Raw genomic sequence first — 72089 nt, 5'->3', positions numbered from 1 at the left:
GGGTGAATCTCCACTCTCCATATGTTATAAGAAAGTTATAAGATTAGGCTTCCAAGTCACTCCACCCCAGTGCCAACAAGTGGCTTCATGAGAGTGTGACGCTTGTCACACTTTTCAAAAATTGCAAAAAGGTCTTTTTCCAAAATATCTTCCAAATAAAATTGCAAAATGGTCCCTAAGATGAAAATTAATTACTTTACATAGTTACACTAAAACCCCAAAAATAAAGAATGTTTCCAAGAAACTATGCATCCATGCCCTTTATGAAAAAAGTAAGCAACTAGCATGCTTTCCTATGAAAGTAAAAATACAGTTATCTTGGAAATCAATTATTATGGATGCATGCAAAGTTAGAATCAAATTCGAGCACCAAAAGTGAGGTTATGCAAAAGAAAACTATAAATAGGAAACAAGACGAAATATGAAAAAGACGAAAAAAAGAAATTACCGAAAAAAGAAAGGAAGAAAAATGACCAGGTCATTACAATATCAATATAAGATGTACAGGTCACGTTTGGGTAATTCAATACAAGATCATAAGGTACTAATATTAGTTCATGCAAATGAATAGATTTAATATTATATTCATATCAAAACAAATCAATTCATGGAAGCAGAAAATGATTTCTATCACATGGGTGTAGTATACAGATCACACAAATATAGACACTCATGTGATTGTAATCACCCACTCTCATGGGTATTGTCTATTGTGTCACCGGTGGTTATCTATGATATATATATATATATATATATATATTAATTCCCTTTTGATGTGCGAGCCCATCTTATGGGCGAGCACGAACTGATCACAAGTTGCCGCCAATGTGTGGTAGTGGCCCATACAAATATATATATATATATATATATTAATATATTAACTGTTACCCGATCATCATCTCATGGTTAGCAGATTAGACAAATAATAAATAAATAAATAAATAAAAACATATTCATGAAACATAGAAATACAATTCATGAATATAACATCGATAAATGCATAGATTATAATCAAGTTTTCAAATCATTACAATGGTTTGATAAAAAGCACGTGGGTTGCTCTGATACTAATTAAAGGCCCAACGGAAGCATTTAATAAATTTTCTGGATCAAATCCACGTGATTTTTCATCAAACCAAGAAATATTGTAAAGGGATCTCATACCTTTGGACGATTGAATAATCAAGAAATACAATAACACTATTATTTGGTTTTGAACTCAATTTCACCCTGATTTGAAGGGGAAGTGGACAGCAACGAAACGCTCTGGTATGTTCTAAGGATAATCGATAAAATGTCTGAATTATAAAAATCGTATTTGAGTTTCCCAATGGAAAGGTTTCTATTTCAACTCCATTTTTTTTTTTTGTTCAGTTTTAGAATTTTGATAAATTAATGAATTGACTTCATTTGCATTGAAATGTTCTCATTACTCTGTTAATTTCTCGGTACAGTTTTACCTTAATAATTTTTCAAATTATATGCATCAAATCTTATTGAAGCATTTATTAGATTTTTCCTATTGGGCTTTGCTCACTTCTAACATTTTTCAGGGGTTGTCAACCGAGATGGTGGACTCAAGGATGCTAGCTATGAACTTTGAATTTATTTAGTGCTGGATGTGTTTTGCATGAAGATGAGGTTGTTGTACTAAACTAAAGATGATAACATGCTCTATTCTATATGTTTTGCCTGGTTTTTGGGATTGTATATAAATGCCCTACTGTAAAGAAAAAAATTCATGCTAGGGTGTTAATGTACGTGCATAGTTTGTTTTGGTTTGAGAGTTGTACTCTCTATGCATAGATGGTTTTGCTCTTTTGTGTGAAATAAGTTGAATTACCTTACAAAGGACCTTAGTATGTAAATCTCAGCATGTTGTTACTTAGCATAGGGAGGTACTAACATGATTTTCCTTGATCTTACTTATTGTATAATCTTGTTTGGGATAGGAAGGGAAAGTGTTTTGTGTAAAATGGACTGAATAGATTATGTTTGTATTGTCTAGCTAGAAAAGAAAAAAAAAATAGTTTGCTGCTCATTACGGAATGAGTTTACGTACAGTGCCTGCTTCTAGCTTTGTTGAACGTGTTAGAATGAATTTTCAACTTTTGTTTATAGAATTTCCTCTAAATGATCCAAAACTTTTTCCATATACAGCCTTATTAGTCTAATTATTCTTCAAAAAATTTGAGGATCAATGGGCAGGTGATGATTTTTATAAAAATCCCATAGTGGCTGCTGTCCAACTCATTTCCACTGTATGTAAACCGGTTTTAAAAAATTTATTTGAGTCACCTTCTAACTTCAGATAATTATTAAAATTTCCAGGTCTATAGTCCTTTTGGTCTAGTTCCTAAAATCCAAGGCCTCTCAATCTTGTCAGCTCTGTAATTTTCCATCATGGTTAAAGTTTGTTACACTATTAGATTTTAGTTCAATCATTATGGCTGATCTTCAATCTGAAAACTGATTTCATTTGCGTAGTTTCATTTACGGGGATTGATTTGGTCACATTAACCTTTGAGTCTAGTCTCTAAAGAATTTTAGTTTGCCCTATTTCGATTAAAATTGAATTTTATACGAATTTTGAATAGGCAATGCGCAGAATTTTGTTCCAACAAGGATTATTGTCCCAATTTCTTTTTATATCTTAATTTATCGCACCTTATAAATTTGAGGCATGACAGTTTGGTGCCTTAAAAATTTGGGGCATGACAGTTTGGTATCAGAGCCTAGGCTATAGTTCCTGGGGAGAATTCGTATAATTTTTTATTGTTGATGTTATGAACAAGTTGCATTGTACCATGCTATGTGATAAATGATTGTAACTTGTTGATTATGTGTTTTAAGTGTTAAATGTGTGCCCTTTTAATTGCACATATTCCTATGCTATAAAGTTAGATGGTATGTGATGAGTGACTTTAAATTTATAACATTATGTCAAAAATTGTGCACATGTGCTTATGCTATAGATTTTGTATGCAATATGACTAACTTGATTTATAAAGTGTGCTTTCTAGCTCATGATGTCTAGAGAAGTTGCCAGTGCTTCAAATGAACTGCTTACAAATGATGAGAGGCTTGTAAGGGTGTTCCAAGCCTTAAAAGATCTCACTGCACTGGTGGGACGAGAAGTTCAAATGCATGATCCCAATCCAGTTAGGGAGTTGACAATAGCTGAAAAGAAGTAAAGTGTCTTGTGGAATTTCAGAGGCTCAAACCTCTAAATTTTAGAGGAAACAAGGGTTATGATGTATGCGAAGCTGAGAAATGGCTTATAGAAATCAAAAAGCTCTTTGATGAGGCCGATCACTGGTGGGACACCGTGAAGATTAGGCATGATTTTGAAAATATAAATTGGACAACCTTTAAAGAACTCTTTTATGGCCAATATTTTAGGGATGTGGTTCGTGAAGCTAATCTACAAGAATTTCTTCATCTCATTTAATGTAATATAATGGTTGCTGAATATGATGATAAGTTTATGGAATTGAGTCAGTTTGGGCAGTGCTTGATAGCTACAGAGGAGATGAAGGCCTCAAAGTTTGAGAGAGGGCTCCAACCCACCTTCCGAGAAAAATTAGTGACTCTAAGCATCTAGAAGTATTCTAACATGGTAGACAGTGGCATGAGTGTGGAACATGAAAAAGTGAATTTTTAGAAAATTCAAGAAAGGTCCCGAGGTTCACATAAAAATCAGCATCGTCATCCCTCCAACAACAAAACACAAAAGGGTGGACAAGATTTAAGTGGGGAAAGCTTTCAAGGGAACTTCAATAGAGCTCCTGATAAGTGTTTTTATTATGAAAAGAAGAGGCATTTCAAATGGAACTGCCCATCTCTACATTCAGCCCCAAGAAATGATCAAGCTCAGTCTCAAGTTCTTAGTCACTCTTGGTGTGTCGCTGCACCACAAGCTTAAAGAGTGTGCATTAAGGCGAGGGCCAAGTTTTACATTTATAGAAGCCACTACTACCTTTACTAAGAATATAGTTAGGGTGAGTAGGAATCATCCCAAGGGATTGGAGTCGTACTTGGTTGTGTAATTGCTATTAGGGTTAGTAGGTTGAGTGATCAAACAAATGGTTGGTTGGTTGATTAAACTAGAGAGCAAATTAAACTAAATAATTGAATGCAACAAAGAATAAGTAAGAGAGAGAGAATTCTTAGGGTTTAGAGGTCACCAACAAACAATGCTTTTCTACACCCTTAACAAGTGACTAATTGAGGGAAATGTATGTTGCAATATTGATGTGTGTGTGTGTTTGGTTGATTCAACTAGCAAGGGTGACCAATTAAGTATACATTGTCTAATCAACATGTGAAAAACACAATATATCTAACAATTAAGTATATATTGTCTAAATAGCACATGAAAAGCACAATATATCTAGCAAGTCATTAATCCTTTCATTAAGCTCATAAGCCAAACACACCACAAGGTTAAAGACATATGCTTCATGCATTCAAAAGTATGGAACATCAAACAACGAGCATGAATTGTCCTCCCATCTAACAACTATGCTACCCCTACACAACAAATAAGCTAAAGGCAAGAAATTAAACTAATTAAGCTAAGGGAGAGGCATAATCCATCAAGAAATGAGCATGAACCATCTAGAAAATCACAAGAGCATTCTTTTAAGCACAATGTTTTGACAATCTTTAGATCTATATCATCAATACACATAGACAAGCATCAATAACACAAGAAATTGGGACAAACGCATAAACATCTATTCTAGCATACATAAACATATGGATAGAATGAAATAAACAAGATCTATATATATAAAAGTGTCAAAACATGTATTACAACACTAATCCCTCAATAATACACAAAATCAAGATGTAGAAAGCATGCTTGGGGCTAACTCTAGCCTCAAGAGGATGTCTAGCCACTCATGGTAGTGGTCCTCTAACCTTCAAGGGCTAACTCCATGGTAGAGATTTGCTCCTTGGATGATGAGTCTCCAATGGTGTCTCTAGCCTCCTCCTCTTCTAAGCTTGCTCTCCAAGAGAAGATAAGATATGATATTAGGTCTCCTTTGTAAAAAGCAATCCTTATCCTTATATAGGTAGGTCAAATGGCACCCAAAATGAGCTGGGGTCGTGCACACAATATTCCCCAATGATTGGATAAAGGACAACTTTCAATGAGCTAGAAATTTAACTTTTTCGCACTGGAGGAAGTTCGATCGATTGAACCTTGGACTTGGATCGATCAAACTTGGCTAAGATTTATCTAACTTAGGCTGGATCGATCTTCAATGGTAGCGCTTTTTGGATAAAGACAAATCTGAGATATTTTGAAGATATTTTTGGGAAAAGGACAAAAATTGTTGGTAGGGTGATACAACTAGATAAGATCAATCATTTGGATAAAGACAAAGCAGTTCGATTGATCGAAGAATGGTGTTGGATCGATCGAACTTTTAAGATCTCTGAAAATGTCATCATGGCTCTGATCCATCTTGAAGTGCTGAGATCGATCATGTTAGATCAATCGAACTTTGATCTGAGATCGATCGAAGATGTTGATTTCCACCTTTTTCTTCCTTTTGCTTCTACTTGGCTCCTTTCTTTGATTCATCCCAGAATTGCTTCAATTAAGCTCTTATTTGGCTGAGTTAGCTTATTTTCGGGATAAGTGCCTGAAAATGGAAATAATACGAAATCAATATAAAACGGTAAAGTAAAATAGATAAAGGTACTAGAATGCCTGAGCTTAAGGGGTTTAAATACGCACTTTTCAGCGCTCATCACACACCCAAACTTAAATATTGTTAGTCCCTAGTAATGAACTATAAAGTAAAGGAATAAAATGAACAACTATATAAGTATGAATCTAGAAAACAATAAATGGATAACGCCATTTTCGTAGGGAACACGATTGCATTTAGCATATGCAACAAGCCTTTTAAACCCCTAGTGGATGAGTGAAGTCTCGTAAGGGTTTCCAGAAATGATACCCACAAACATTAAGCTCATTCTTTCAAAAGAGGTACCAATATTACAAACAAGCATTGGAAGAAAACTACCTCAAGTATGCAATTTTTCAACCATTTCTAAGCGATCTCCCAAAATTTCAACATCAAGCAAGCAAGTATGGTCCTCCACACATCAAGAAAATGATCATGCAAATCAAAACAACTCTAGAATCCTTTTTGAGTGGACCGGCATCAAATATGTTGCTATCTTAGCCAACTAAAGAATTAATCACATCATTACCCTCAAACTAGCACACAAATCTAGTACCGATCATCAACACAAAAAGTGGACCTTTTTTTAAAGCTTTATTCATCTAGGTGCGCTTATTCTTTTCACTCGACCTTTTTTTTTTTTTTGTTTTTTTTTTTTAAGGATCAAAGATGGAAGCATGGTGCAATGTGTTAATCTATTATGCTTTCTAGCAATTCATGAGGTCGAGCGTTAGGTAAATGACTCCCAAACCAGACAGTTTTAGGGCATTAGGTGTTCAAACACCCCTACGGACTTACAAGCTCAAATCAACTAGGCTACAAATCAAGACAACCTCCATCTAATCATTTCCCACAAGACAACCTCCATCTAATCATTTCCCACTTCTCACCATTTGGGAGAAGTCCTCACTTTTTTTTGCTTTTGCTTTTGCTCTTTTTTTATTTTATTTTATTTATTTATTATTTTTTTGTAAGCAAGTGTAATTATTAACCTAGAGTTTGGGCCCTCCACCTTTCGGCACGAGAAGTTCAATGCTTGATGAGGCTAGAATCTCAGTTACTTAGTGAAAAGGGGTTGTTATCCACCTTTATCAAGAATGAAAGCTTTCAATGCACTACTAGCCCAATTGGGATATAAGCAATTCAATAATCAACAAAGCATGTACCCCACAAATGAATGCTAATGTGTGCCTGTGCTAGTGTAGAATCCTAGAATGAATCTCAAAACAATCACAAAATCAGGATGATGTGGACCACAAATGCAAGCAAGATATCAATCTTTCGAAAAATTTACTAATAAATGGCATCCACAAGGCATACAAGGAGTATTAGACTGTCAAGTCAATCAATTTTTAAATTTTAAACAATATAGTCCTTAAAAGATCAAAATCATAGCTAGATATTGACCAATCATAGAAAATCTCTCAAATACAAAAGTCATGCTTAAAATTTTGAATTTAAAAGCAAACACTGTAATATGCACCATTAACCCCAAACTTAAACGGCACAATGTCCTCAATGTGCAAAGAGAACAAAGGAAAGAGTATACCGGTGCAATTAAGGCATAGAATGATCGGGACTGAAGTATCCAAATTGGGTGGCATGGCCCCCCCAAACTTGGGATGAACTGTGGTCCTGAAAATTAGCACTTGAATAAACTCATCAGATAACAAAATGGGATAATCAGTGCACAGTGGACATGCAAGTGTAAATGGGATAAATAGAAAAAGAGATAAGAGAGGCATAAGGGTGGTCCTGAAAATCGGGTAGCACTCTCTCACTGAAGTCACTGTAATGCACCTGATGAAGTTAAAAGGACAGATGTATCAATAAAAGCATACGACATCCATTATAGATAAAAACAACAATAAAGTGCAATACATCCAGTGTCAAAGCAGACAAACCCGGCTGCAAAAATAATAGTATCACAAGTGTAGCAGACACACAACATAGATAGAGAGTATAAAAAGATAAAGAGACTGGGAGTCTCAAGCAGAGGGGGCAAGATGAGTAGAGCGAACTCCGCGGATCTCCCTGGCTAAGTCATCAATGGTAGTCAAGATCTCCGTACGGAGGCGAGCAATGTCAGCTCTAATGGCAGCCAGCATATTCAGACGAAGGGTAACAATATCAGCTCTAAGGGCAACCAGTATATCCTCCAAACTCTGAAGTTACTCTTCTAAGCGATATATCTGATCATGAGCCTCAGGTGTGGCTGAAGTAGAAAAACTATCATTCTTAGTCATGGTCTGCAAAAAAGAAATCTTGCAATGGGAGTTAGCGCTAGAATAAATAATTGAAAGCACAATAGAAACATGTATGTCAAATAAGATAGACAAAACATATATGACATGAATCTATACAAGTGATAGGATGTGAAGCATGCTAAGCAATATAAGTATGAAATGCATCTAATGTGGAATATCATAGGCATTGGGCATAAATGAGATAGCATGAACATAAGGCATGATGAATGAAGTGTGTGTGTGTGATTTGTGAAGTGCGATCGATCATAAAAAGGTTTGAGATCGATCTCAAAACTTTGATCGATCTGAGATTGAAGTTCGATCGATCGAACTATGCGAAGGTGAAAACTCAAAGGTCACTGATCTGTGACTTTGGAAGCATGGGGGCCACACGAACAAGGTCGTGGGCCCATCAACACAACAATCCAATCAACTACCATCACCCAAACAAGGCCCATACTCCCAAAATCGAATCTAAATACACAAATATATACAAAGCATATACACATATATAAACTCAGTGTTTCGAAGCTCATCAATGGCAGATTTATCATGAAAATGGCATGGATTGAAAATGTAAAGCATCTGTGTATAAAATCTAAGCTTTAAAACCTAAATGAAGCTTCGGATCTTACCTCAACTGAAGAGAGAAGTGGAGATGAAGAGGGAGTGAGATCCGAGATGCGATGAAGAGAGAGAGAGAGATTCGGGGTGAGCTTGATGTCGCCGGAGGTGTCACCGGAGATGAGAAAGATGGAGAGTGCACAGTGGCGATGACAAAAGAGAGAAAGGGGTTAAAGTTTGAGAGAGTTGGATCGATCTTTGTAACTGATCTCACAACTCTTAGTTTCTATTTTAAAAACATCCCCGATAGAGTTCGATCGATCGAACCTCAACTGAGATCGATCAAACTTTGTCTTTTCTCTTCTTTTTTTTTGAACAATTGAATAAACAATAATAATTAAAAACTAAATAAACTAAAATAATTTTGTATTTTTGAAATTTTTTTGAAAAATAAAATAAAATGAAAATAAAATAAAATAAAATAAAAACGAAAATATTTTTGGATTTTTGAAATTTGAAAAGTCAAAATAAAGTCAAAATAATAAAATGAAGAACTGAGATAGATCAGAGCAAGGGTTCGATCGATTAGACAGAAAGTAAGAATATGCAGGTTTATGGCTCAAAAATTGGCTAAGTGTTGGAACTTGAGATCAATCGAACTTGAATATTCGATCGATCAAAGAACTTCAGATCGATCTTGAAATGTTTTTGATCGATGAGTCAGAGAGCTGAAATATGCAGGTTAATGCAGGCTCAAAATTTTCTAAGTATTGGAGCACGAGATCGATCAAACTTTGAAGTTGGATCGATCTAAGGTCTTCTGATTGATCTGAGAATTAGTTCGAACGATGGGACAGAGAGGTGATTTGGATGCAGGTGGATGCAGGTCAAAAATTTTCTAAGTGTTGGATGCAGGTGGAAGTTCGATCGATCGAACTCTCATTTGAGATTGATCGAACTTATGCAAACTGCTCAATCACAACATAAAAATTCATGCAATCCTAATCACAGTTCCTTACAACACATATGAACCAAAAACAAGTATCTAGACTTCGCAATAAATGAATTGAAAGATAGAAATAAGGGAGGAATAGGGTTTTGATACCCTACGAATGCTTTTGCTAGTCTTTAATGTCTCTAGTAAGACGTTGGGCTCTTTTAGCCAGGATCAAAGATCTTGTTATGCATCCCTTCCTTATTGGGGTGATGAATGCTTTGAACTTTTCCCAACAAATGGTTCTTTGAAGAACATGTTGGATTAAGCTCAAAAAGAGCTTCTGGTTCCTTATCAGTGCAATTTTCTATGTTTTCATACACCGGGTCAACTAGATGTGCATCTTCCAAATGTCTTTGAAAGACTTGACCCTCTATATAAGGTTTCAACCTTTGTCCATTAACTTTGAAAATGTTCCCCTTCTTCAAGTTTTTAATTTCAACCGCCCCATGAGGTGCAACAGAGATGATTTCATAAGGACCATCCCATTTGGTTCTCAATTTCCCAGGAAAGAGTTTTAGTTTAGAGTTGAAAAGCCAAGCTTTTTGACCGGGTTCCAAAGACCTTTTCACAATATGCTTATCATGAAAGGCCTTGGTTCGTTCTTTGTAGATTTTGGTATTATCATAAGCATTGTGTCTCAACTCTTCTAACTCACTTAATTGAAGTAGCCTATTCTCTTCGGCTTTATCAAGGTCAAAATTGAGCTTTTTAACCGCCCACAAGGCTTTATGTTCTAACTCAACCGGAAGATGGCAAGACTTTCCATATACAAGCCTATAAGGAGACATGCCAATGGGAGTCTTATATGCCGTCCGATAAGCGCACAAAACATCATTTAGCTTCCTTGACCAATCCTTCCGGGTGGTGTTAACCGTTTTCTCAAGAACTTAATTTCCCGGTTAGACACTTCAACTTGCCCACTTGTTTGAGGATGGTAGGGAGTGGCCACCTTATGAGTGACGGAGTATTTAAGAAATAAATGCCTTAGGAATTGATTGCAAAAATGTTTTCCTCCATCGCTTATTATAGCCCTTGGCATACCAAAATGAGCAAAGATATTAGATTTAATGAATTGAATGACCACGGAGTGGTCATTTGTTTTGGTAGCACATGCTTCCACCCACTTTGAAACATAATCAACAGCAAGAAGAATGTATTGAAAACCATAGGACATAGGAAATTGACCCATAAAATCAATGCCCCATATATCAAAGATCTCAACAACAAGTATATTAGTCAAGGGCATCATATCTCTTCTAGACATTGTCCCTATCTTTTGACATCTCTCACATGATTTGCAAAAATTATAGGCATCTCTATGAATAGTGGGCCAAAAGAGCCCATTTTGAAGAATCTTCAAAGCGGTCTTCTTTACACTAAAATGCCCAACACATGCAAGAGTGTGACAAAACACTAGAACACTTGGAATTTCACTTTCCGGAATGCATCTCCTTACAATTTGATTTGGACAATATCGGTATAAGACAGGGTCTTCCCAATAGTAATTCCAGATATTGGCAAAGAAATGATTCTTTTCGTTCTTTAACCAAGAAGTTGGTAGCTTGCCTACTGCCAAATAATTCACAATGTCAGCAAACCAAGGCATTTTTCCATTAGAAATTTGAAAGAGTTGTTCATCCAAAAAAGAGTCACAAATTGGTAGACTAGGGAAAGGCTCTATCGATATCCTAGAAAGATGATCGGCAACCACATTTTCGGTGCCTTTCTTGTCCTTGATTTCAAAATCAAATTCCTGAAGAAGCAAAATCCATCTAATTAACCTAGGTTTTGTTTCCGTTTTTGTCAATAGATGTCTCAAGGCAGCATGATCAGAATAAATAACAACCTTGGACCCTAAGAGATAGGAATGAAATTTATCAAGAGCATACACTATGGCAAGTAATTCTTTCTCGGTAGTGGAGTAATTCAATTGAGCTCCCGAGAAAGTTTTACTTGCATAGTAGATGGCATAAGGAAGCTTACCCACTCTTTGTCCTAAAACTGCTCCCATGGCATAATCAGAAGCATCACACATGATTTTAAATGGCAATGACCAGTTGGGAGGTTGCATGATAGGAGCAGATGATAATAATTCACACAATTTATGAAAAGCGTCTAGGCATGCTTGGTCAAAGACAAAAGGAGATTCCTTGGCAAGAAGATTGCACAAGGGTTGAACAATTTTGTTAAAGTTTTTGATAAAACGGCGGTAAAAGCCAGCATGGCCTAGAAAGGAGCAAACCTCTGTCATCGTTGAAGGTGGAGGCAATTCAGAAATAAGCTCAACCTTCGCTTTATCTACCTCTATTCCTCTCCTTAAGATAACATGACCCAAAACAATACCCTCTTGAACCATAAAATGGCTCTTTTCCCAGCTAAGTATAAGGTTGATTTCACGACATCTCTTAAGCACTAGATCTAAATTTTTAAGGCACACATTAAATGAGGACCCACAAACAGAAAAATCAACCATGAAAACCTCTAGATACTCTTCCACCATATCTGAGGAAATTAACATCATACATTTTTGGAATGTGGTGGGTGCATTGCACAAACCAAAAGGCATCCGTCTATAAGCAAATGTGCCGAATGGATATGTAAATGTGGTTTTCTCTTACTCTAGTGGGTCGAGGGCTACTTGATTGTACCCCGAATAGCCATCAAGGAAGCAATAATATTGTTGCTCGGCTAATCTCTCTAGAATTTGATCAATGAATGGCAAGGGGAAGTGATCCTTTCTAGTGGCGACATTCAATTTGCGGTAATCAATGCATACACGCCATGAATTGGTGATACACTTAGAGATTTCCTCACCCTTTGCATTTTCCACCACCGTAATCCCCAATTTTTTGGGAACAACTTGAGTTGGACTCACCCATTTGCTATCAGAGATTGGGTAAATGATTCCGGCATCTAGGAGTTTGACAACTTCCTTCTTAACTACCTCCTTCATGTTTGGATTAAGTCTCCTTTGGGCATCCCTAAAGGGTTTTGCATCATCTTTCATAAGTATGCGATGCATACAAATAGAAGGGTCAATTCCCTTAATATCTGCCACACTCCATCCTATGGCTTCCTTATTTTCTTTAAGCACACTTAAGAGAGCATCTTCTTGGTCTTTTTCAAGACTTGAAGAAATGATAACCGAAAGAGTCTCTTTTGGTCCTAAGAATGTATACTTGAGATTGGAAGGTAGAGTTTTAAGCTCAAGAATTGGTGGAGAGACTAAAGATGAGACCGGTGGAGTACTAGAGAGTAGAGGAAGATGTTCTATTGGAGTTTTCTAAGATGGAAAATCTAAGCTTGCAACAGATTCCATGAGATTGCTTACTTTATTCATTGATTTTTCATCATCAAATCCACAACTTCTATATATTTCAAGAAGACAAGAAGCGAGAGGATCATCAGATAAAAGAGATAAAAGACTATCCTCAATTGGTTGTTTCATTACCATCATTGGAATCGATTCCTCAACAATCTCATCTAACACATCTACAAGGCAACACTCATCTTCATCTATGGGATGTCGACTTGTATGGAAAACATTAAGTTTAATCATCATATTGCTAAAAGAGAGGTCCATAATCCCAGATCTACAATTAATTGTTGCATTTGCGGTGGCAAGGAATGGTCTTCCCAAGATGATTGGGATGTGGTTGGAGGGATTAGTAACCGGTTCGGTATCAAGAACTACAAAATCAATCGGAAAGTAGAATTTGTCCACCTTGACAAGAATGTCCTCAACCATGCCCCTAGGTGTTTTGACGAATCTATCGGCCATTTAAAGCACCACCGAGGTTGGATTCAATTCATTCAACCCTAATTGGACATATACGGAGTAAGGAATCAAATTGACACTTGCACCTAAGCTAAGAAGAGCTCTACGAATTTCATGAGCTCCAATTACACAAGAAATAGTTGGAGCACTGGGATCTTTAAACTTTAGCATAGTGTTTTATTGAAGAATGGAACTCACTTTCTCTGTGAGGAACACTATTTTAGGGCTTAGTCCTTTACTCTTCCTCTTTTCTGTGCAAAGATCTTTCAAGAATTTTACATAAGGCAAAATTTGCTTAATGGCATCCAAAAAAGGAAGATTGATGTTGACTTGCTTAAAAACTTCCATCATGTCATGTGCTTTCCCTTCTTGCCTCCCATAAGGCGAAGTTTCTTTTAAAGCATAAGGGAATGGAGCTTTTGGCTCACAAGACTTTATAATTTGAGAGGATGATTAAGAAGATTGAGAATTTTGGTTAGGAACATTTTCATTCAAAGGAGTAGGAGTGGAATTGGGAATTGGATGGGTGATAACTTTAGGTTGCACCGATTCACTATCTTCCCTTGGTAGTTCAACCCTATTGTCCCCTTGCTTACCACTTCTCAAGGTGGTGATGGCTTGTGCTTGAGCTTGGGAAGAACACCCCGATATAGGGTTTGCTTCCACACAAAATTGGGCTTTTGGATTCCTCTCGGGTTGACTAGGTAATTTCCCAATTTCTCTTTTATTCAAGGCATTAGTTATTGTCCAATTTAGGATTCAAGATTTGATATGGATTAAGAGTGGGAATGCAACAAGTTGGTATCCTTCTCTAAGCTACCCAAGGCCATCAAAACCTTCTCTTCAAATGTGGAATTACTAGAAAGTGCTTAAGGATAATGAAAGCCAACTTGGGAATTACACATTTGAGAAGGTGAGAGGTCATTCATCCTTTGATGATGGAAAGAAGAAGAGACGAACCCTTGAGAACCTCTATTTCTTTTATGAGGTGGAATGTATTTTCTTTGAAGATTTTTAGCTTGATAAGGGCTTTCATTCCATAATGGAACATATGCATTTGAATAAGGGTAAGCAAATGTAGCATTAACTTGTTCAAAGTGTTCATTAACAAGATGTCTATGGGGACAATTGAAAGTAGTATGCAAAACACTTGAGCATGTCATGCAAGGTTCACAAAGATGAGTTGTATGATGAAAATGAGATGAATTGATAGCCAGTTTTTGATTCAACAAGAATTGATCAAGTTTTTGAGAAAGAGTTTTAACCTCGGCTACAATTTCCCTTGAACTTTCAATTTGACACACTGTTACACTTTTCTCCTTTTTATTAAAACCACGATCAAGCCGAGAAGTGTAATATTTGTGCAAAGAATTTTCACTCATTTTTTCAAAAAAGTGCCAAATGTCATCTTCATGTTTTCCAAAATACGAACCTCCACACGAGGTATCAACTATGTCCTTTTGCATGTCGGATAGGCTTTCATAGAAGTATTGGATAACTTTCCATTTTGGAATGCCATAATGCGGACACTTTCTTAGCAAGTCATTCAATCTCACCCAGGCCTCATGTAACAACTCTCCTTCCCTTTGAGAAAATTCTCTAAATGAAGCACACATTATATTGGTCAAACTTAAGGGTTAAATTTTTTTAAAAAACTCATTTTGCATTTGTGCCCAAGATGCTATTGAATTTACTCCTAAAGTATTGAACCAATGCTTTGCTTTATTTTTAAGCATGAAAGGGAAGAGAAGTAATTTAAGAACTTCCTTCTGACATCCATGTACCTCACGGTGGAACATAGTTGAAGAAATTCATTAAGATGCCAATATGGTTCCTCTTCATCCAAGCCATAAAAGGGTCGACACATTTGAATGGTCTCGGGCTTGATTTCATATTGATTAGCCTCAAAATTAGGCAACACAATGCAAGTAGGTGCATGGTATGCATGAAGATTATAATGATCACGAAGGACCATTGGAAGAATTGGAGCTTGAACTCCGAGGCATCCATGTTGATTAAGAGGTAGGTTTTGCATGAAGCGTGGGCCTAAGTAGCCAAGATTACCGTCTATATTTTCTATGTGAATGCCTAGAATATATGATACGACAAGGTCTATTCCTGACTACAAGCGACAAACAAATCACAACAAAACAAGCAAGCACTCCTCCTTCGCAACAAATCAACAAACAACAAACTTCCTCCACATACAATGTTCCCACATTCCCATGCTCAAACAATATACAAGAAAAGTAAATTGCCTACATGCGGGCTCACGATTTATCTAAGAATTTAAAAATTAGCCTCTACGCGGGCCAACGATTTAACTAAGGGATTGAATAAAAAAAGCTCACAAAGGTCCTTTAGCACTTCAACTCCAAATTATAACTTAGCTTAGCAAATTTTTTCAAATTTTTAGCATTTTTCCTTTCTTGGTTAGCTCCTTTGCTTGCCTCCTAGCTCAATGCTCCTTATCAAAGATGAACAAACATAATAAGTAACAAAAAAGAAAAATAAAAACAAAGAAAAAAGACGATCAAAAGAGTACTAATTCCTAACTGATTCCACAAATACGCCTGATACCCGGCAATGGCGCCAAAAGCTATGGTGTGTCGCCGCGCCACAAGTTTAAAGAGTGTACATTAAGGCGAGGGCCAAGTTTTACATTTATAGAAGCCATTACTACCTTCACTAAGAATATAGTTAGGGTGAGTAGGGATCGTCCCAAAGGATTGGAGTCGTACTTGGTTGTGTAATCGCTATTAGGGTTAGTACGACGAGTGATCAAACAAATGGTTGGTTGGTTGATTAAACTAGAGAGCAAATTAAACTAAATAATTGAATGTAACAAAGAGTAAGTAAGAGAGAGAGAGTTCTTGGGGTTTAGAGGTCACCAACAAACAATGTTTTTCTACACCCTTAACAAGTGACTAATTGAGGGAAATGTATGTTGCAATATTGATGTGTGTGTGTGTTTGGTTGATTCAACTAGCTAGGGTGGCCAATTAAGCATACATTGTCTAATCAACATGTGAAAAGCACAAAATATCTAGCAATTAAGTATATATTGTGTAAATAGCACGTGAAAAGCACAATATATCTAGTAAGTCATTAATCCTTTTATTAAGCTCATAAGCCAAACACACCACAAGGTTAGAGACATATGCTTCTTGCATTCAAAAGTATGGAACATCAAACAAGAAGCATGAATTATCCTCCCATCTAACAACTATGCTACCCCTACACTACAAATAAGCTAAAGGCATGAAATTAAACTAATTAAGCTAAGGGAGAGGCACAATCCATCAAGAAATGAGCATGGACCATCTGGAAAATCACAAGAGCATTCTTTTAAGCATAATGTTTTAACAATCTCTAGATCTATAGCATTAATACACATAGACATGCATTAATAACACAAGAAATAGGGACAAACACTTGAACATCTATTCTAGCATACATAGACATATAGATAGAATGAAATAATCAATTGGAAGCATTAAACCACATAAATCATTGAATAAACAAGATATATATATATAAGTGTCAAAATATGTATTACAACACTAATCCTTCAATAATACACAAAATCATGATGTAGAAAGCATGCTTGGGGCTAACTCTAGCCCCAAGAGGATGTCTAGCCACTCATGGTAGTGCTCCTCCAACCTTCAAGGGCTAACTTTATGGTAGAGATTTGCTCCTTGGATGATGAAAAGTCGCCAATGGTGTCTCTAGCCTCCTCCTCTTCTAAGCTTGCTCTCCAAGAGAAGATATGATATGATATTAGGTTTCCTTTGTAAAATGCAGTCCTTATCCTTATATAGGTAGGTTAAATGGCACCCAAAATGAGCTGGGGTCGTGCACACAATATTCCCTAATGATTGGATAAAGGACAACTTTCAATAAGCTGGAAATTTAACTTTTTCGCACTGGAGGAAGTTCAATCGATCGAACATTGGACTTGGATCAATCGAACTTGGCTAAGATCTATCGAACTTAGGCTGGATCGATCTTCAATGGTAGCACTTTTTGGATAAAGACAAATCTGAGATATTTTGAAGATATTTTTGGGAAAAGGACAAAAGTGGTTGGTAAGGTGGTACAACTAGATAAGATCAATCATTTGGATAAGGACAAAGCAGTTCGATTGATCGAAGAATGGTGTTGGATCGATTGAACTTTTGAGATCTCTGAAAATGTCATCATGGCTCTGATCCATCTTGAAGTGCTGAGATCGATCATGTTGGATCGATTGAACTTTGATCTGAGATCAATCGAAGATGTTGGTTTCCACCTTTTTCTTCCTTTTGCTTCTACTTGGCTCCTTTATTTGATTCATCCCAGAATTGCTTCAATTAAGCTCTTATTTGGCTGAGTTAGCTTATTTTCGGGATAAGTGCCTGAAAATGGAAATAATACGAAATTAATCGAAAACGATAAAGTAAGATAGATAAAGGTACTAGAATGCCTGAGCTTAAGGGGTTTAAATACGCACCTGATCAACTCTAAAATATCTCAACAATCACAACCACGCTCGGGGTACTCTTATCCTCCACCGGCAGCTACCACAAATCAACCACAAAGCGAAAAATGCTAACCAAACTTCTAAGCCACAAGGTAGGGTATTTTGTATCATTCCAAATAAAGCCAAAGGACAAGCTAGTAATGCGGTCGCTGAAGGTAATGTTCTGATTTTCCACACCTGGGCTCGTATCTTGTTTGACACTGGTTCATCCCATTTCTTCATTTCTACATCTTTTGCATTATCTTTGGGGCTAGAGGTTGTTCCTTTAGATTTCCCACTTGAACTTGTTACTTCGGTAGGGGAACTTACCAAGAGCATTTTAGTTTGCAAGTCTTGTACTATTTATATTGTGGGTTGCTCTTTAGTTCTTGATTTGATCTTACTTGACATGACTGAGTTTGACGTCATACTCGGAATGGACTGGTTATCCTTTCACTGAGCCATGATAGATTGTTATTATAAAAAGGTGAACTTCTAAGAAGAAAATTGACGTACTTTATGTTTTCATGGAGACGTGCACATCCTTCCACCATTTTCTTCTTCCAAAATGTTTATACTAAAGGGAAGGAGCCGAAATTTCCATGGCCTTCTAGCTTCCATTTGTAGGAAGCTGATTTCTTTGGCACAATCTATTCCAACATTTGTGGTAATTGAAATTGAAGATCTTTTTCCATCCGAGTTGCCTGGATTGCCACCCAAGCGCGAAGTAGACTTCTCCATTGAGTTGTACCCTGGAACTGCTCCAATTTATGTTTTTTCTTATCGAATGGCACTAGTTGAGCTTCAAGAACTCAAGAAGCAAATATAAGAACTCCAAGAGAAAGAGTTTATCTAGTTTAGCCCTTCACCTGGGGTGCTACAGTTCTTTTTGCTAAAAAGCACGATGGTTCTTTACAGCTTTACATCGACTACCAAAAGCTCAACTGGGTAATAATAAAGAACAAATACCCGTTGCCACGAATAGATGGATTATTTGACTAACTTCAGGGCTCTAGTTTTTCTCAAAAATTGATCTATGATCTGGGTACCACCAGCTGCGAGTAAGAGAAGAAGACATACAAAAAACAGCACTCCAAACTCGATACGACCACTTTGAGTTCCTTGTCATGCCTTTTGGATTGACCAATGCCCCGGCAGCATTCATGGGTTTAATGAACTGTATCTTCCAATCATATTTAGATTGATTCGTCATTTTTTGTATAGATGACATATTGATCTATTCCAAAAATCAAGAAGAGCACGAAAAACATTTGAGAGTAGTCTTATAACTTCTTCGGGAAAATCAGTTGTATGCTAAGCGAGAAAAATGCGAATTCTAGATGACAAAAGTAGAATTTTTGGCTATGTAGTGTCCAAAAATGGCATCTCCATAGATCCATCCAAAGTTGAGGTTGTTTTAAGTTGGGAAATGCCAAAGAATGTTATAGAAATTCGAAGCTTCCTTGGACTAGTAGGGTACTACCGTTGTTTTGTAAAAAATTTCTCCTGAATTGCAATATCATTAACACAACTGACAAGAAAAGGGGTCAAGTATGAGTGGACTGAGAAATGTGAAACAACATTTCAAGAGTTGCAACGCAGGTTGACCACGGCACCCGTTCTCATCATCCCCAACGGTGAAGATAAGTATGTTGTCTACAGCGACACTTCCTCAATCGGCCTTGGGTGTGTTCTCATATAACAAGGCAGAGTTGTGGCTTATGGTTCACGCCAACTAAAGCCAAATGAACGATGCTATCTGACTCACGACTTAGAATTAGCTGCGGTTATTTTTGTATTCAAGTTGTGGCGATGCTATCTCTACGGCTCAAAATTTGAGGTGTATTCCGATCATAAAAGCTTAAAGTATTTGTTTACCCAAACAAAAATTGAACAACCGACAAAGAGGATGGCTGGAGTATCTTGAAGATTCTGACTTCACGCTTCATTACCATCTAGGAAAAGCCAATGTGGTTGCCGACGCTCTAAGCCGAAAACGCCAAGCTATAACATACAATTGTGTCATCCAAGCGTGGAGGACATGTAATATTTTAGAAGAATACAATCTACAATTAGGTGAAAGGAATGAAAAAGCTTATGCATTTGCTTTGGTAGCTCGACCCACACTTCTTCAACATGTCATTGAGGCACAACGACAAAACGGGGAGTCAGAGGCTATTCGAAAACAGATTTCCAATAATAATGACATGCTAGAATGGTCATTGTTCACAAACGGAGGCCTACATTTCAAGCAACGTCTCGTGATACCAGATGAGGCTAACATTAGAAAAAAAAAAAAAAAAAGTCCTAGATGAAGCCCATCACTTAAAATTCACAATTCACCCGGGAAGCACAAAAATGTATCGAGATTTACATTGACATTTTTGGTGGAAATGTATGAAGAACGATGTGGCGGATTATGCGGCCAAGTGCCTAACTTGTCAACAAATCAAAGTAGAACATCAACGACCTACAGGTCTACTTCAGCCTCTTTCCGTTGCCAAGTGGAAATGGGACTGTATCACCATGGATTTTGTGACCGGGTTGCCAAAGACTTGAGGTGGCTATGAATCTGTATGGGTCATTGTGGACAGGCTCACCAAATCAGCCCATTTAATTTTAGTTCATGCTACAGATTCATTTGAAGTTTTGAGTGAGCTTTACGTCCAAAAAATCGTGTGTCTCCCTGGCATTCCCTTGTCCATTGTATCTGACGATAATCCCCGCTTCACTCCCAAATTTTGGAAGGGATTACAGCATGCTATGGGCACAAAATTAGACCTTAGCACCGCATTTCATCCTCAAACCGATAGGCAATCAGAGAGAGTTATTCAAATCCTTGAGGATATGTTAAGGGCTTGTGCTTTGGACTTCAAGGGTAGCTGGAGTGAGCAGCACTAACCCTTAGTTGAATTCGCCTACAACAATAGCTACTAGTCGAATATCGCCATGGCTTCATACGAGGCTCTTTATAGTAGGCTTTGCCAATCTCTGCTATGTTGGGCTGAAAAGGAAGAAGTTATCCTTGTGGGACCAGAGTTAGTGTAGCAAACCACTAAAAAAATTAAAGTAATTCGGGAAAGGCTATATGCAGCCCAAAACCAGCAAAAGAGCTACGCCAATAAAAGGAGAAGGCCACTAGAATTCAAAGTTAGGGACTTTATTTTTCTAAAGGTCGCTCCACATAAAGGCATTTTCAAATTTGGAAAGAAAGGCAAACTCGCTCCAAGATTTATAGGACCACTCAAGATTGTTCAAAGGGAAGGAGAGCAAGTGTATCGATTGGCACTACCACCTAAGTTCCCTCACGTTCACGACGTGTTCCACGTGTCAATGCTTAGGAAGTATCATCCGGATCCCTCACACATTGTCAAGTGGCATGATTTACCTTTACAAGAAGACATTTCTTATCTTGAACAACCTGTTCAAGTATTAGATAAGAAAATAAAGGTTCTTCCTAACAAGTCTATTCCACTGGTCAAAATTTTGTGGCGATACCACGGTGTTGAAGAGGTGACATGGAGTTAGAGTCTGAGATGCATGATATATTTCCTTATCTTTTCCAATAATCAGCTTTGCATTCTAAATTTCAGGGACAAAATTTTTAAAAATGAGGGAGGATGTAACACCTTATAATTTAATTAGGTCCTTTAAGCTTAAATGGATTTAGTTACCTTTCTTTTAAATATATTTTATGTAGATATATTTATATGCTTTATGAGGATGTAACACCTTATAATTTAATTAGGTCCTTTAAGCTTAAATGGATTTAGTTACCTTTCTTTTAAATATATTTTATGTAGATATATTTATATGCTTTATGAGCTGCATTCTTTTGTTTATCCTACTAACTATTTATATATCATTATTATTATTATTTTTACTTACTTATGTGGTGCCACTTTTGCTATTAAGTATAAATATAGTGTCAACTTAAGGAACAAATAGGGGATTACCTAGTTAAGTTATGCATAATTGTCTCTATATATAATTGTGGGGCTCATATGTTATTCCTTCTAGTTGGTGAGATGTTGTTAATTATATAGAATAGTTTTAGTCTTAGTGGAACACAGGTGTCGACAAATAGTTTAGTGGAATGTAGGTGTCCACACCATTTGCATGCTTAGGACACCTATGTGTACCAGGTTGACACCAAAGCTTTAAAGCACCATTTATTTTTTATATTTCTCTGCTTACAGCAACTTTTAAAAAAAAAAAACAATTAGAAAGAGAGAATAGAGAATTAGAAAGAGAGGGTATTGGCCGGATCTAGAGAAAGAAAGATAGAAGGAGAAATAGAAGAAAAGAAGAAGATCAGGGAGGAAAATTGAATGAGGGGGCTGTAGGAACTCTTCATCACCACCTATTCTTCTTTTGCCATTGCTAGGGATTATTCTAATACTTGCTGCTTCGAGAGATTTTAATTAAATTTGTCTCTTTGTTAATTTTTCTTTCATACATTGAATGTTATTTTGAGCTAATGAATTTTTCCCTATTTTAGAATATATTTTATATCTTGTTGATGAGTGCTGAATATTGCATATTTGAGCCCCTAAATATATGTATGTTAAGACCTAAAGTGATACTTCTATCCATTGTTAGATTGATTTATGTTTATTGTGTGTTTATAGGTACTTTTCCAAAGAAACGGTTAAATCTGGCACTTTATGATGAAAAGACTGATATTGAAGCTTACAGAGTCGTTACCGGTCATTCAAAGCAAGCCAATAGCTTAAATGGTGAAGTTTGGACGAATTCAAGTGCCAAGGCTCGAGCCTTAGTTCTAAGGCTCGAGCTCTGTAAGAAAAGAAAAAAATCAACCAAGGCATTAAAGCTCGAGCTTTGACCTCCAGAGCTCGAGTCTTACCCAAGGGTGCTCGAGTCTTACCCAAGGGTGCTCGAGCCTTTGTCTAAAAGCTCGAGCCTGAGGCATCGAAATTTGAAAAGTTGATTTCAAAGAAAGCCAAGCTCCCAGAGCCTCGTGCCAGATCTCAAGGGATCGAGCACTATCACTCAAAGCTCGAGCCCTAAGCCAAAAGCTTGAGCTTTGAACCTCAAGCTCGAGCCATATGAACAAAGGATCAAGCAATGTTAAAAGGAAGAAATCCCAAAAATATTCTAAGTGTTGACGGAAAAGACGCTTCGAAAAATAGTTGAAGAAATTTGACTAATTATAAAAGTGAAGATCAAGCACTATCCTTTGAAGCTCGAGCCATAAATCAAGAAAGCTCGAGCTTTGCCTCAAATAGCTCGAGCTCTGCTTCTTAAGTTCGAGCTCCCCATGACAGAAGGGATTTATAAGTTACGGGAATTATCATTTTTAAAGTCTAATTTCATTCCAGATGGGCTAGAAGACCTAAAAACTCATCAGAACCTTAATTCTTCTATAAATGAAGGCACAGGGCCACAGAAGAATTGTCTTTTTTTCTATCGTATTGTTTAGAGTTTTGATATTGTGGTGGTAGCTTTTAGGGTTTCAATAACCTTAGAAGGTGAAGATCCTGAGAACAGAAGTGTCGTTAATGATAATGAAGATGACAACAACACAGATGATATTCTGCATCAGCTAATTTCTCTCTTAGGGCACTAATGTAACCCAATCTAAGTACTATGGTTTGATTGTTTCAACTTTGGGTATTTTTAATATATTATATTTTTTACTGCATGATTCTGAGCAATTGAGACAACTCAATTGGATTTTAATGTTTTAAATAATTTTTGAATAGTTATTACCTTATCTTAGATATAACTACTCTTAAACTATTCTCAACCCATTCTTATTGGATGGTATCTGGTGGAGCCCAGCCCGACATAAGAATGGAGATCATGCAATGTGGTCGTCGTTCACCACATAGCTTAGAGAAGTGCATTAAGGCGAGGGCCAAGTTTTACATTTATAATTGTCTCCACTACCTTTCACTAAAAATATAGTTAGGGCAAGTAGGGATCATCCCAAGGGATAGGTGGGCCATATTAGGTTGTGGAATCACAATTAAGGTTAGTAGGTCGAGTGATCAAAATAGTGGTTGGTTGGTTGAATTACACGAGATGCAAATTAAACTAAAGTAAACAATAATGTAATAAAGAGAATAAAAGAGAGAGAGAGATCTTGGGGTTTAGAGATCATCACTAAGCATACTTTTCTACATCCTTAATAAATGATTAATGAGGGGAAAAACATGTATTGCAACAAAGTGTGTGTGTATGGTTGTTTTAACAAGCATGGATGACAAATTAAGCATATATTGTCTAACCAACATGGTGGATAGCACAACATATCGAATTAAGCCATTAATCCTTTCTTTAAGCTCACAATCCAAACACCTCACAAGGTTAGAGACATATGCTACTTGCATTCAAAAGCATGGAACATCAAACAACAAGAATGGATTGTCCTCCTATTTAACAACTACAATACAACTAAGCTAATGACATGAAGTTAACTAATTAAACTAAGGGAGAGGCACACTCCATCAAGAAATGAGTATGAACCATCAAACAAAACACAAGAGCATTCCATTATGCACTATGTCTTGACAATCTCTAGATCTATAGCATTAATACACATGGACATGCATCAACAACACAAGAAATAGAGATAAACACATGAACATCTATTCTAGCATACATAGACATATGGATAGAATGAAATGATCAATTGGAAGCATTAAACCACATAAATCATTGAATAAACAAGATTTATATATATATAAGTGTCAAAACATGTATCACAATACAAATCCCCTCAAAACTACATAAATCAAGATGTAGAAAGCATGCTTAGGGCTAACTCTAGCCCTAAGAGGCTGTCTAGCCACTCATGGATGGTGTCCTCCAACCCTCAAGGGCTAACTCCATGGTAGAGATTGCTCATCTTCTTGGTTGATGGAAAAACTCCAAGCTTGTGTCTCTAGCCTCCTCATCTCCTTTCTTCCTTACTAAGATATGAAAATTATGCCTCTCAAGTATAAAGTCTCTAGTCTCCAAAAAATATCTGAAAAAGTGGCTCATATTCCTTATATAGGTAAGTCAAATATCACCCCAAATGAGCTGGGCTCATACACCAATATTCCCCCAATGATTGGATATGAGGCAACTTTTAATGAGATGGAATTTGGATTTTCTCGGGATTTGGGAAGTTCGATCGATCGAACTTGTGGTAAGATCAATCGAACATGGCTGAGATCTATCAAATTGAAGCTGTATCGATCCTCTATGGGGGCGCCTTTTTGGATAAAAACAAATCTAAGATATTTTTGGGAAATGGACAAAAGTGGTCTGTAGGGTGGTACAGCTGGATAAGATCTAGCATGTGGATAAGGACAAGAAAGTTTGATTGATCAGAGAATCAAATTGGATCGATCAAACTTTGAGATCATTGAATAGGGACAAACATGGCTCAGATCCATCTTGAAGTGCTGAGATTGATGAAAGTTGGATCGATCGAACTTTTCTTGAGATTGATCGAAGTTGCTGAAATTCCACCATTTGCTTCCTTTTGCTCTACTTTGCTCCTTTCTTTGATTTAACCTAGAATTTCTTCATTTCTATTCTTATTTGGCTAAGTTAACTTATTTTAGGGATAAGTACTTGAAAATGGAAATAACACAAAATCAATGTAAAGCCGGAAAATAAGATAGATAAAGGTTCTAGAATACCTAAGCTTAAGGGTTTAAATGCACACTTTTCAGCGCTTATCACACCCCCAAACTTAAATATTGCTTGTCCCTAGCAATGAACTAGAAAGTAAAGGAATGAAATGAATAACTATACAACTATGAACTAGAAAGCAATAAATGGATAACGCCTCTTTCGTAGGGAACACGATTGCATTTAGCATATGCAACAAGCCTTTTAAACCCCTAAGTTACCCCTAATGGACGAGTAAAGTCTCGTGAGGGTTTCCAGAAATGATACCCACAAACATTAAGCTCATTCTTTTAAAAGAGTGATAAACGCCGAATACTGTATATTCAAGCGCCCTAAATTACATTAACAAAGTCCATTAATTGATTATTTTATGTAGATTATCTCCATTTGCATGTTTTTGTATATTTTTAGGTTAAATTGCAAAAAGGAAGCAAAAATGATGCCTTGTGGAATTTTGAACAAAAAGGGCGCCAATTCTGAAATTCTGGCAGCAGTAGAACCTGACTTTTGTCGCCATTTTCGACCTAGTAAACTCAAGAACTGGACTTCCATCATAACATGAAAGATTTAGAGCTTTGAATCAACTTTCCAAATCTTCAAGAAGTTCATCATTCGGAGTTCGGAGCAGAGAGTTATGGTCTTCTTAACAAAGGTGCGCAGAACTGCCTGGCAGCACATGAAATCAAAACATACTTGAGAATTGGGTCTTCATCAAAACATGAAGTTTTTAAAGCTCTGAATCAGTTCTCCAAATCTTTAAACAGATCATCATTCAGAGTTCGGAGTACAAAGTTATAGTTATTCTTCCACAGTGGGTCAGAGATGGGCAAGAATTGCATGTTGCTCATTACACTAATTTAGAGTGCTCGAGACCACCCTTCAAGTGCTCGAAATTCTGGCAGATTGCACTCGAAAATGGCTCAATTTCAGCCACTTGCACATTGGTTTCCTCAATGCCATCTTCCTTCTTTATGAAGTGGTTGGAGGTGTTCCTTGGAGGAGAGAGAGCCTTGACTTGAGCTTGATAAGAGAGAGGGAGGACCACACAATTAAATAAAGCTTCATATTTTTACAAGATAGAGGAGAGAGAAGAGAGGAAAAAAAAAGGTGTGTTCTTGAAGAAAAGGAAGGAGCACGAAAATAGAGTCTTTCTTCAAGCTTCCTCCTTCCTCTAGTGCATCAATGGGTAACTAAACTCTATCTAAGGAGGTGATGAAGCCTCCCCTTGTTGTTCATGTTCTAGATTAGGTTTTATTTTGGGGATTTTAATGTATAGATTTTGGTCTTTTCATAGTTTAGAGCATATTACTTCTTGTAATGAACTCTATTATGTTTAAATGATTGATGTAAGTTATTTAGCTTGACTTGATGATTCTTACATTAATCTTATTGCTTGTATTCTTATGGTGACAATGGGGAGAAAACTATGAAATGTTTTCAAGACATGTTGATAGAAAAATGGATAGTCCATTGCTTAGGAACTTCCTTTGATGGGTTATGCTAGTTTCCTACTTCATGTGCTTTGTCATTTGCTTGAATGCTTGATGGTCTTTAGCTTAAGATAATATATTTGACTCTACATCCTAGTTTAGGTAGTTCAATGTGTTAGCTTTTGAAGGATCATTCTTGTGCCAATTTAATGGATCTCTTAACAAATATATGGTAACTAAGTGTTGTCATGTATTTCTTGACCATTGCATATATTGTCCATCCCCAATTTAGACTTAATCTGGCATGTACTTAGGGTGTAGTGTGAATTCATCTCCTTAGTCTTCTCTACCTAGATCTCTCTTTCTAAATTTCTTACAATTTTATTGTTAATGTATCTTTGAATTCCTAGTTTAGTGACAAACAAACAAACCCTTATTACTCCTTATCATTCTAAGAACAATTCTAGACATTTAGGTTGCCTTAGACTAGCGCAGTCCCAGTGGTTCGACTTACCCGACCAATAGCCCTATTTTATAATGATTCGTGCTATTGCGAAGGTTGATGTATGATTGACCAACCGATCAAAGAGACACCAATATTACAAACAAGCATTAGAAGAAAACTACCTCAAGTATGCAATTTTTCAAACATTTCCAAGCAATCTCCCAAAATTTCAACATCAAGCAAGCAAGTATGGTCCTCCACACATCAAGAAAATGATCATGCAAATCAAAACAACTTTAGAATTCTTTTTGAGTGTACCAGCATCAAATATGTTGCTATCTAAACCAACTACAGAAATGATCACATCCTTACCCTTAAACTAGCATACAAATCGAGTACCGATCATCAAAATAAAGAGTGGACCTTTTATTAAAGCTTTATTGTTTTAGGTGTGCTTATTCTTTTCACTCGATTATTATTATTATTATTATTATATATATATATATATATAGGATCAAAGATGGAAGCATAGTGCAATGTGCTGATCTATTAAGCTTTCTAGCGATCCATGAAGTCGAGCGTTAGGTCAATGACTCCCAAACCAAACGGCTTTAGGGCACTAGGTGTTTAAACACCCCTAAGGAGTTACAAGCTCAAATCAACTAGGCTACAAATTAAGACAACATCCATCTAATCATTTCCCACTTCTCACCTTTTTGGGAGAAGTCCTTACTTTTTTATTGCTTTTGCAACTTTTTTTTTTTTTTTTTTTTTTTTTTTTTTTGTATTCAATTATTAACCTAGAGTTTGGGCCCTCCACCTTTCGACGCAAGAAATTCAGTGCTTGATGAGGTTAGAATCTTGGTTACTTAGTGAAAAAAGGTTATTATCTACCTTTATCAAGAATGAAATCTTTCAATGCACTACTAGCCCAATTGGGATATAACCAATTCAATAATCAACAAAGCATGTATCCCATAAATGAATGCTAGTGTGCGCCTAGGCTAGTGTAGAATATTAGAGTGAATCTCAAAACAATCACAAAATCAGGATGATGTGGACCACAAGTGCAAGCATGATATCAATCTTTTGAAAAATTTACTCCTAAATGGCATCCACAAGGCATACAAGGAGTATTAGACTCTCAAGTCAAGCAATTTTTAAATTTTAAACAATATAGTCTTCAAAAGATCAAAACCTTAGCTAGTTATGGACGAATCATAGAAAATCCCCGAAATACACTAGTCATGCTAAAAATTTGAATTTAAAGCAAACAGTGCAAATCACACTATTACCCCCAAACTTAAATGGCACAATGTCCTCAATGTGCAAAGAGAACAAAAGGAAAGAGTATACCAGTGCAATTATAGCAATGATTAGCCGGAACAGAATTATCCAAAGTAGGTGGCATAGACCCCCCCCCCCCAAACTTGGGATTAATTGTAGTCTTGAAATTTTGGCACTTGGATAAAACTCATCAGATAACAAAAGGGATAATAACAGTGCACAATGGACATGCAAGTGTAAATGGGATAGCTACTGAAAATAAAGAGAGGTATAAGGGTGGTCCTGAAAATTTTAGGCAGTACCCTATCTCACTGATGTCACTGGGATACACCTGATGGAGTCAATCACAAACAGATATATCAATACAAGGTATGACATCCAACATATAACATATATACACAGAAATAACATACTTCATAGCATAGTATCAGGGCCAACAGACTGGACTCAAAAATAGAGTAACAGTAATAATGTATCACAGATAAATAAAATGACAGGAGTAAAGGGATAGAGAGATCAGGAAGAGGAGGTAGGACAGGCAGGTGATAAGCGCTGAAAAGTGCGTATTTAAACCTCTTAAGCTTAGGTATTCTAGTACCTTTATCTATCTTACTATACCATTTTAGATTAAATTCGTATTATTTCCATTTTCAGGCATTTATCCCAAAAATAAGCTAACTTAACCACATAAGAGCTTAATTGAAGCAATTCTGGGATGAATCAAAGAAAGGAGCCAAGTGGAAGCAAAAGGAAGAAAAATATGGAAATCAACATCTTCAATCAATCTCAGATCAAAGTTCGATCGATCCAACATGATCGATCTCAGCAATTCAAGATGGATCTGAGCCATGATGACATTTTCAGAGATCTCAAAAGTTCGATCGATCCAACATCATTCTTCGGTCGATCGAACTACATTGTCCTTATCCAAATGATTGATCTTATCTAGTTGTACCACCCTACCAACCACTTTTGTACTTTTCCCAAAAATATCTTCAAAATATCTCAGATTTGTTTTTATCCAAAAAGTGCCGCCATTGAGGATCGATCCAACTTCAGTTCGATAGATCTCAGCCATGTTCGATCGATCCAAGTCCAAGGTTTGATCGATTGAACTTCCTCCAGTGCGAAAAAGTTAAATCTCCAGCTCACAAAAAGTTGTCCTTTATCCAATCATTGGGGAATATTTTGTACACGACCCCAGCTCATTTTATATGTCATTTTGCCCTACCTATATAAAGATAAGGATTACTTTTTACACCAAGAACATATTATATCACATCATATCATCTCATACCTTGTAAGAACTCTTGGAGAGCAAGCTTAGAGGAGGAGAAGGCTAGAGACACCATTGGAGACTCTTCATCAACCAAGGAGCAAATCTCTACCATGGAATTAGCCTTTGAAGGTTGGAGAAGCACTACCATGAGTGGCTAGACATCCTCTTGGGACTAGAGTTAGCCCCAAACATGCTTTCTACATCTTAATTTTGTGTATTATTGAGGGAATAGTGTTGTAATACATGTTTTGGCACTTATATATATATATATAGATCTTGTTTATTCAATGATTTATGTGGTTTAATGCTTCCAATTGATCATTTCATTCTATCCATATGTCTATGTATGCTAGAATAGATGTTCATGTGTTTGTCTCTATTTTTTATATTATTGGTGCATGTCTATGTGTTTTAATGCCATAGATCTAGAGATTGTTAAAACATTGTGCTTAATGGAATGCTCTTGTAATTTTCTAGATGATTCATGCTCATTTCTTGATGGATTGTGCCTCTCCCTTAGCTTAATTAGTTTAATTTCATGTCATTAGCTTAATTGTAGTGTAGTAGTAGCATAGTTGTTAGATGGGAGGACAATCCATGCTTGTTGTTTGATGTTCCATATTTTTGAATGCAAGTAGCATATGTCTCTAACCTTGTGGTGTATTTAGCTTGTTAGCTTAATGAAAAGATTAATGACTTGCTAGATATATTGTGCTTTTTACATGCTATTTAGACAATATATACTAAATTGTTAGATATATTGTGCTTTTCACATGTTGATTAGACAATATATACTTAATTGGTCACCCTTACTAGTTAAATCAACCAAACACAGACACACATCAATATTACAACACACATTTCCCTCATTAGTCACTTGTTAAGGGTGTAGAAAAGTATTGCTTGGTGGTGACCTCTAAACCCCAAGAACTCTCTCTCTCTTACTTACTCTTTATTGCATTCAATTATTTAGTTTAATTTACTCTCTAGTTCAATCAACCAACCAACTATTTGTTTGATCACTCGACCTTCTAACCCTAATAGTGATTCCACAACCAAATTCGACTCTAATCCCTTGGGACGATCCCTACTCACCCTAATTATATTTTTAGTGAAGGTAGTAGTGGCTTCTATAAATGTAAAACTTGGCCCTCACTTTAATGCACACTCTTAAGCTTGTGGTGCGACCACACACCATAGTTTTTGGCACTGTTGCTGGGGATTAGGCAACGTCGTATTTATAGAATCAATTAGGAATTAGTACTATTTTAATCGTGTCTTTACTTTATTTTTATTTTTCTTTTGATTACTTATTGTGTTTGTTCATCTTTGACAAAGAGCATTGAGAGGCAAGCAAATGAGCCACCAAGCAAGGAGCTAAGCAAGCAAGGAAAAATGCTAAAAGTTAAAAAAAAAAATTGCTAAGCTAAGCTATAAATTTGGAGTTGAAGTGCTAAAAGACCTTTGTGAGCTTTTTCTTACTCAATCCCTTAGTTAAATCGTCGGCTCGCGTGGAGGCTTGTTGTTTTTAAGTTCTTAGATAAATCGTGAGCCCGCGTTGAGGCATTCTTAATTGTTCTTTGCATCATTGTTGTTAAAGCATAGGGGTATGGGTTAAGTGTTTGTGGAGGAAGTTTCATTGAATTGTTGTGAAGTTGAAGTGTTTGTTTATTCATTGTGTTTGTGTGTTTTTACATTGTGCATGCATGGTCATAGATCACTAAGACCAACTCTTGTCCCTCTTGATTTTCATCTTGAATCCGTAGTTAGAAATCCTAGGGGAAGAGGAAGTTCTAGTTCTACCTAATCCATTACATCAATGGAAGGCCATAATGAAGAGTATGTAGAGGACCTTGGTCATATAGACCAACAAGGTATCCTCAATCCAAATGTGCATCATGAGAACATGCAAGCACCATTAGACATGCCTAGGCCATTCATTCACCAACCACAACAACAATAAGGCCAAGTTCCATTTAGAATGCCAAGGCCAATGTATGCTCCACAACCTCCCATCATTCAAAGAAATCAAAATCAAGGTGGCCATGTTACACCTCAAATTGCTAATCCTCTACTTGTTTTAAGAGATCACTATGTGCCTAATGAATATAATGCACCCACATGCATTCAATTGCCACCATTTAAAGCACATCACTATGAAATTAAGCCACAAACCATTTAAATGCTTCCTAATTATTATGGACTTCCAAGTGAAGAACCTTACAAGCATTTGGATGAGTTTCTTGAAGTATGTTCCACTATAAAATATACGGACATGCCGGAAGAGGTCTTAAGACTCAAACTTTTCCTATTCACCTTAAAAGATAAGGCAAAGTATTGGTTTAAAAATTTTAGCCCTTTTTCAATCACTTCTTGTGTAGAAATGCAACAAGAGTTCTTGAAGAAGTACTATCCGGTTTCTAAGACCAATGCCATGAGAACCTCAATTAGAGAATTTTCACATGGGGATGGAGAAACGTTTTATAAGGCATAGGAATGCTTTAATGAATTGCTTAGGAAGTGTCCACATTATGACATGTCTAAATGGCAATTAGTTCAATATTTATTTGAGAGCTTATCGGACAATTACAAAGGCATGGTTGATGCTTCCATGGGTGGCTCATACATTGATAGGCATGAGGATGACGTGTGGCGTCTTTATAAGAGCATGAGTGAAAATTCTTTGCATAGAATATTATCATCCAAGAATGGTAGAAATTCACAAGGTAGGAAAAGTGTTGGCTTACATCAAGTCGACCATTTAAATGAAATAGCCACCAAAATGAAGTCTTTATCTCAAAGGTTTGATCAATTTTTTATTAACCAAAACTCGGCGAACCAAGTATCTTCCTTCCCTAACCATTCTCATCTTGCATCAAATGAAACATGTATGACTTGTTCTAGTGTTCTTCATTCTATTTCTCATTGTCCTCACGGACAAGTGCAAAATGAACCTAATGAATAAGTCAATGCAGCTTTAGTGAACTACGGGAACAATTCTTATGGTACTCATTATAATCCAAGTTGGAGAAATCATCCGAATTTCTCTTGGAAAAACCAAGGAGAGGGCTCAAACCCTTCTCAAGGCGGTTTTCAAAGGAAGTATATTCCACCTCTACTTCAAAACCAAGGATCCCAAGGTTATAGACCTTATCAATCACAAGGGAATCAATTTGCTAACTCTCATTTTCCCAACCAATCTTATTCCCAAGGAAATGCTAGAAGTCCCACCTTTGAAGAAAAAGTTTTGAATGCTTTAGGCACTCTTGAAGCAAATACACAATTGCTTCATTCCCATTCTCAATCCATTACAAAGCTAGAAACCCAAGTAGGGCAAATAGCAAGCACTCTTAATGCAAGAGAGAAGGGAAAGATGCCTATGAATGCCCCACCTAAGCAACAATGTGTTGTGGAAACCCATTCCTCATCGAAAGGCCACACCATTGAACATGTTAATGCAGTGACTACCTTGCGGAGTGGTAGGATTGTGGACAATTAAGTTGAAATGTCCAATGAAGAGAGTGAACCGATGCAACCTCAAGTTGTCACCCATCCCGTTTCACATCCCATTCCTCCTTCATTGCATATACATGATCTTATGAATGAGAAAGCTTCAAAATGTGATTTAAAAAATGATTTTGAAAATGATTTGAAGAAAGATTTGCCAAAAAAATGAATTTGAAAAGGTTTTGTTGAAAAATGATTTGAAACAAAGTGATTTGAAAAATTCTTGTGTTAAAGAGTTTTTGAAAGAAAATTTTGAAAAGAGTTTTGAACCAAAAGTCCCATTTCCAGATGCCTTAAAAGGATCCATTTCAAAAGACAAGCAAAAAGCAAAAACCAATGAAATCATGGAAATGTTTAGGCAAGTGAAAGTTAACCTTCCACTTTTGGATGCAATCAAGCAAATTCCGGCTTATGCCAAATTCTTGAAAGACTGGTGCACCCAAAAGCGGAAAAACAAAAACCAAGCACCAAGAAAAGTGGTTTTGACCGAGCAAGTAAGCTCAATTTTGTAACATAACACTTTACCAAAGTTTAAGGACCCCGGTTCACCTATTACTTCATGCATCATTGGTGATCATATCATTAATCGGTCCCTTCTTGACTTAAGAGCAAGTGTTAACCTTCTTCCATACTCGATTTATGTCAAATTGGGCCTAGGTGAATTGAAATCGACGTTGGTAGTTTTACAACTTGCCGACCGATTCATTAAGAAGCCTAGAGATATAATTGACGATGTATTGATTAAGATTGACAAGTTCTTCTTCCCCGTTGATTTCGTTGTCATTGACACGGAACTGGTCCCCAATCCTAAAAGCCAAATTCCTGTTATCCTTGGCCGTCCTTTCTTGGCAACCGCTAATGCTAACATCAACTGTAGGACGGGGATAATGAAGATCTCATTTGGCCACATAAAGGTGAAGTTGAATATCTTTAATCCCACACCCAATTCATTTGACAAATATGAAGGAGAGGTTAATATTGTAGATAAATGTCATGATCTTTAATGTCAAGGAAGTGAGCTTTTGTGTAAGACCAAAACTTCAAAAGGATCATCTTCAACCTTGCATTCTCAAAGTGTTGTTTCAAATTTTTGCTTTGAAAGGGCTTGGAAGCCCAAAGATTGTGATTGCATTGACAAGGGATCAAAAGTTTCTTTTGAGCTTAATCCAACAAGTTCTTCAAAGAACCATTTGTTGGGTGGAGTTCAAAGCATCTATCACCCCAACAAGGAGGGGATGCATTACAAGATCTTTAATTTGGGCCAAAAGAGCCCAATGTCTTGCTAGAGACGTTAAAGACTAGCACGACATTTCGTAGGGTGTCAAAACCCTATTCCTCCCTCATTTCTATCTTAAATTTCATTTCTTGCGAAGTCTAGATACTTGTTTTTGGTTCATATGCATTGCTAAGAACTGTGATTAGGATTGCATGAACTTTTATGTTGTGATTGAGCATTTTACATAAGTTCGATCGATCGAACTTCCACCTGCATCCAACACTTAGAAAAAATTTCGACCTGTATCCACCTGCATCCAAATCACCTCTCTGTCCCATCATTCGAACTTATTCTCAGATCGATCAGAAGACCTTAGATCGATCCAAACCGCAAGTTCGATCGATCTTAAGATCCAACACTTAGAAAAAATTTGAGCCTACATCAACCTGCATATTACAGCTCTCTGTCTCATCGATCGACAACATTTCAAGATCGATCTGAAGTTCTTAGATCGATCCAACTTCAAAGTTCGATTGATCTGCAAGTTCCAACACTAAACCAAATTTTTGAACCAAAAACCTACATATTTTTGCTCTCTGTCTGATCGATTGGACATTTTGTTCAGATCGATCTCAGTTCTTCAATTCTCTATTTTTACTTTTGTTTGACTTTCTTTGACTTTTTAATTTTCAAAAAAAAAAAAAAAATTCAAAAATTCCAAAAACACTTTGAAGAGAGACCATCAAAGTTCGATCGATCTGAAATCTCAATTCGATCGATCGAACTAATCGGGAAAAGTTTTTAAAAATAAACCTTGAAGGTCTCAAGATCGATTCATTAGATCAATCCAACCCTCCAAGCCCTCATCCCACATCCTTCATCGCCACTGCACTCACCCATCTTCATCATCTTCTCCGGCGAATCTCCGGCGAGATCCAAACTTTGATTCTCTCTCTCTCTCGTCTCGGATTCTCATCTCCATCTTCTTTTTATCTTCTCTCGCGACTTGAAGTAAGATCTGAGCCACATCTTGTCATTTCAAGATTCAATTTGTTCAATACATGTTGCCTACATGCTAGATCTAGGATGTATTGTTGATGATTTCCTCCATTGATGAAGCTTGAAGCATGTTATATATATGTCTATATATATGTATATATTTTGAGTTTTGATTCGATTTTTGGGAGTATGGGCCATGCTAAGTGAGTAGGATTGAGGAATTGTTGTGTTGATGGGCCCACGACACTGTTTGTGTGGCCCCCGTGCTTCCAAAGTCACAGATCTGTGACCTTTCAGTTTTCATCTTCGCACAGTTCGATCGATCGAACTTCTATCTCAGATCGATCTTGAGAGATCGATCGAACTCATCTTTTTCAATTTCTCAGATCAATCGAAGTTTTGAGATCGATCTCAAACCTTTTTATGATCGATCGAAATTCACAGATCTCATACACACACTTTATTCATCGTGTATTATTTTCATGTTATCTCATATATTCCCAATGCTTGTGACATTCCACATTAGATGCATTTCATACTTACATTGTTTACTATGCTTCATATCCTGTCACTTGAATAGATTCATGTCATCTGCATGTTTTGTCTATCTTATTTGACATGCATGTTTCTATTTTATGCTTTCAATTCTTTATTCTGACACTGACTCCCCTTGTAAGTTTTTAAATTATTTTTCAAGCCATGACTAAGTGCAAGACTGTTGCCAAGAGGCAACACGGGCCTCAAAGACATATCCAACCTAGGATAGAGGAGCCAGCAGAGCCCTCTCATGCACAAGAGGAGCCATTACAGCCTACTCCACCTCAGTCACCTGCTCATGAGGCTGAGGATGATCATATTCCATCCACTTCTGTGGCTCAGCCTGCGTTTACACCATCACCATCTCCATCACATGCTGGAGCTGAGCATTCACCATTACCATCTCCACCACACCAGCCAGCTCAGCCAACTCGAGAGCGTGATAGGCCCACGCCTAGATATGCGTATATGACAGTGGATCATGAGTCAACTTTCGACACAGATTTCTTCTCTAGATCGGTGCTGACCCGATCAGCTTATCATGCTATTATCCAGAGGGGCCTTGCAACTATTCTTGTCCCAGTTACTGAGCCAGTCTACCCACGGCTAGTACGGATGTTCTTCCAGAACCTTCGACCGTCCCCGTATACCACGGCAGAGCTGGTCACTACTATAGATGGCCGTTAGATTACTATTACTATGGACACGCTAGCCAGATCATGCCATTGTCCATACCAATGCCCTTCGGAGCTACATGAGCTATATCTGAGGCTATACAGGCCTTCTTATACCGACATGGCAGTTTTCTTAACAGGTCACCATGCCGTTGGCGAGACTTTCGCCACCCGCACTTTTCTTCCAGATGACCTATGGTTCTTTGATTCTGTTCTCTTTTGGAACATATTTGGCCGAGCACAAGATTCAACGACGAGGAGACTATCTGACAACCCTCTACGCATTTTATACAGGCCATTGGGTATCTATCCCCGTGCTTATCTGGAGCATGATGAGGAAGCTCTTCGACAATTATATCAGCAAGGAGAAGCCCGAAAGGGCTAAGTCTCTCCCTTTTGGCCACCTCATCACCCAGATACTGATTGATCAGCGCTATCCTTTCCATCCTCGGGAGCACCCTGAGACAGGTTCCTGTCACTTCTTGAAGAAGGACTGGGACAAGAGCTATAATACTATTATCACCAGACTACAGGACCACGCAGTAGTGGCTGTAGAGGAGCCCGAGGCTGAGGAGGTAGAGGCAGCAGCTGAGGCAGCAGCAGCTAACCCCGCTGCGGACGATGTACCAATAGGTCCAGCTGTCGAGCACATAAACATTGATTTAGAGCAATCTGCAGATGACACAGAGCAACACTCTCCAGTTGGGTCGCCAGTACACGAGGAGGAGCAAACTCAGGATCTTTCTTCTGATTCATCTGTACCTGAGGCTCCTAGTCAGACCCCCGACTTTGGAGAGCATCTTCAGGCTCTTGAGGATGCAGTGGTTACTATCAGAGCTGATGCTGCTGCCATTTGAGCCGATGCTGTAGACCACCGAGCTGATTTTGTAACATTCCTCACGGATGCCATGACTGCACTCCGAGACTTATCTAGGGATATCCGCGGAGCTCGCCCTGCCCGTCCTTCCTCGTCTACCTGAGATTTCCAGTTTCTTCTATCATTTTATACTACACCTCTATGCTCTATACTTCATTTTTGTCATGTATATTATTTGCAGCTGGATATGTCAGCTTTGCTCTTTTGATGTACTCTATACTTTATTTTCTTTATATACGTTTTTGATATGGATGTTATCTATTATATTCTTATCATTGTATGTTTGACTCCATCAGGTACATCACAGTGACTTCAGTGAGAGAGTGCTACCCGATTTTCAGGACCACCCTTATACCTCTCTTACTATTTTATTTCATTTACACTTGCATGTCCACTATGCACTAATTATCCCTTTTTGTTATCTGATAAATTTATCCGAGTGCCAAATTTCAAGACCACAGTTAATCCCAAGTTTGGGGGGGCTTTGCCACCCACTTTGGATACTTCAGTCCCAGCCATTCTTTGCCTTAATTGCACCGGTATACTATTTCCTTTGTTCTCTTTGCACATTGAGGACATTGTGCCGTTTAAGTTTGGGGGTAATGGTGTATGTTATAGTGTTTGCTTTTAAATTCAAAATTTTGAGCATGACTTGTGTATTCTCTATGATTGGTCCATATCTAGCTATGATTTTGATCTTTTGAGGACTATATTGTTTAAAATTTAAAAATTGCTTGACTTGAGAGTCTAATACTCTTTGTATGCCTTATGGATGCAATTTAAGAGTAAATTTTTCGAAAGATTGATATCTTGCTTGCACTTGTGGTCCACATCATCTTGATTTTGTGATTGTTTTGAGATTCACTCTAGGATTCTACACTAGCACCGGCGCACACTAGCATTCATTTGTGGGGTACATGCTTTGTTGATTATTGAATTGGTTATATCCCAATTGGACTAGTAGTGAATTAAAAGCTTTCATTCTTGATAAAGGTAGATAACAAACCCTTTTCACTAAGTAGCCAGGATTCAAGCAACATCAAGCATTGAACTTCTCGCGCCGAAAGGTGGAGGACCCAAACTTTAGGTTAATAATTGAACTTTATTAAAAAAAAAAAAAAAAAATAGAAAAAGTTGCAAAAGCAATAAAAAGTGAGGATTTCTCCCAAATGGTAAGAAGTGGGAAATGATTAAATGGAGGTTGTTTTGATTTGTAGCCTTGTTGATTTAAGCTTGTAAGTCCGTAGGGGTGTTTGAATGCCTAATGCCCTAAAGCTGTCTGGTTTGGGAGTCATTGACCTAACGCTCGACCTCATGAATCACTAGAAAGCTTAATAGATCAACACATTACACCATGCTTCCATCTTTGATCCTAAAAAAAAATTTAAAAAATAAATAAGCGCACCTAGAACAATAAAGCTTTAATAAAAGGTTCACTTTTTATCTTGATGATCGGTACTAGATTTGCATGCTAGTTTGAGGGTAAGGATGTGATCATTTCTTTAGTTGGCTAAAATAGCAACATATTTGATGCCGGTCCACTCAAAAAGGATTCTAGAGTTGTTTTGATTTTCATGATCATTTTCTTGATGTGTGGAGGATCATATTTGCTTGCTTAGTGTTGAAATTTTGGGAAATTGCTTAGAAATGTTTGAAAAATTGCATACTTGAAGTAGTTTTCTCCCAATGGTTGTTTGCAATATTGGTGCCTCTTTAGAAAGAATGAGCTTAATGTTTGTGGGTATCATTTCTGGAAACTCTCACGAGACTTCACTCGTCCACTAGGGGTAACCTAGGGGTTTAAAAGGCTTGTTGCATATGCTAAGTGCAATCGTGTTCCCTACGAAAGTGGCGTTATCCAATTATTTTTTTCCAGTTCATAGTTGTTTAGTTATTCATTTCATTTCTTTACTTTCTAGTTCATTGCTAGGGACTAACAATATTTAAGTTTGGGGGTGTGATGAGCGCTGAAAAGTGCGTATTTAAACCCCTTAAGCTTAGGCATTCTAGTACCTTTATCTATCTTACTTTACCGTTTTAGATTGATTTCGTATTATTTCCATTTTCAGGCACTTATCCCAAAAATAAGCTAACTCAGCCAAATAAGAGCTTAAATGAAGCAATTCTAGGATGAATCAAAGAAAGGAGCCAATTGGAAGCAAAAGGAAGAAAAAGGTGAAAATCAACATCTTCGATCGATCTCAAATCAAAATTAGATCTATCCAACATGATCGATCTCAGCACTTCAAGATGGATTAGAGCCATGATGACATTTTCAGAGATCTCAAAAATTTGATCGATCCAACATCATTCTTCGATCGATCGAACTACCTTGTCCTTATCCAAATGATTAATCTTATCTAGTTATACCACCCTACCAACCACTTTTGTCCTTTTCCTAAAAATATCTTCAAAATATCTCAGATTTGTTTTTATCCAAAAAGCGCTGCCATTGAGGATGGATCCAACTTTAGTTCGATAAATCTCAGCTACGTTTGATCGATACAAGTCCAAGGTTCGATCGATCGAACTTCCTCCAGTGCGAAAAAGTTAAATCTCCAGCTCACAAAAAGTTGTCCTTTATCCAATCATTGGGGAATATTTTGTGCACGACCCCAGCTCATTTTGTGTGTCATTTTGACCTACCTATATAAGGATAAGGATTACTTTTTACACTAAGAACATATCATATCACATCATACCATCTCATACTTTGTAAGAACTCTTGGAAAGCAAGCTTAGAGGAGGAGGAGCCTAGAGACACCATTAGAAACTCTTCATCAACCAAGGAGCAAATCTATACCATGGAATTAGCCCTTGAGGGTTGGAAAAGCACTACCATGAGTGGCTAGACATCCTCTTGGGGCTAGAGTTAGCCCCAAGCATGCTTTCTACATCTTGATTTTGTGTATTATTGAGGGAATAGTGTTGTAATACATGTGTTGGCACTTATATATATATATAGATCTTGTTTATTCAATGATTTATGTGGTTTAATGCATCCAATTGATCATTTCATTCTATCCATATGTCTATGTATGCTAGAATAGATGTTCTTGTGTTATTGGTACATGTCTATGTGTATTAATGCCATCGATCTAGAGATTGTCAAAACATTATGCTTAATGGAATGCTCTTGTAATTTTTTAGATGGTTCATGCTCATTTCTTGATGGATTGTGCCTCTCCCTTAGCTTAATTAGTTTAATTTCATGTCATTAGTTTAACGGTAGTGTATTGATAGCATAGTTGTTAGATGGGAGGACAATCCATGCTTGTTGTTTGATGTTCCATACTTTTGAATGCAAGTAGCATATGTCTCTAACCTTGTGGTATATTTGGCTTGTGAGCTTAATGAAAGGATTAATGACTTGTTAGATATATTGTGTTTTTCACATGCTATTTAGACAATATATACTTAATTGTTAGATATATTGTGCTTTTCATATGTTGATTAGACAATGTATACTTAATTCGTCACCCTTACTAGTTGAATCAACCAAACACACACACACATCAATATTGCAACACACATTTCCCTCATTAGTCATTTGTTATGGGTGTAGAAAAGTATTGCTTAGTGGTGACCTCTAAACCCTAAGAACTCTCTCTCTCTTACTTACTCTTTATTGCATTCAATTATTTAGTTTAATTTGCTCTCTAGTTTAATCAACCAACCAACTATTTGTTTGATCACTCGACCTACTAACCCTAATAGTGATTCTACAACCAAATTCGACTCCAATCCCTTGGGACGATCCCTACTCACCCTAACTATATTTTTAGTAAAGGTAGTAGTGGCTTCTATAAATGTAAAACTTGGCCCCCACCTTAATGCACACTCTTAAGCTTGTGGTGCAGTGACACACTAGTAGGGCGTGCTCTGCGGATATCTCGAGATAAGTCTCGCAACGCAGCCATGACATCGGTACGAAGAGATGTAATGTCAGCTCGGATGGAGACAACATCCTCTCAGATAGAGACCATGTCGGCGCGGATAAATATTACAGCATCCTCCAAAGCCTGGAGCCGCTCTCTAAAGCTCGGTGTTTGTGCTGGAGCCTCAGGTACCATTGGAGCGGGAGAATGATTATCCTGAGCCTGCTCCTCATCATAAATGGGCGACCCAACCGGAGAGTGATGCTCTTGGTCCTCTACGGGCTGCTCCAAATCAATATCCATGTGCATGGTAGGTGGATCGACTGGTATATCGTCCGTCGCCTACGTTGCTATTGCTGCTACTACCTGCTCTATCTCCTCTAACTCTAAATCCTCAACTGCCTCGGCAGCGTCATCTCGCAAACTCTTGATAAGAGCATTGTAGCTCTTATCCCAATCCTTCTTCTTGAATAAACAGGCCCCAGACTCAGTCTGCTCCCGTGGCTGGAAGGGATAGCGCTGGTCTCTCAGAATCTGTGTGATGAGATGGCCGAATGGGAGATACTTAGCCTTTTTAGGCTTAGCCTTGCTGATATGGTCAACATACAGCTTCGTCATGACGCTCTAGATGAGCGCAGGAATAGACAGCCAGTGCCCTATATAAAAGGCATATAGAGCTATAAGATAGTTGCCGCGCCTCTGTGTCATATAGCCGACCATGAAAATATTTCGGTATAACACCGAATCGAAAAACCACAGGTCGTCTAGCAGATAAGTCCGGGTGGCGAAGGTCTCGCCACCGGCATAGTGACCTGTGAGTAAAATGGCTATGTCTATATATGTGGGCCTCCATAGAGTAGGATAGGTATCCTAGAGATCGGGAAGGCAGACGTGTGGATAACGGTAGGATCTGGAAAGAGTGTCCACTGTGATAGTGAAAGGATGGCCGTCGATGGTAGTCCGTAGCTCCGCCAGGTTACTCGGGGCAGGTTGGAGGTTCTGGAAGAATATCCGGACCAACCTCGGGTACACTGGGTATGTGACAGGGGCTAGTATGGCTGAGATGCCCCTTCGGTCTATATCGTGATATGCTGCTCCAGTAAGAATAGACTGGGAAAAGTAGTCGATGTCAAAGACTGACTCGTACGCCACTCGAAGGCGTGAGTATCTATGTACTGGCCGGTCTAAGTGCTAGGCTGGCTGAGCTAGCGGTGGTGATGGAGATGGTATGTGCTCAGCCTCAACGTCAGCCTGTGAAGAAGATGCCTCGGCTAAAGACTGTAGTCGACTGTTAGCTGGAGACTGTGGTGGAATGGGCTCTGCTGGCTCCTCCTGAATGGGATCCTGGGTGTGAGATAGACCTGCCTCGTCGTCCAAACTCTGCCTGGCCCTGCGGTGATAGTGTCCGCGAGCTACAGTCTTGACCCTAGCCATGGCCTGCAAAATAAAAGGAAAACTTGCAAAATGGGAGTCAGTGCCAGTATAAAGAATTAAAGCACAATTTATAGAATCATGTATGTCAAATAGGATAGACAAAACAGATAAGGAACATGAATCTATGCAAGTGACAAGGAATAAGTGACATGATGTGAGACATGCTAAACAGTATAAGTATGGAATGCATCCAATGTGGAAAACACAGGCATTGGGCATGTATAAGATAGCATGAAACACAGAGATGGTGTGTGAAGTGTGTGAAACAAATTTGTGAAGTTCGATCGATCACAAAAATGTGAGATCGATGCAAGTTCAATTGATCAAGAATAAGTGAGATCGATCTGTTACTGATCGATTGAATAAAAAGTTCAATCGATCGATGTAATGACCCGGTCATTTTTCTTCCTTTTCTTTTTCTCAGATTTTAACGGATATTTTTTTTTTCCGTTGTCTTTTCCTTTTTGGGTTCAGTTTTTCATCACTTGATGTCATCTCGAGTGCTCTGGAATGATTTTCGAGACTCTTTTCCGTGAATTGACAACTTTCTTTAGGGATTGTGTCATTTCCATATTTTATTTTTCCGAACACTATTCACATTTTGTCTTTTTCTCGTTTATCCTTTTTCCTTGCACAACCTCACTTTTTGTGCTCGGATTTGATTCCGATTTTACATGCATTCATGATATTTGATTTCCATGATAGTGGTATTTTTACTTTTCTAGAAAAGTGTGATGACCCTGTGGGCGGGTGTGCCGTGGGCGGGTGCGAGAGACACTGTCAGGCTACCACACTGGCGAGCTACGGGTGCACAGTCCCACATCGCCTGGGTAGAGGAAAGGTGAAGTACTTATATGTAAGTGTGTCACCTCCAATTGGTATGAGGCCTTTTGGGGTGAAGCCCAAGAGCAAAAACCGTGCGGACTCAGGCCCAAAGCGGACAATATCATACCATGTGGTGGAGTGGGTCGTTACAAATGGTATCAGAGCCTGACCCAGCCGGAAGTGTGGCCAACGAGGACGTTGGGCCCCAAAGGGGGGGTGATTGTGATGACCCTGTGGGCGGGTGTGCCCAATTGGTATGAGGCCTTTTGGGGTGAAGCCCAAGAGCAAAACCGTGCGGGCTCAGGCCCAAAGCGGACAATATCATACCATGTGGTGGAGTGGGTCGTTACAAATGGTATCAGAGCCTGACCCAGCCGGAAGTGTGCCGACGAGGACGTCGGGCCTCCAAGGAGGGTGGATTGTGATGACCTTGTGGGCGGGTGTGCTGTGGGCGGGTGCAAGAGACACTGTCAGGCTACCACACTGGCAAGCTACGGGTGCCAAGTCCCACATCGCCTGGGTACAGGAAAGGTGAAGTGCTTCTATGTAAGTGCATCATCTCCAATTGGTATGAGGCCTTTTGGGGTGAAGCCCAAGAGCAAAACCGTGCGGGCTCAGGCCCAAAGCGGACAATATCATACCATGTGGTGGAGTGGGTCGTTACAAAACTAATAAATAAATATTACTTAACGATTCTCCAACAATTACAATTCGGAAATCCCATAACTCAAGGACCCCTTAAAACATTATCCAATAATCCAATACTATTTAAAAGTACACAGGATGAATAGACGAATGACAGTCTCCCAGCTGCGGATCCTCAACCTCGAGACTGGAACCTCTAATAACCTGAAAAATAAATCGTGGGTTAAACCCTACGAGCAAGTTCACTCTACCATGCCTCTGAAAACCAATAAGCAGATCATCTCTGATCAAAACCAAACCTAATAAAGTTTTAACTTTAATAAAGCACGATATACATGTCTATATATAATTATATATACTATACTAATCACATCCATTAATAGGTTTATTAAATTTCCATACCTATTAAATAATTATTAAAATAATATTCATACCTAGACCAATCTACCATTTCATTTTATAAAAACTCCTGTGACCTTAATCCCATCCTAGTCAGTTGTTTAATCATTTAAACAACAAATTATAATAAAAGAAATACTCTATTTAATGCCAACCCGATAATGATTTTAATTGTTTAAATCACATATCCAAAATCCAAGTTTTGACAAATCATCCACGTCTTCCCCAATATTATTTTATTAATGTAAAATAATACACTAACCAGTAAGTACTAAACTATTCTCATTTAAGAATATCTAACCCTAATCCAATCCATACATACAACAACCATAGATGATATTTTAATCATCTAACACATAACAACGTAATTATGCTTTGGCAAATCAACCATGCCATTGTAAATATTTTTATTTATATATTGGCAATTCAACCATGCCTCCATAAGTATATTTATTTATACATTGGCAATTCAACCATGCCTCCGTGTATGTATATTTATACATTGACAATTCAACCATGCCTCCACAGGTATATTTATTCATACATTTAATTAGCAATTCATCCATACTTTCCATATATGTATTCTATTCATACAAATATTTAGGTAAAATATTTAATCATTTGACAATTCATCCATGCCCACACTTTAACCATGAATTAACTTTAAAATTAACAATACGCTAAATCATACATAGCCATCACATGCATATTATACGCATATCATTAATTTAACAACCAGCCTATTAAGATATGCCAAATAAGAATGATAATATTAATCATCTTAAATGATTTATATATATATATACCTACACATATGTTATTTAATGTATATATGTGTTTAACACCTTCTTTAATAATCCTTGATTATTTAAAATCAATATACATACATACATACATATATATATATATATATATATTCATCCTTCCATACAACTCATAGACAAATTAAACTATATATACACATTTATATATAATTTTTCCATACAACTCATAGACAAATTAAACTATATATACACATATATAAATAATTTTATATATATATATATATATATATATATATATATATATATATATATATACACTTCCTTCCATAACAAATTATTAATTTATTATATTTACACAAATTAGTGCAACTAAATATGTCAGAAATAGTTTCCTTTAAATACTCCATATTGGTTTAAATAGTTTTCCGACACTTTCTCACTAAAACATAAATATCTCCTAGTAGGATGGGAATCTGATAATGAAATTGGTACCATTGGAAAGAAGACGAAAAATCCTTGAATTTGAGCTCAAGAATGACCCAATTTCGATTTAAAATGACTAAGTTATGACCGTTTTAATTTCTAGTGTCGAATTAGGCCAACATAGTTTCCCACGCACGCCCACGTGCTTACTATGCACTTGCACGCGCTGGATTCAAGCCTCCTTGTGTGCTGGTATTGGCTAAGCTCTTTCAGCTACCGTGAGCTCACCACACTGAAGCCATCACTTCCTTTATGCCGCATCCAATGGTCATAAATGAGTGCGCAAATGAACACGCTCACACTAGATTATTTTCTATTAACTATAATAGATCTAAGGTCCAGATCAGCGAGTGCACCATCTTCTCATGGTCTGCAATACACCAAATAATCCCATAGTTGACCAGACCACTTCTATGGTCCAGATACACTTGCGCACCAAACTTTTATGCGCCGCGATGCACCATATCAATTCACATAAGTTTAATTAATCAAATGGCCCTAATTGGCGTATACACCCTATTATCCTACACCGCGCTGCACTGGATCAATTCTTTATTGTGCCGCTCCACATGCGCCAGTTACCTAGTATATATATATATATAATTATTTTCCTAACAAATAATAGGAAAATAAATCCTAATAAATTCCTAAAAATATCAGAAAAATTTCAGAAAATTACAGAACAATTCTAGAAAATAAAGAAACCATAATTAACTCTCTTGGGTCACAAATCCACCTATAGATTGATTTTAAAATATACATAACACATATATATATATCAATTAAAATCCAATAATCTAAAAATCAAATATAATAGTTTATACTTTTTAATTATTCCGATCTAACCATAATTTTTAAACAAATAAATTTAATTAAAGCCTTGATACTCAAGGTGAAATCCTTATGAGTTCTAAGAGGAAAGTTAGAGAAAACTCGCCTGAAGGTTTCGAAACGAAACCGACGCTTTAACTTTAATTATCTCTTCCAATTCCGACGTCCTCCTTTTCAGATCCGACCTCTTCCTTGTCAGCCCTTCTTCTTCCTCTCTCTCTGTCTGTTTTATTTTTCTAACGTGTAAAACCTTTAACCCTAAAGCCTTATATGTATTTTTATACACCTTAAATTCCAAATCCTATTCCAACTAGTATTATGAATTAAAATAATAATCTTTAAATAATTTATATCTATAAACATATATATATATAAATATATATTCCTTCCATAATTAACTCATTAGTTAATTAAATCATATATACTTATAAATATCAATAAATATATATCTATATATATATCTTTCCATAACAATTATTAATTAATTATATTTATATATAATTATATATATATATATATATATATATATATATATATATATATATAATTGATACAAAAGTGATCATTTAAATAATTAAATAACCACGGACCTTCATTAATTAACCCAATAAGGTTTCATACAAGCCCAAGACCACATCTTTTGGTCCAACTTTCCTTAAGCCCAATCCAATTAATTTAAATAAATAAGATAATTAATTAAATACAGAAATTAAAATAACTAATTACATGAAGCACATAAACAAACAAGAATTTACAACTAAGTCATATAATACCAATAAAATCAACACACCAATAATTCAATCAATAATCAACCACACAAACAATCAATCATCATACATAATCACGAAATATAACTTAATTAAAATAAGATAATTAATCTAGCACTCAATAAAATAAAATAAATCATTGAAAAATAAAATAAAATAATTAATCCTAATTAATAAATCTTTTAAAATTATCGGGGTATTACATTCTTCCCCCCTAACAAACGGAATTCTGTCCTCGGAATTCACAAATCCATGAAATAAAAACTTTGATTATTTAATTTCAAATTTCATTATTCTTTTTATCCGTGTGGAAATTAACCCATCCACACATATTCATTATTAGCAGACACATCACGTAATTAGCTAATTCCATATTTATATAATTGATAAATATAAGTACACACTAGAGACTCTCACTGGACTAAAGCAGTTTCAACCGGATAGTGGGTATCTCATGTAAAACGCACACAAAGGTGGTTACGAGTCCTCCTTCTACCAGAGCCCACACATCCTTAAACCCAGCTACCCATCTCAATCGGCAATATACGCCTCCATCCTAACCACTGATCCTGAGACTCAAGCTTATATCATGGCCCATATATGTGTGTGTGTATGTATATATATATATATATATATATATATATATATATATATATATATATAATCCATTATATCCACATAAAAGTAAACTATCCAACCATATTATTTCAATGGCATACCATCCAACTATTCCGTTGACCTGACACGAATAAGTAGGACTTAACGCTATGGTTAATCCGTTCCCTTATAAATATATAGGTAGGACTTAACTTCTTTGGTTAATCCGTCCCTGAAATGCCACCGTCCCATACCGGTGTATTAAACCATACCATTCATAAATAAATAGGTAGGACTTAACTATTCCGTTAATCCGTCCCTAAAATACCTCCATATTATTTTATTGGTGCATAAATCCATAAAACCCATACTTCAAAATTAGGGGAAGACTCAACGATTTACCAATACCTTCTAAATCGATGTCTTACCATTTTCCTAATAATACTCAATGATTTACCAGTAGGACACACTAACGGACCGAATATAGAATACAATGAATCCTAAACTTAAGCTCTAAGTAAAAGAGTACACAACGCGGAAGTCACACAACGAAAGACACCCTAGGGACACTTGAACCTGGAGTGCTCTGATACCAACTGTGATACCCCTAATTTTGGAACACGGATTGATCAAGTCCGCGCACAAAATCAAGGGATATCAAAACAATTTAAGTATTTAACAAGCATAGAATACAAAGATGAATAATAAAGAATAAATAAACCGCTGAAGAAAACTAATAAATTTAATTAAAGCCTTGATACTCAAGGTGAAATCCTTATGAGTTCTAAGAGGAAAGTTAGAGAAAACTCGCCTGAAGGTTTCGAAACGAAACCGACGCTTTAACTTTAATTATCTCTTCCAATTCCGACGTCCTCCTTTTCAGATCCGACCTCCTCCTTGTCAGCCCTTCTTCTTCCTCTCTCTCTGTCTGTTTTATTTTTCTAACGTGTAAAACCTTTAACCCTAAAGCCTTATATGTATTTTTATACACCTTAAATTCCAAATCCTATTCCAACTAGTATTATGAATTAAAATAATAATCTTTAAATAATTTATATCTATAAACATATATATATAAAAATATATATTCCTTCCATAATTAACTCATTAGTTAATTAAATCATATATACTTATAAATATCAATAAATATATATCTATATATATATCTTTCCATAACAATTATTAATTAATTATATTTATATATAATTATATATATATATATATATATATATATATATATATAATTGATACAAAAGTGATCATTTAAATAATTAAATAACCACGGACCTTCATTAATTAACCCAATAAGGTTTCATACAAGCCCAAGACCACATCTTTTGGTCCAACTTTCCTTAAGCCCAATCCAATTAATTTAAATAAATAAGATAATTAATTAAATACAGAAATTAAAATAACTAATTACATGAAGCACATAAACAAACAAGAATTTACAACTAAGTCATATAATACCAATAAAATCAACACACCAATAATTCAATCAATAATCAACCACACAAACAATCAATCATCATACATAATCACGAAATATAACTTAATTAAAATAAGATAATTAATCTAGCACTCAATAAAATAAAATAAATCATTGAAAAATAAAATAAAATAATTAATCCTAATTAATAAATCTTTTAAAATTATCGGGGTATTACAAAAAGCATGTTGATTGCTTACTTCTTTCATAAAGGGGCATTAATGCATACTTTAGTGTAATTATTCTTAACTTGTGAGGTTTTAGTGTAATTAAATAAAGTAATTATTTTTCATCTTGGGGACCATTTTGTAATTAAATTTGGAAGATATTTTCAAAAAAGACCTTTTTAAAATTTTTAAAAAGTGTGACAAGTGTCACACTCTCATTGGTCCACTTGTTGACATTTGTGTGGAAACACTTTAATGCATTGGATGATGACATTTGGAGGGTGAGGATTCACCCACTTGTTGGTTTAGGATTGGTGCACTTGTTGGCTTGGATGGTTGACAAGTGTAGGTGTGGGATTAAGCCTAGGAAGGAGCCATGGATTGGTGACAAGTGTAGGTTCACAATTTAGTCTTGCAAATATCTTTGGGCTACTTTGGGATTATGGTTTTAAAGGAAGGTTTTTGTGTAATTGACCATAGATGTGTGTGTTGACCATGGTGTAAGAGCATATAGTGAGTGGAGGATTTCTATTTCCTCCACTCACACTTAACCACATTATTCCATTCTCTTCCTTACAAGAAAACCCTAGCCTCCATGGATAGAGCTTGAAGCCTTAGGCATTGACCTTGATCTTTGAGACCCTTCCACTTACTTTAGACCATAAAGCTTGGAATACTTTTTATTCCCCTCATCCTCCTCTTCAAAACCCTTGAAGGATCTAACCTAACTCCTAGTTTTGCTTTGGTATCTAGAGAGTCAATTCTCCAGTGAGGTATTGATCTATTATTTTGAAGTATTTTTATGTCATTATTGAGTGTTTTACATGCATGGAAGAGAAGGACTTATATTTTGCCCTTAAACTGTTTTAACTTGAAATTAATCTTATCAAATTAAATATATAATATGAAAATATATTCAATTAGCTTTCATTTAGTTTTGGTTTCATGTAATTTGGATTTAAAATGAATTAGTTATGAATTTTTAAAGTTGCAAGCTAGTTGCTGGAAATTTGAAGCTTTTCCTTTTCGGTCTGGAAATGAATTTTTATGTGGAGCTATGGTGCTTCAATTGCCTTGAAATTTTTAATGAAACTTCCCCCATAGGTTTTACACTACTCAAAATTTTTTCACGATTTTAGAGCATTTATAAATTTTTTTAAAAATATGAAACTATCTGCTGTCCATGTTTTTATTGCAGGTAGAAAACATATTTTTAGATGATTTATTTCACTAACCTTTTGACATTGGATCATGGCTTAAATTTTTAGTTTTACACTCTCATATGTTTAGTTCCAAAATAAATTAGGTTTGCCCAATTTGGATGTCAAATAAATTTTTCATGAATTTTTAAAGTTGGAAGCTACAGGCTGAAAATGTGTTTTCTGGGCAGAATTTGTTTCAAAGTTGTGGGTCAAAAATGTTTCAATTGGGAAAATATTTTGTTAAACTAAATTGATATTATCAAATTATAGTGTTTAAGCTTTCATTGGGCTTTGGATTCATTCAATTTGGGTTAGAATTGAATTTTTTATGAATTTTATAAGTTAAAGGTAGCAAGCTGAAAAATCTGTTTTGCGGACTGAAAATTTGGGGCGATTTCATTTCAGTGGTAATTGGGATTTTCATTCCAATTGAGGTAGGGAATGTTTTAGGATTATTTGTGTGTTGTATTGTGTGTTTGCCATGATTATACAACATATATGTAAGCCTTGTATCAAATCTAGAAAGTTAGTAATTTTTATTTCTTTGTGTAAGATTTAAAATTTATGATGATGTATAACTTTGATTTGAATTGTAACATGCTAGGAAATTATGCTTAGATATGTTGGTTAACATATATTAAATTTGGATCATTTGATTAAGAATTACAACTTTTATTTAATATTTATCTTTAGTGAAAGTTTAATTCACATGAATCAAGTTGTATGTGATATTTAAATCGGCCTTGGCATGTTCTCTAACATAGATTAAATTGAGGGCATTTGAAATTGTTTAAAAATTTAGAGGAAATTAATTAATTAGCTTGATTAATTTTGTTTTAAGTGTTTTAATCACTTAACTTGTCATTTGATGTTATATATATGATGACCATGACATGTCTTTCAATATATATTAAATTGAGATTATTTGGATTAACTTGGAATTTAGAGAATTTAACTATTTATGTTTAATTAAATTCTACTTTATTACTCCATGGATTTAATTGCATTTTGGAAGTTATTTCTATATTTAAATCATGGATTTGGATTTGATGTATGTTCACTTGACTACTTTTGAGCATTGGATAACATAGTTGTTACTTTTATATTTATGAGAATATGTTTTTCCTTATTGAATATATTGTTGCTATGTATAAGGAATTGCACACTTTGTATTTGACATCTTACATGCCATAGTAGTTGTAAATTTTGAGCATGTATTGTATAAGTTTCCAAAATTTGGATTGTGCTTGGTAAATAGTTGATATCTTGTATATACATGTTGATATATATACGTTATTGCACAATTTGTTGATTTTGGAAACTTGGGGATGTCGTTGTTTGGGTACGGCTAGGACTTTGTTCTAGTACGAGGGATTGTCCCTCTATATAGTCTAATGCGCACATAGGGAGGTTACCCATGGCTAGTAACCCTAAAGTAACTATGTTGTCGGTCTGATCTGGCGTGACGTCCGAGTATCCACTTTGTTTGATTTCGTATTTCATTTCAAGTTGATAACTAAATGATATCGTAACTTGTTGTTCCTTATTTGATTTCCTATTTTGAGCTTAAGATGTAGCTTTGTGCAAGCATGCTTCATGCGTTGTATCAGAAGTTCCATTGTTGGTTAAATTGTATCGATATCATAATTTGTGTTTTGATATTCAAATGTAGTTTAGGAATGACCTTATAGATTCATTTTAAACATAGACGTTTGGTGGCATGACCCACACTTGTTGTTTTCGTATTTTGGATTTCAAGTTGAAGACTTTGAGAATCTATATCTTGTTGCCTTATATAACATGTTTCCATGTTGTTTGAATTGCATGAACAGTGTGATTATGATAGAAATGGTCTAGGTAGCTTAGGATGCTCCCTAGTCTCATCTTGACATAGACGTTAGGTAGCATGAGCCCCTTTAACATGTTTCAGCATAAGGTGATAAAATTGTAAAATGCTAGGTCTATGCATGCTCATCTCCTACGAGTAGCTTTATGTTACTCACCCCAACGATACTGGGGCATATTTCAAGTACAGGATTCAGGATTTGAAGATTCCATTGCTCCTTGGATGGCTTACAGTTTCTAAGTTTCTATTTTATGCAAGTGTTAGCATAAGATGCCTATTTGTAGCCCTATTTGTTTAAACTTGTATTCGTTGATTCGTATATGTAAAGTGTACGTAAGTGCACTCTTTTCAATGTATTTAACATGTATGAGATAAGGCCGGAGGCCAATGACATGTATCTCATTTTCTATACACTTTTGTTTTCAAAGTTTATTATGAAAATATTGGAAAATGTTAAGTCATTACTTCATAACTTTTGCATCAGGTGTTGGAATTTCATATCTTTTCTGCCCGGACTCAAAATCAAACGATTCTTGAGTCTAATTTTGTTCATTTTTCGTTGTCCTTCCAATGGCGTGCACGGTGGCATCCTTTTCAATAAGAAATGGCCATTTTGCCCTTAGTTCATCTCTTTTCGGGTTAGGCATTCTTGCTTCATTTGCTTGGCTCATTTGAGTTCCGTGGCTTCATGAAGAGTCATTTTGGGGCCTTAGGGATGACGTACATCTCTTGAGGTCATTTAGCTTCTTTCGCTTCCGCATTTCGGGTCCGTTATCGGGTCAACTTCCGATTTATCACTTACGCACCGGGTTGAGAAATCCGGGTCATTACCATCGAACTGTGAAGTGAAACTCGAAAAGTCACAGATCTATGACGTGGTCGGCACGGGGCCTTCACGAACATGGTCGTGGGCCTATCTACATAACAAACATCAATCCTAGTCACTGGATTAGACCCATAACTCTGAAAATCAAATAAAATCCAAAATCTATACAAAACATATATACATATATATACACATATATACACAGAGCTCAAAGCTTCATCAATGGAGATATTCATCATCATAACAACTTAGATCTAACATTTAAAACATATATGCATCAAATCGAAGCTTGAAATCACAAAAGTAGGATTCAGATCTCACCGGAATCAAGAGAGAAGTGGAGATGCGAAGGGGGTGAGATGCGAATGAGATCTAGAATGGAAGAGAGGATGAACCTCTGGGATGGTCGCCGGAGTCTCATCGGAGATAGAGAAGAGTTGGGATGCAATAGCGAAGGGTGAAACGAGGCTTTGAGATCAATTCTTGAATCGATTTACAAACCCTTGACTTCTATTTTTAAAAACTTCCCCGAACCAGTTCGATCGATCGAACTGAGACTTCAGATCGATCGAACTGTAATGATCTCTCCTCTGAATTTTTTTTTTTTTTTAATTTTTTAAATTAAGAATTTAAAACAAAGTCAAAATTGAAAATCAAATAACAAAGATCGATTTCTCCAAGATCGATCTCAGAATATTTTCGATCGATCGAGAATGCAAAGATTTGAAGAAATATTCGATCAATGAGATAGAGAGGCTTTTGGATGCAGGTTCAAAATTTTTCTATGTGTTGGAATTGCAGATCGATCCAAGATAAAGTTGGATCGATCGAAGAACTAAATATTGATCTAGGAATAAGTTCGAACGATGGGACAGAGAGCTGAAATATGCAAGTTTTGTTCGAACGATTGGATAGAGAGTGATTTGGATGCAAGTTTGATGCAGGTGGGAAGTTCGATCGATCGAACTCATTTTGAGATAGATCGAACTTATGCAAAATGCTCAATTTCAACATAAAAGTGCATGCAATCCTAATCACAATTCCTAGCAATGCATATGAACCCAAAGCCAATATCTAGACTTTGCAAGAAATGAATTTAAAGATAGAAATGAGGGAGGAATAGGGTTTTGACACCCTACGAAATGTCTTGCTGGTCTTTAACGTCTCTAGCAAGACGTTGGTCTCTTTTAGCTTGGATTAAACATCTTATAGTGCATCCCCTCCTTGAAGGGGTGATAAGTGTTTTGAACTCCACCCAACAAATGGTTCTTTAAGGAACTTGTTGGATTAAGCTCAAAAGACGTTTTCAATCCTTGGTCAAAACAATCTTTGGGCTTCCGTGCCCTTTCAAAAAAAGATTTTGAAACAACTTTCTTTAGTTTTAAGGTTGAAGATGGACTTTTTGGAATTTTGGTTTCAAGCAAAGACTCTATTCCTTCACATTCATGGTTATGACATTTTTCCACAACATTAACTTCTTCATGCTTGTCAAATGAATTGGGGGTCGGATTGAAGATATTCAACTTCACCTTCATGTGGCCAAATGAGATCTTCATTATCTCCATCCTACAATTAATGTTGGCATTCGCGGTTGCCAAGAAAGGACGGCCAAGGATAACGAGAATTTGGCTCTTAGGATTTAGAACTGGTTTCGTGTCAATGACAACGAAATTAATGGGAAAGAAGAATTTATCAATCTTAATTAATACATCATCAATGATACCCCTCGGCATTTTGATGGATCGGTTAACAAGCTGCAAAACCACCGACGTCGGTTTCAAGTCTCCTAAGCCTAATTTGATATATATTGAGTATGGAAGAAGGTTAACACTTGCTCCTAGGTCAAGAGGAGCTCGATTAATGATATAATCTCCAATGATGCATGAAGTGGTAGGTGAACCAGGGTCCTTAAATTTTGGAAAAGTGTTATGCTACAAAATTGAGCTTACTTGCTGGGTTAAGACCACTTTCCTAGGTGCTTGGCTTTTGTTCTTCCTCTTTTGGGTGCATAAGTCTTTTAGGAACTTGGAATAAGCCAGAATTTTCTTGATTGCATCCAAAAGTGGAAGATAAACTTTCACTTGCCTAAACGCATCTATAATTTCATTTGCTTTGGCCTTTTGCTTGTCATTTGAAATGCATCCGGGAATGGAGCTCTTGGCTCAAAAACCTTTCAGATTTTTTCTTTGAAGTCTCTTCAACACAAGAAGTTTTGAAATCATATTGCAAATCTTTCTTTTTAAAATCACTTTTCAAGATATTCTCATTTGAAAAATCATGCATATGAAATGAAGGAGGAATAGGATAAGAAACGGGACGGGTGTCAACTTGTGGTTGCACCGGTTCACTCTCTTCATTGGACATACCCACTTGGTTGTCCATAATCTTCCCACTTCTTAAGGTAGTCACCGCATTGGCATGCTCTATTGTGTGACAATTCAATGAGGAATAAATCTCCACAACACACTGTTGCTTTTGTGGGGCATTCAAAGGCATTTTCCCTTTCTCTCTAGCATTCAAAGTACTAGCTATTTGCCCTACTTGTGTTTCTAGCTTAGCAATGGATTGAGAATGAGAATTAAGCAATTGAGTGTTAGCCTCTAGAGTGTCTAGAGCGATCAAAACTTTCTCTTCAAAAGCCGGACTCCTAGAATTTCCTTGAGAATATGACGGTTGATTAGGAAAATGAGAATTAAAGAATTGGTTTCCTTGTGATAGGAACCTTGGCTTTGCATTGGAGGTGGAATATATTTCCCTTGGAAACCACCTTGGGGAGGGTATGAGCCTTCCCCTTGGTTTTTTCAAGAGAAATTCGGGTGACTCCTCCAACTAGGATTATAATGATTGCCATAAGGATTGTTCCCTTGATTAACAAAAGTTACATTAACTTGTTCATGATGCTCACTTTGCACATGTCCATGGGGACAATTGGAAGTAGAATGTAAAACACTTGAACAAGTCATACATGTCTCATTAGATGCATGATGAGAATGGTTAGAGAAGGAAGATACTTGATTCGCCGAGTTTTAGTTGATCAAGAATTGATCAAACCTTTGAGATAAGGATTTCATCTCGGCGGCTATTTCATTGGAATGGTCGACTTGATGTAAGCCAACACTTTTCCTTCCACTTAAATTCCTACCATTCTTAGAAGATAAAGTTTGATGCAAAGAATTTTCACTCACGCTTTCATAAAGATGCCACACGTCATCCTCATGCCTATCAATGTAAGAGCCACCCATGGAAGCATCAACCATGCCCTTGTAATTGTCCGATAAGCTCTCAAAGAAATATTGAACTAATTGCCATTTGGGCATGTCATGATGTGGGCACTTCCTAAGAAATTGATTAAAGCGTTCCCATGCCTCATGGAACGTTTCCCCATCCCCGTGTGAAAACTCTCGAATTGAGGTTCTCATGGCATTGGTCTTAGAAACCAGGTAGTACTTCTTCAAGAACTCTTGTTGCATTTCTGCCCAAGAAGTTATTGAAAAAGGCTTAAGATTGTTAAACCAATTTTTTGCCTTGTCTTTAAGGGTGAATGGAAAAATTTTAAGCCTTAAGACCTCTTCCGGCATGTCCGTGTATCTTACGGTGGAACATACTTCAAGAAACTCATCCAAATGCTTGTAAGGTTCTTCACTTGGAAGTCCATGATAGTTAGGAAGCATTTGAATGGTTTATGGCTTGATTTCATAGTGGTGTGCTCTAAATGGTGGCAATTGAATGCATGTGGGTGCATTGTATTCATTAGGCACATAGTGTTCTCTTAAAGCAAGGGGAGGATTAACAATTAGAGGTGCAACATGGGCACCTTGATTGCCTTAAATGATGGGAGGTGGTAGAGCATAGATTGGCCTTGGCATTCCCAATGGGACTTGGCCTTGTTGTTATGGTGGATAAACGAATGGCCTCGGCATGCCTAATGGTACTTGCATGTTATCATGATGCACATTGGGATGGATGATACCTTGTTGGTCTATATGACCAAGGTCGTCCACATGGTCCTCATTATGTCTTACCATTGATGAAATGGATTGACTAGAACTTCCTCTTCCCCTAGGGTTTTGAACAACGGATTCAAGATGAAAATTTAGAGGGACAAGAGTGGGTCATAATGATCTACGACCATGCATGCACAATGCAACACAACAAGCAATAATGACAAACACTTCACAACAATTCAATCAACAAACTTCCTCCACATACAATATTCCCATACTCCCATGCTATCAACAATATGCAAGAAAACTAAATTGCCTCCATGTGGGCTACGATTTATCTAAGAATTGAAATACAAGCCTCCATGCGGGCCGACGATTTAACTAGAGATTGAGTAAGAAAAAGCTCAGAAAGGTCCTTTAGTACTTCAACTCCAAAAAATTTTAGATTTTAGCTTAGCAATTTTTTTTTATGATTTTAGCCTTTTTCCTTGCTTGCTTAGCTCCTTTGCTTGGAATACTCCTTTGCTCACCTTCTTAGCTCAATGCTCCTAGTCAAACAAGAACAAACATAATAAGTAACAAAAATTGAGATGAAAATAAAGTAAAGACATGATCAAAGGAGTACTAATTCCTAATTGATTCCACAAATATGACAATGCCTTCAATTAATCCCTGGAAACGGCGCCAAAAACTATGGTCGTCGTTCACCACATAGCTTAGAGAAGTGCATTAAGGTGAGGGCCAAGTTTTACATTTATAATTGCCTCCACTACCTTTCACTAAAAATATAGTTAGGGCAAGTAGGGATCGTCCCAAGGGATTGGTTGGTCGTATTAGGTTGTGGAATCACAATTAGGGTTAGTAGGTCGAGTGATCAAAATAGTGGTTGGTTAGTTGAATTACACTAGATGCAAATTAAATTAAAGTAAACAATAATGCAATAAAGAGAATAAAAGAGAGAGAAAGATCTTGGGGTTTAGAGATCACCTTTAAGCGTACTTTTCCACATCCTTAATAAATGATTAATGAGGGGAAAAACATGTATTGCAACATAGTGTGTGTGTGTGTGGTTGTTTCAACAAGCATGGATGACAAATTAAGCATATATTGTCTAAGCAACATGGTGGATAGCACAACATATCAAATTAAGCCATTAATCCTTTCTTTAAGTTCACAATCCAAACACCTCACAAGGTTAAAGACATATGCTACTTGCATTTAAAAGCATGGAACATCAAACAACAAGAATGGATTGTCTTCCCATTTAACAACTACACTACAACTACATTACAACTAAGCTAATGACATAAAATTAACTAATTAAACTAAGGGAGAGGCACACTCTATCATGAAATGAGTATGAACCATTAAATAAAATACAAGAGCATTCCATTAAGCACTATGTCTTAACAATCTTTAGATCCATAGCATTAATACACATAGACATGCATGAACAACACAAGAAATAGAGACAAACACATGAACATCTATTCTAGCATACATAGACATATGGATAGAATAAAATAATCAATTAGAAACATTAAACCACATAAATCATTGAATAAATAAGATCTATATATATAAAAGTGTCAAAACATGTATCATAATACAAATCCCCTGAAAAATACATAAATCAAGATGTAGAAAGCATGCTTAGGGCTAACTCTAGCCCCAAGAGGATGTCTAGCCACTCATGAATGGTGTCCTCCAACCCTCAAGGGCTAACTCAATGGTAGAGATTGCTCCTCTTCTTGGTTGATGGAAGAACTCCAAGCTTGTGTCTCTAGCCTCCTCTTCTCCTTTCTTCCTTACTAAGATATGAAAATTGTGCCTCTCAAGTATAAAGTCTCTAGTCTCCAAAAAAATATCTCAAAAAGTGGCTCATATTCCTTATATAGGTAGGTCAAATATCACCCCAAATGAGCTGGGCTCGTACGCCAATATTCCTCCAATGATTGGATATGAGACAACTTTTAATGAGCTGGAATTTAGATTTTCTTGGGATTTAGGAGGTTCGATCGATCGAACTTGTGGTGAGATCGATCGAACATGGCTTAGATCTATCGAATTGAAGCTGGATCGATCCTCTATGGTGGTGCCTTTTTGGATAAAAACAAATCTGAGATATTTTGAAGATATTATTGGGAAAAAGACAAAAATGATTGGTAGGGTGGTACAGCTGGATAAGATCTAGCATGTGGATAAGGACAAGAAAGATCGATCGATCAGAGAATCAAGTTGGATCGATCGAACTTTGAGATCTTGAGAATGGCCTGGCCAACCATTTCTCTCGATTTAGTCCCTCTTTAGCACGATGTCGGGTCAAAGGTCAATGATTGTTTCGACTTGTTAGTGACAGTGAGAGCACCGTTTTATGCGTTGTGTTAATGTGTCAGTGTGGATTTGGATGATTTATCTCGAGTGACGAGGTGTGTTAGGAAGGATCAAGTGTCCGATAAAGGGGTTGTGGTGCAACCATTGACTATTAAAGGTCATGTTTAAAGGATTTATGGCCTGGATACAAGATAATACGTTTTATTGATTTGGTGACTCATGATTATATAATTGTTGGGAGATTCGTCGTTTAGTCATCTGAAGGTTGTTAAGTGTAATGATTGCTGAATGGTGTAGTTGGTAGTCGCTTGTACCGATATGTGATGGTGTAGTTAAGTATTGGATAGTGAGTGTTTGGTCTAACAAGGATGTGTAGGATAGAGTTGAATTTGATTGTGAGATGAACGAGATTTTTTGTCTAAATTTTAGTGTGTCCATTGAAGGATGAATTGGGTTTGGATGTTGTCATGTGTGGTGATATGATGACTGTTCTTTTTCGGGCTTGGGAGCCTTTCGTGGCAGTGTAGAGTGGATTGATGTCCGTATTGAGTCAAGTATAGCGTAGAGCGTACCAGTTGGTTTTGCGTTGCGATGTTTTGAGTGATGGGTACCTTCATAGGGTGGTGAGCATTGGGTTATTATGGCAGTGGTTTCTAGTTGCCTGGTGACGTCTGGTGTCAAAGGCAATATTATTGGTGGGTTCATGGTCTTGTAGTTTTGTGGAGTATCTCTCGAGAAAGTGTGTACTGTGGGCCTCCTTCTTTAAGAAGGGTAGATTTCAAGGACGAAATCTTTTAAGGAGGGTAGATTGTTATGTTTCCGATTTTTATCATTTTTCATTTTTTGGAATTTTCTGTTTTTGCAAGGGCATTTTCGTCTTTTCTTTGTCGGACACCGTGGGTGTGCCGGGTATGCCTGAGAGTTGGTTGGGGCATTTCATTGAGTTCAGGACTTTTTGAAATTCAATAGTTGCCATTTCGGCATTTTTTCGTTTTCCGGACCGAAAAGTCCCGGGTGGGACCCGCTACCTGAATTGTTTTGTGCGGAGATTTTATTTCGGGTCCATTGCATTATATGGATTATTATTTTGTACATATTTGCATGGTTATATGTTGGTTTTTGTGGTGGTAAAATAATTAGTGAATATATATAAATGACATCATGGAAGATTTTTTTTTTACTTGTGGGGCCCACTGGTATGTTCATTATAATGGCCGACTTCAATTCACTCCCTCTCTCTCATGCCATTCTGCTTCTTCTTTTCTTGTCTTTTCTTTTCTTTTTCTTTTCTTTTCTTTTCTTTTCTTTTTTTTTTTTTTTTTTTTTCCAAGCTTGATCTACACAATTCTACTTGGATTTTGGCTTTGACATTAAAAGCAAAGTCAATGAGTGCGTCGATGCCTACGTTTTGATCAGAGCAAAGTTCATTTTTGGCCAACCTAAGGATTTCAAAAAAAAAAAAAAAAAAAAAATTTGGGCATAAATTGGGGGTTTTCTTTCAATTGAGGTAGGGGTTCTTAATCCACGAAATTTCTTATTCCTTTGTGAATTTCCTTTGTTAATTGTTGCCTAGTATGCCTAAATTGTGTTAACATTTTTTTTAGTGATCAAATTATTATATATGAAATATATGATTAAGTGTATTTGTTGATTTATATGAAAAACATGCTCAAGTGAAGATATTCCATGTTTACCATGTTTAACTTGTTAGGATTTGTAATGTGGAAGTATGTTGGTTATTATTAGAAATTTTTCTTCAATGCTTGTTACATGGTAAATATTGATTTGTATGGTGTGTGACTTCTCATTCATGTATTGTTGAAAAGCATGGAACATACATGCATTTCATTGGGCATGGAATGGAAAAGAAACGTTTTGAAATGGAAAAAAAAAACGTTTTGAAATGGGGAAAGAATTGTTTTGAAATGAAAAAAAAAGGTTTTTGGGGAAAAGTTTTGATGAAAGGTTTGCGAAAACTCGGTCGCCTAGGAGTTGCCTATGGGTTTGGTGTTAATGTGACCTAGAGGGAAATATGGAGACTGCCCTAGCGTGATTGAGTTAACTGGGCCCCAAATGACGCCTTGGAGTTGCCTTGTGGTCAGGAACAGTTAGTCAATCCTTCTCTCATGCCGCCATGGAGTTGCCATGGAACGGGTTGCATTAACGGTTTGAAAATGATGACGGAAAAAGTTTTGGAAATGGGGAGCGACATTACGTTCCATAGCATGACATGGTTCGTTTATGACTTGGATTATTGTTATTGATATTGTGATTATATTTTTCCCGAAAATAGCATGATCCCGGTTCTTTTTCCTATTCCTTGTGTGGATTCACGGAGTCACAAAAGGTATGTCTTAGGCACCACCTACTGAGCAATTTGCTCACCCCTTATATTTAAAGGACACGAAAGGGAAGTGGCGGACGACGCTCCTCCACAGGGTTTGATGGGTTAGTAGATCGTTTTGATATACTTTATAACTATGATCTCATTTTATTATTTATTTATTATTATTATTTATAAATCCTGGGATGATACGTATATTATGTATTGACATAAGAAAGGACGATAGTATCCTTAGTTGACCTCGGGTTCGGGTAAGAACCCGGTTAGCGATTTGGACCCTCGGATCCGGGTCGTTACAGCACCATTGGCATTTGTCTGCTTACATCTTGAACCAAAGTCTCGGCCGACAATGCTACGAGTTTATCAAGAGTTTATTGCTAGCAGGTAGGTACTCACTAGCTAAACCTCTACAGAAAATCTCAGTGTTATAGCTAATTAATCAAAATACATATTTGATCAATTAATCTAGTGAGCTTTGTATTAGTGAGTACAAAATACAGAATGATAGGGTTAATTTCTTGCTGGCTGGATTTTCACTAGTGATTTGACTTTATGCATTTGTATTACAGTGTCTAATAAATCAAGATGTTCATCTGCTCAATTGTTCCATTAATTTGGTCAGTGTTAATAAAAAGTATAAAATGATATGTTTTATTAGTCGTAAATGGATGATAATTTAAATTTGAGGAGACCAGTATCTCCCAAGGAGTGAAGACATACTGTTTTTATAAAACTTCGATGGCTTGTCAGAGATTTGCATTGGGTCCAGAAGTAATGGTAGTATTTACAGAGTAGGGTAGCTTAGAGGCTTTGTAAAAAAGACTTTTCTGACGTTTTTTTTTTTTTTTTTTGGTTAAGAAAGACTTTTCTGACGTTGGTTATGGGGCGTTGAAGGATTGAGAGATTGTGACATATTTACAAGGAAAATACTTTTCTGACGTTGCTTATGGGTCCAAGGACTGAGAGGTTGTGGCATTTTTCCAAGGAAAAGTCTTCCCTTCTCAGATACGTTAATGCATCAATGAGCTTGACTCGACCAAAACACCCGGTCTACTATGCCGTGGAGAAAACTTTATCAATCAGTTTAAATACTCAATTTAATTATATTTTTAGTTTTAGTTTTGAATGAGATTATTGAATTTATTTTTTAAATATCCTTTCGAGTTTTGAAAAAAATTCAAACTTTATTTAGATGCCCAAAGTTAGAAATTCTGATGGATAATAATACTGCAAGATAATGCTGATTTCGATATCTTGTTAAAAATGTCGCACCCACTCATAAAATTTTTGACGGCCCATAAAATTTAGACCTCAAATTATATTGAACTCAAAAAATTTTGTGAGTGGGTGCGGCATTTTTAACAAGATAAAAAATAACAATAATAAAAAATTAAAACCTGAAGTTGGGGCAATCGTGGATTTTTTTTTTTTTGTAATTTTAGGAATAATTTTAAAATTTTATAGGTATATAATTCAAATATATATATATATAAACCAATACACAATGATAAAACCCAACATAATAAATACATTCTCACTTAATGTGTTCATGTTAATTGAACATTACATCGAGGAGGAGTTATGTCCTCAATGCCTGCATATAAAAATGTTCTACCTGGGGAAAAAATATATTTCTAAGAAAAATGGGAAAAAGGAAAAACGTACGCCATTGTCTATTGATGTGACAAGCTGCAAGTAAAACATTTAATTATGTGATAAAATGGTAAAAGAAGTATATTTTGGTAGAAAATAGCACACAGTAGATAGTGTACAGAGTGAGAATTAGACATACGTACATATGGAGTAACCTCGTTAAAAAGAATAATAAAGACTGACTTCTTCTGTTACTCAAAAGCTTGACCACCTTTGAATGGATAACTTACATTACCCATGAAGTTCAGCGATTAGTTTGATAGTCTCTGGCTTGACTCCCTTTGCCCCTGTACGTCTGGACCTACCCTATTGTAATATATATTCTACATACACCAACCAAATGCATCCATTCATTTGATCCCCATATATTGTGCAAATAAACATGGCGTCCTTCAAATATTACGCAGTCGTACTAGTATGGATAGCAGCTAATATTATCTTGTTGGCAAAATCATCTATTATGTCGAAAGAGGAGGCAGAGGCTCTTCTCCGCACTGGTTGGTGGGGGAACACTATTCCAGTTGACAACTCCACAAGTCACTGTAAGTGGGAAGGAATAGCTTGCAATAAGCTTGGAAATGTCATTGGGATAGACCTTTCAATGAAATGTCGATCATTGAATGAGTTATTTTACTCCGACTTAGGGGGAGAGCTGGAGAAATTGAACATGTCTTCCTTTCCAAACTTGGCAAGTCTCAATCTCAGCTATTGTGGGCTCAATGGAAGCATCCCGTATGAAATCGGAAGGTTGTCGAAACTCAATTATCTTCAACTTTTTGGCAATTCTCTTACAGGTACGCTGCCTCTTTCTATGGCTAATCTTGCCCAACTACTCGAGCTTGACATCTCTTACAATAGTATCAGTGGCTCTATCCCCTCAGAAATTGGAAGGTTGTCGAAACTCAATTACCTTAGCCTGTCTGGGAATCAACTTACAGGTATGCTGCCTCTTTCTATGGCTAATCTTACCCAACTACTCCAGCTTGGCATTTCTTACAATAGTATCAGTGGCTCTATCCCGTATGAAATCAGAAGGTTGTCGAAACTCAATTATCTTCAACTTTCTTACAATTCTCTTACGGGTATGCTGCCTCTTTCTATGGCTAATCTCACCCAACTACTCGAGCTTGACATTTCTGAAAATAATATCAGCGGCTCTATCCCCTCAGAAATTGGAAGGTTGTCGAAACTCAATTACCTTCGCCTGTCTGGGAATCAACTTACAGGTATGCTGCCTCTTTCTATGGCTAATCTCACCCAACTAATCGAGCTTGACATTTCTATCAATAATCTTAGGGGCAACATCCCCCCAGAAATGGGGAATCTTGTAAATTTGGAATATTTTTCCCTTGGTTCAAATCTATTGAATGGTTCCATCCCCCGAGAAATTGGGAGGTTGTCAATGCTCTATTACCTGGACATTTCTATCAATCTTATCAGCGCCTCCATCCCTCCGGAAATAAGGAATCTTCGAAGTCTGAATTACTTGTGCCTTAGTAATAACAATCTCAGTGGTCCAATTTTTTCATATGTTGCTAATCTCACCAATCTACAACATCTATTGCTCAATTCAAATCATTTTTATGGTTCTATCGCCCCCAGCATTGGTAATTTGACGAATCTGGTTGAGCTTAACCTTACTGGTAACAACTTCACCGGGGGTATCCCTTCATCTCTTGGTCTTTTAGCCAACTTGACTCATCTTGACTTGTCTGCAAATCGATTTGTTGGTCGGATACCAACAGAGATATGGAACTTGAATGGTCTAACTGTTTTGGATCTGTCCTGCAACAAGATATACGGTACCATACCTCCTGGGCTTGGCCAGTTATCCACACTTTATTTCCTTGATATATCCTCAAACCAACTTGTAGGTCAGTTACCAAGTGAAGTTGGAAACCTCTCCATCCTTCATTATCTAGACCTTTCCCAAAATCTGTTAAATGGAACCATACCAAAAGAACTCGAGAATTGTACACGCTTAGGGCACTTGGGAATGAGTGATAATTTCTTGAGCGGAAACATTCCGGTAGGGTTTAGTCGTCATCTTTTTTTTCTGTTCTATCTGAACCTCGGTCACAACTTCATCAGTGGAACGATATCTATTCGACCACAAGGTTTTGTGCAGTTAAATTACTTGAATCTCTCTCACAATAATTTCACTGGCACTATTCCCCGTTCATTTAGCTCTGCTGATTTGGGGACAACCATTGACTTGTCATACAATGCTTTGGAGGGAGAAATCCCACAAGGTCTTCAATTTAGAAACAACCTATTGCAGGAATTAAGGGGAAATAAAGGTTTATGTGGTCAAGTCAGTGGTTTCCCTCCTTGTACATATTCTTCCACCACAATTGGCTCAACCAAGAGAAAGAGAAACAGGGTTGTGCCACCCTTGGTCTTCATTTTGCTTGTCATCATCATTTCCCTTGCCTTCTTAATCCTTGGAGCTATTTTCTTCTTCCGTAATAAGGTTAGAAAAGATACTCAATCTGAAGAAAGGGCAATAAAGGACAGAAATCTGTTTTCTGTGTGGAATTATGATGGCAGCATTGTGTATGAAGAAATAATTAAAGCAACAGATGGCTTCGACATTAGATACTGCATAGGGACTGGTGGTTATGGCAGTGTTTACAAGGCACAGCTGCCGGGTGGCGACGTTTTTGCCTTGAAGAAACTTCACAGGTTAGAGGCCGAGGAACCAGCTTTTGACAAGAGTTTTAAGAATGAGATTCGGATGTTGACCTATATAAGGCATCGAAACATTGTCAAGCTTTATGGATTTTGTTTGCACAACCGTTGCATGTTCCTGATTTACGAGTACATGGAAAAAGGAAGCTTATTTTGTGCCCTAAGAGATGATGTTGAAGCTGTGGAATTGAATTGGTCCAGGAGGGTAAACATCATTAAAGGCATTGCGTATGCTTTGTCTTACATGCACCATGATTGCGATCCACCAATTGTCCACCGTGACATATCAAGCAACAACATTCTGTTGAATTCAGAATTGGAGGCTTTTGTCTCTGATTTTGGCACAGCCAGGCCGTTGTATCCTGATTCATCCAATTACCAAACTGTAGTAGTAGGTACTCGTGGATATGTTGCTCCAGGTAAACTATTCTTCTAATGCAATTCCAACATTTTATAGTCTTCTTTTCAAACAAGTAATAATTAGTAATTTGTCTTAAAGTACCTTTTGAGGTAAGCTTTCTGCATTTCTACTCTGGAATGAAACCTTAAAATTAATCAATGAACCTTTTTTGAACAATTGATTAACTATCTTTATTGTTTGTGTAGAACTTGCCTACACCATCGTTGTGAATGCAAAAAGCGATGTTTATAGTTTTGGGGTTGTGGCACTAGAAACACTCATGGGAAGGCATCCAAAAGAACTCCTTCCATTAGTGGCATCAGCATCTGCTCAAAATATAATGCTAAATGATGTGTTAGACGTACGCCTCCAACCTCCAGAGCGTGGACTGGTTGCAACAAATGTTGTTCTAGCTGCTACGTTGGCATTTGCTTGCTTACAATCTGAACCAAAGTCTCGACCAACAATGCTCCACGTTTCTCAGAAGTTTCTTTCTTCCAAGTACTCACTAGCTAAACCTCTGCAAAAAATTTCATTGTCACAGCTTATGAATCATGACATATTAGCTGCTTGAAAGGTCTGAACTCAACTCAGGTAATTAATTCCACCGTGTAATTATGCACTTACTTTCTGAAAACTATATATTAGTAATTGAGATAAAAAAAAATTAAAAAAAAAAAAAAAGGGTAGAAGATCTATTCCTTTGGCAAGTAGAATAAGAAACTATAAATATTTATAATTCGTTTCATCACTCTTTTTGTTTGATTTCATATTGAGATATTATTGGAAAATAACCAAAATATATATATAATATTAACTATTGTTAAATAAATAAACAACTAATATATAATTTTTATTGTTATTCTTTTATTTACATTCGTATTACACCAGTATAAATATATAGGTATGTAATTTTAAGTCATATTTTCTTTGTACTTGAGGGCTTTATTACCACGTTGATGGTATTGGCTTTGGTTCTTCCAGTTTGGCCATTGGGAACCTATTAGTTTTGAACAATTCATATATCATCGTCTGTAGAAAATGTTTAGAAGAAAGCAAAAATTTACTTGCTCCCTATTTCAATAAAGATAAATATTCGTTTAAAAGTATTTGAAAAATAAATAAAATAGTATTTTTATTTTAACTAACGAAAAATAAAAAAATAAAAATCACTATTCTATTTTACGTTTATAAATTATAAATGATATATGTTAAAACTTAACTAAACAAAAAAAATAAAATAAAAGAAGAAGATGTTAATGGTAATGAAAACGATGATGAAACGAAATCAAATAAAATTTCTAACATATATATTTGCAACATTGTCATGTCATGTACTATCTTAATTATTCGCAAAGTGATGAAAAAAGAAAATTTTGATTACTCTTACAGACTTCTTGTTGATGCAGAACTTGCCTTCATCATATGGTTGTGATTCAAAAATGTGACGTTTATAGTTTTGGAGTTGTGGCACACGAAACAATAATAGGAAGGCATCTAGGAGAACTTCCATTCACTGTCATCGACATCAGCTCAACATATAATGTTGAAGGATATTTTGGGCACACATCCTCTATGTCCTGCAAATCAATCGGTTGCTTATAATGTGGTTCTTGTAACAAGTTTTGCACTAGCATGTATGCATCCCCCTCTCTCTCTCTCTCTCATCGTTATATATCGGTAAACATTAAGGCTCTATTAATTCTCTTGCGCCTGTAGCGTCGTTTTCATCTCTATCCTCTCACTAATTCCTCTTAGGGGTGAAAATTTAATTATCTCCAAGTTCATCATGAAATTAAGCTAAGTTTTGAGTTAAAAATGGCTGATAAATGGAACTAATAAAGTAGACAAAGATCTCTGCATATCTAATGAATGGCAGAGAGCCACTTTAACTCCATTGTACCGGCCAAAATCCTTGACCTTTTCAAAATATTGCAATAAACATATATTGCAGTGAGACGTGGCTGCTACAATGGAAGTATACATATGCCATTTGGCAGGCATCCACCAAGATGAAGGAGCTTAAAGCTACCCCACAAGAGCCCTTGATGAAGCATACACGCTGCCGGTAATCTGAATAAATTTTAAGAGGCACGTCCTAATCGGATTGGCATCTCAATTGAAATCAAGATTAAATAACTAAGGGTTAAGTGTAGAAAAAACCCATGTAATATAGGTTTTGTGCTCAAATAGTTCTTCATTTTTTAAAATGTATATTTCAGTCTATAAAATAAAATTAAAAAAAAAAAAAAGTGAAAATAAGCCCTCTGACCATTTTTTTTTGACAAAAAGTAAATATGAAAACTTGATTTTACCCTTATTGTTCCCATTTTGCCCCTAAAGAAGACTCCTGGCTTCTCTCACTCTTCCCCCCACCATGGCCACCTCAAGAAAGTTTATTAATGTTTCATTGATGGGCTATGTGATTAATTATCAAATTTGCTAACTGTCATGGTATATATTTCTATGCATGTGGTGCTTGTCATTACATATGTTATACAAATAGTATATACTTCAGACCTATAAGCATTCTCATTCATAGTCTGCACTATATGCATATCCATATATTTGTTCTCTACTTAATTTTACCTTAAATATTGATTTAGTAAAATATTTTTGATTATCTAATCAAATTAACTCCCAAATCTTAGGCTCGTTTGGTTAGACAAAAATTAATAGTGAAAAGTAAGATTTAAAAGAGAGTGATGTAGATGAAAAGAAATCCATTTTTTTTTTTTTTCATATTTTTTGTTGAATTTTTTTCTAAAAAAGTTAGAAGGTTATGGAAAATAATTTTCTCTCAAAATTCTCTTTTTATAACTTACCAAAAATTTAAAGTGCTCAATTTTTTTTTAAAGCTAATTAGGAAATTTATGCATGGTATTGGATAACAATATGCTCTTGGCATAATATTATGTATGTCAAAGATTAAGATGATTGGAAATTTATAACTATCTCATCAATCAATATCACATTTTCACTTGGGGCATGTTTGGTGTGGTGGAATGAATTGGAATGGAATGAGAATGGAATGGAATGAGAATACACCGTTTGGTTGTAAATATGGAATGTGTAAAAATAGAATCTCATTCTCATTCCTATGTTTGGTAAAAAAATTAGAATAGAATGAATTTATATTGTTTCTTTAAATTACATTTTATTATTAGTAAAAAAAAATTAACTAAAAAAATTAATTTGCAAAAATAAAAGGGAAAGAGATAATAGAGAGAGAAAAATAAACGAGATAGAGAGAGGGGGAACAAACAGCATATAGATACATATTATATATATATATATATATATATATATATATATATATATATATATATAGTGTGTGTATGCGTGAATTATCTATGTAAATTATTTTATTACTTTATTAATGGTATGGTCATTCCACCTCTTAAGAAGTGGAATGGGCATTCCACCTTTTTGATGGAATGGGCATTCCCTAAGAATAGCCATTCCACTTTTAATGTGACACATTCCATTTCACCTTCATTTGATTCAATTCACTCGCGCCAAACATAGCCTTGGTGTTTTGTTCTGATAATTACAAAGAGAAAATCAAATTAATTCAATACTTGACATGGATGACGATATAATAAAGGCATACATGATCGAACTTTTACAATGACAAAAGAAAATTTATACTACTAATAATATTTGTTAAGGATTACAAAAATAAGTGCTTTTTCCATCAAGTGTGGGTCCACTCTATCTCTTTGTTATAATATATTTTTAACTTGTTATAATATTGGTGCTTCAGATTTCATGTTTAATGTTTTTCTTATCATGCCTTTTGCAATGAGAATTTTACTAAAATTTAATTGAAATCTTTACCAAAATCAAGCATTATTTTGTTCTTGTCTCAAACAAACAAAATTCTACACAAATTGAACAAAATGGTTATTTTACGTAGCCTAATACCCTCATCATTTTAAGTCTCCAGAGTATTTACACCAAATGGTCATTTTAGAAGGTCTGTATATATAATTATTAATTTATTTTATTGAAATGGTCATTTTAAGTCTCCGGACCATTAGTATAGGGTTGTTTCACACTACACAGAGATTATATTGCACTATATTCATAGTAGTAGGGAGTTTTTTTTGCAGTTAACCCAATAAATAATTGAATGAATTTTGCAAATTTCCCAAAATTAAGCCTTCCAAAAAAGAAAACATAAAAGAAAAAATATATCAAAGTACCTCGAATATAGGATGGTCGTTGTTCCCAATTCGCCATCGGCATCGCTGCAATCGTCGGAGAAAACTTTGAAACTGAAGAAAATTCATTTGGTAAGAAAATGCAAAATTAGGGCTGACAATGTGACATACACAAATGAACTCACACATATATATGACTTAGTTTTGTTTTGGTTGGGAAGAAGAAAGGAGGAACATAGCCAGCCTGAGATGAGAAATTTCAGAGATTCTTCTGGCAGAGCGTTGGCGTGAGGTTGTCGCCCTAGAGTTTTAGGAAGAAGAATAACGGATTGTTGTTAGGACATTTTTGGAATTTCATGTATTTTAAATAGTGATACCATTCGGATGGGTAAATTCAAACCCAACTCAAGCCCAACCCAAAAGTTAAAAATGTTAACAAATCGAACTGAGCCCAATCTGAATTTTTTATTTTTTATTTTTTCCATATTTGTTTTAGGAAGAAGAATAACGGATGGTTGTTGGTTTAGGACAACGAGACCGAAGTGTAATATTTCTGATTTTTGTTATTTTTCATTTTTCTAAAATTTTATGATTTTTCGAGGGTGTTTTTGTTTTTTCTCGTTTTGCGTGCCAGACACCGTGGGGTGTGCCGGGTGTGTCAGAGTGTTGATGAGGACATTTCCTTGAGTTCAGAACTCTTGGAAACGCA

General features: G+C 36.4%; 2 protein-coding genes and 1 pseudogene across 2 annotated transcripts; all 3 read left to right on the top strand.

Annotated features, from left to right (window-relative positions):
* Positions 1–57163: 57163 nt before the first annotated feature.
* Positions 57164–57262, top strand: LOC132310756 (small nucleolar RNA R71; annotated as a pseudogene).
* A 7112-nt stretch (positions 57263–64374) lies between these two features.
* Positions 64375–65254, top strand: LOC132309238 (receptor-like protein 11). Its single transcript, XM_059807563.1, has 2 exons — positions 64375–65205; positions 65250–65254. Exons 1-2 carry the CDS (start codon positions 64506–64508, stop codon positions 65252–65254), a joined length of 705 nt encoding a protein of 234 aa, XP_059663546.1. The 5' UTR covers positions 64375–64505.
* Positions 65255–65293: 39 nt separating this feature from the next.
* LOC132306401 (MDIS1-interacting receptor like kinase 2-like) lies at positions 65294–68687 on the top strand. The gene is made up of 3 exons (XM_059803782.1): positions 65294–67233; positions 67421–67808; positions 68624–68687. Exons 1-2 carry the CDS (start codon positions 65352–65354, stop codon positions 67786–67788), a joined length of 2250 nt encoding a protein of 749 aa, XP_059659765.1. The 5' UTR covers positions 65294–65351; the 3' UTR covers positions 67789–67808; positions 68624–68687.
* The last annotated feature ends 3402 nt before the right edge of the window (positions 68688–72089 follow it).

The sequence above is a fragment of the Cornus florida genome, unplaced genomic scaffold (genome assembly GCF_030987335.1).
Source record: "Cornus florida cultivar Cherokee Brave unplaced genomic scaffold, ASM3098733v1 CherokeeBrave_3.0.0_Hap2_Chr05, whole genome shotgun sequence".
NCBI classification, from domain to species: domain Eukaryota; kingdom Viridiplantae; phylum Streptophyta; class Magnoliopsida; order Cornales; family Cornaceae; genus Cornus; species Cornus florida.
The sequence above is the reverse complement of the archived record's forward strand: the minus strand, read 5'-3'. Positions and strand labels throughout refer to the sequence as shown.

What these genes read in the sequence shown, in the direction of transcription:
- LOC132309238 (XM_059807563.1), top strand. Translation starts at nt 64,506, where the DNA reads ATGGCGTCCTTCAAATATTACGCAGTCGTACTAGTATGGATAGCAGCT.
- LOC132306401 (XM_059803782.1), top strand. Translation starts at nt 65,352, where the DNA reads ATGCTGCCTCTTTCTATGGCTAATCTCACCCAACTAATCGAGCTTGAC. An exon ending in TCGTGGATATGTTGCTCCAG is followed by an intron (nt 67,234 to 67,420) that starts GTAAACTATTCT and finishes TTGTTTGTGTAG; the next exon opens with AACTTGCCTACACCATCGTT.